Raw genomic sequence first — 55,851 nt, 5'->3', positions numbered from 1 at the left:
GCAAGGTGATCAAACCAGTCAGTCCTAAAGGAGACCAACCCTGACTGCTCTTTAGAAGGCCAGATCCTGAATACTTTGGCCACCTAATGAGAAGAACTCACTGGAGAAGAGCCCAATGGTGGGAAAGACTGAGGGCAAAAGAAGGGGACGACAGAGAATGAGGTGGCGGGGTGGAGTTGCCGCAGCAGTATGACCTTAAATGGATTTTAGATGGTAGAGGACAGGAAGGCCTGGAGGAATGTTGTCCATGGGGTCACGATGGGTTGGACACGACTTCGCAACTAACAACATTAGTCCTTTATTTACAAGTCGGGCAGACAGCCAAACACCGTGATAAAAGTGTGGAATAAGAAAATGTGTAAACAGGTCTAGTTGTCTACTAAATAAAAATATCACTAACATCTAGATTGCCAAGAGAAAGTCATTTTTAAAAAATGAGCTCTCGTCTTAAATTTAGTTTGGGCAACTGGTTTTCAAAAACACGTTGAAAGCAAACTACTTAATTTATTGTACAATTCATCTAAACTTTTGTTTTAGGACTGATACTACATTAAAAAAAGATCGTGCACAAATTTGGTTGCATCAGAAAATAGGAATTATTAGAATTCTAAGCCTGACAGTCCTTACGACATCAATTTGCCTATTCTGTTCATGTAACTCCGATGTATGTATAAAAAATGTTGGTCAACTCTGACTTAAAGGAGATGGGTGTCCATAGGCTATGGTCAAGAATCAGGATGTGGTGGCTACAATGTTGTGACTGGCACAGTTTTTCTAATGTATACCACATGTTTTTATGCATCACAACTGAATTTTTTAATGTGGTACACAAAAAAAAGCAGAACTTTGATTGCATTCCTGCAGACATTTCTATAAAGTGACTTTAAAAACAGTTAAAATGAAAATGGCAACAGGCAAACTAGAGTATTTTTCTGTATTTAGAGAAATGCAATGTAAGATTTGGAAAGATTTATGAACATTGAAATTGTTGAACATATAATGTACAATTCTGTACATTATAATAAAGTAAACAATTTCTGTTTTGTTTCTTTCCCCAATAATTTATAAGTCTCATTAGCACTAAGAACACAAAGATGAGAAGAATGGCACTGAAAACTCAAACCATATGCATCAATCCATTTGTCACTCATCATCCTGTAATCCTCATTTGATCTATTTCTACTTTTGAGTTGAAGAATGTTCAATCTTGCAGTTTTTCTGAATAAAGGCAAGCTCAAGACAGATGTCTTCTTATTCAAGCCCAGACCCAAACTAACAGAATAAATCTAATTCTGCAAACTAAGATTTTATCAACTCAAGAAGTTTAATTATGCTTAAAAGTCACAATAATAGAGAAATAAGCAAAACAGAAATCTTCACAAGGAGATAACTTTAGATAATCTCATATATTACCTCTATAATTTTTATTTTGGTAGCTTCCATGTAAACCACTTTCAGAGTGACTGATAAATGGTGGTACCCACAAGAACATATCTCCCCGGGCATCCTTTCTAGTTTAGGGAAACAGATGTCATAAAAAGAGCACTCAAATACTCAAGATCATCAAGGCAGCAGCTCAATCTCAGAACATTTTCACTGAATACCAAGGTTTATATGCTGATATTTGGGAAATGGCACAATATTACATACAACTGAAAAAGTGCAGAGTAAGACAAATGACAAAATGTATTCAACTTTTCAGAGAAACTTTATATTTAAGCAGCTAGATTAATCAAATCCAGGATAACTTATTTTTTGTATTACATTGAATGCTTATTTGAATGAGTGTATGAAATGTGATACCTCAAAATTATATCAAACAAATTATTAACACAGCAAACAACATGTTCAATCTGATCTGATCTTAAATTTAAGTTCTGTAGTGAAAATATAGTTGTCTAGCTTCTTCAGATTTCTGGAATCAGACTGTATGCCAAAATAAAAGTTTTCTAATACAAAATATATCTATGAGATACAGTGTGTTGAATCATTAATTCTAGAAAGAAATTAGTTTGCTTTTGATATATATGTAGGCTGTCTGAAATTATTCTATGATCACCACATAATTAGCGCTGGCATTAGGGAGAAAGATGCAAATTGGGGCAAGTGAAAAGGATTACAATTCCAATAATTTCTTGCCTGAAAACTAACCATGCTACTAGAAAATAATCTGTTAGTAACAACTTTGGGTCTTACAAATGTTGTTACTTTATTACAAGAGCAATAGATTGCCACCTAGTGTATTAGGCAGAACAATACAGGAAAAGTACATGTAATAAGATAGCATTAGATAATCATCAGGGAAAAGGTTTCCTTTAATTCATAAATTCACAAATTAGATAAAAGAATACAGTTGCTGAAAGTCAAGAACAAAATCAAACAGCCTCTCAAATTATCCATGTGTCTTTTCTGTTAGATAAGAATATGCCTATTCTTATGCAATTGCACTGATTCACAAAATATAATTACTTATCTGAGCACAAATTTCAACATATCCCAATAAGGCAGTATTTACTGAACAAGATAATATTCAAATCCAATGGCTTATGTTATACACATGATTGCATAACAGGCTATGTTAAAGTTTTATGATCGTTACCAAGAACTAATGGGGCACTCTCCGTATATTCTGCATTCTGCATTCTGTTTCTCCTATAATCCCAAATCTTAATACAGGTCTTTTAGATGTTCAAGAATTATAATCCAAAACCATTTGTGTGCGTGTAGTTGCCAGTTACCATCTTATGAATACCAAGTTTTAATTTATTTTATAAACTTTGCATTCAACACAACAAAAATATCTTGTATTACAAAAACCAATGGGTACCATAAATCCTTTGCAATTTTTGTGAATGTTCACTCAGTTCATAATTTGTAGTGTTATTTTCCCAATATCTTTAATACTACCTGAATGCACAAAAGACTTGGCAATGAGAAATTCACTGGAAAACTCATTTTAATGTTACTTAAGCACAATTATTTTCTTTGAAATCGATTAAACAGATTTTGGACAGACCTTCTTTCTTACTTTGCAAGAAGCAGATGAAAAAATGTTTCAGGACTTTTGCTTTCTGCTATAATTTCTTGCCATAAGCAAAGTTGCCAACCTTAAATATAAAGCTTGCATCATGCAAGCTGCAGGAGCCAATAATTCACTATACGTAAGAACTACTACAGTGAACACACTGCACTTTCTGATGGAAGCACTTACTAACAGGAACAAATATGTTCCTCACATTGGTATACACAAGCAAACAGGCAAAGTTCTAACCATTTCAGGAACAGAAAATTTAATCTGTATTACATAAATTCACTAAATACAGTTGGTATCATCCAGAATCACTCCTGAGAGCGAAATAGTTCAGCATTACATTTTATATACAGTTATGAAAAGATTAAAAACTAGAAGCGCATCCACAAACTGGATTTTCTCACTCTACTTACAGTAATTATTGAGTCATTCCATAATATTTGTCTTTGAAAGCCTTGTCCTGCTAAGTGGCCCAGCTAGGACCCTAATTCTACACTTATGATCATTATATTATAAGCTGTGGAATGCTTTTGTTATTGTTGTCTTTATTTTATTTTGGCAAGAGATCTGCCAAGGTTAGAGTACTTCCTCATACTATGTTTCGCCATAGTTCTGGTTACCTGTAATAAATTCTAAGTTCAGGCTAATAAATGCTAAAGTATTTAGCCAGTGCAAACCGTCGTAGCTTTTGTTTAACAGTGAACATATCTTTGAAGCTTTCTTTCACAGAAATATCTAAATGTATCTAGAGGTTAAAGCCTGTACATAAATCTTCCTTGTAATCTCTTCCAGTGATCAATTTCCTTCAAGGAATAAATGTTTTCTCTTGATGTACCAGTTATATAATATAATATGAACAATACTACTGCTTTTAGAAGCAATTAAGTTTTAACCAGATATGAGGACACTTCTTCAAGTCACCAAAGTCAGAATGCAGATATCAGAAAACACAAAGAGTAACTGTATTTGCATGCTTTTAACTGAAACATCAGGCAAGTAGTTTGTTCATCAACTTTTTTGTAAATTGGAAGATGTTTATAAAAATTTATCACAGCGAATTGTGATGGTACATGCCGTAAGTAGCTCTTCCATTTAAAAAAAGCATTAAAAATCCAAGGCAACCAAGAAGATTTATATTTTTCCTAGAACAGTTCTCAGCTATGTAAAATCTACATAGCACTGGTTCATTATATCCATATAAAATTCTGCTTATAAGTATAAGCCTTCCAAAATATCAATTTCAAACACTTGCTTATGATGGATTATGTAGAATAGCTGTATTGTGCTTTCAAAATCATCTATTTAATGAAAGTGAATACCGGAAATTAAACAAACCACAAGATTGTGGAGAAAAAATATTCAAACCAAATAAAATGAATTTTATAGAATTAACATATGCATAGCCAACAGACAGCTATGCCAAGACATTTGCTGAACAAGGCTTAATTTTTTCACAAAATTAAATGATAATGTTTTCTCAATCGGTATTAACTTTGGGTTATTTGGAAACATTATAGGAAATGTTATTCTATGGACACTCGGCCTAAATTAGTCTGGATGAAAAATCAAGATACAACTGATTCTGTAAATTTAAAGGAAGATCAGTGATTCAACAGAAGTATCTGAAAAACCCAAAACGCTATTTTTAAAAAGTAAATTTAAAGTATGTATTCCATGTCCCAAAACAAATCAAATTCTGATCTTTTCCTAAAAAGCCAGGTAATTTTACAGCTGCTGCTGCACAATATGGAAACTGCTACATTTCTTCTGAAGCTTCACTTGCACCAGTCTAAGCCACAACTAGTGAACAATATAAATCTGTGACAAGAAGCAGGCTGTGTATAGCATATGTTGTAAAATCTTTCTAAAAGAACAATTCACAGAAACAAGCTACCCATCAGAATGTCTGTTAACAGTTTTATTATTTTGTTTGTTAAATACCATGGGACAGGGCTGTCAGGATGATTATTTTTTTCTTCCACAACCACCTCACAAGGGTAAGAAATTCTGCCATGATATCAGCAAAGTAAGGTGAAGGAAAAAATGCATACACTAAGAGGAACATTTCCCCACAGAATGCCTCATCATTTTCCTGAACAAGCGAATTAGCATTCTAATAATCATTCTTTCCAAGAGGCAAGAATAACAGATAAAATTTGAAAAGGATTATTAAAATAACATTTACAAGACTTTGAACAATTTTAACTCTTATTAAAACCACAAAAAGAAAGAACAATTCTTTATTTATGAGTTTTCATAAAGGACTGAATGTGCAACTGACACCTGCTATTAATGAATTAATATACAATTTTGTCCAGCAGCCGAACAGTTTGTCTTTTTATCGTGTTGTCTAACCGTGCAAGATCATTAAAGGCAAAGCCTATATGATGCTGTACACAAAAATGGTCACTTTGGCCATACTACCAATGAAGTGGTAGGTAATTTTTTTTTTCCTGGCCAAGAAAAAAAAGGAAGCAGCATTCTGCATGCTTCTCTCTCTCCCTTTCTACAAGATGAATTTCCCTAAAAAGAATCCAATGAAAATGGCTGCAATTACAACAAGGAGTGAAGGAAGAGAGTTGGAGCCATTATCTCGGAGGGCCAAGCCTGACGGTCCAGGTTTATCTGAGTGTGCCACCTTTCTCAGCCTCAAGCCTTCATCCTGAAAATACATGGAGGAAATTAATCAACAGAAAAATCATGGGACCACATCACGCCCAAATATAACCAGTATGCAATTCACAGAAGCATTTCAATGCTATTGTAGACTATTTATTCATGCATTCTGACTTTAAAGAGTAATAGTTAACATAAAGGGGGCATAAAATATTAATCTTAAATAGAAAATAGGAACTGAGAAATTTCTCCATCCATATGATTACTATAATTGTATGATTAAATATTTAAAATAATTGAGAACAATGATTTACTGGAAACATTACTACCTATTTCAGCTTTAGGATTACAAATGGCACACAGAAACTTCTATGTTTTTAATACCATTCCAGCTTTACAGAAAGTTCAAGAATAAAAAATTAAGCCTAAATTAACTTGTAAGTCAGAGACTAAAGATAAAGGTTCTCCTTGCACATATATGCTAGTCATTCCCAACTCTAGGGGGCGGTGCTCATCTCTGTTTCTATGCCAAAGAGCCAGTGCTGTTCGAGGACATCTCCATAGTCATGTGGCCGGCATGATTAAACTCCAAAGACACACGTAACACTGTTACCTTCCCACCAAAGATGGTTCCTATTTTTCTACTTCCAATTTTACATGCTTTCGAACTGCTAGGATGGGCAGAAGCTGGGACAAGTAAAGGGAGCTTACATGGCACTAGGGATTCGAGCCGCTGACCTTTCTGATCAGCGTCTTAGTCACTGAGCCATGGCATCCCTAAGTCAGAATCTACTAAACTACTAAAATAACCTGATTCACATTTAAAACACAATTTTTATTTGTCTTGATTAATGGAAGCACAACCTTAAATCTTTAAATATTAGTTGTACTGTATGTGATTAATTTATAATTTTAGTAAATGTAACTGCCTTTCTTAAAACAAGTATTTTACCATTATTATTTACTGGATTAGTATTCTATCCTTCCAGCATAGAAAAACTATTATAAACAACTTGGTGTAAACAATTTTTAAAACTGTATTTCATGAACAAATCAGTAAAGTCCAATTTTACTGATGGATTATTATGTATTTGCAAACTTACTCTCAGATGTCTATTTTCCTCTGATAGTTTCACGACATCTGCCTGAAGTCTTTTGCATTCTTCCACTAGCTTCCTTGTTTCAGTGTCATTAAGCGAAACACTATGCGATTTTGGCACCAGACCATCTTGCTTTGTATTCAGTATTGGAGCAGATTTACTTGTTTCTATTTCATTCTGGAAATATTTAAAAAAAACAGATTCAAAATAAGTATTTCAATAAGTATTTCAATTTATCTTCTTCTATAACATATAAATATATGTGTGCGTATGTTCCAACATAACTCTGGAACACTTGGAGCAATTTAGTACACAGATGACTTACTCTCTGGAAACAAATGCTGTGGGGGTAAGACACCCTGACACCCAGTGAGGTGTATGTTCTGTTAAGATACAGCCTGTTGTGCCTTAAAATGGCTTCTACTGTACTACCGTAAAATGGTTTCTACAGCACAGTGGAGTTGCCATGGTAACGGCTTCACAGTATTCCACAAGGGGGCTCCCTATGATAAGGGGGAAAATCCAACATTAGAAATTATGTTTGGTCTGGATATTTTCCCCCTATAAATAAATACCCGTGCAATGCTGGGTTATCAACTAGTTACTTTTTTTAAATGCAGGTAATTTCCAAGAAGATAAATATGAAAGGGGTTTGAGAAGCAGAACTTAATTTTGAAAGAAGTATTTTTAAGTGACTGATAAAAATAAGCTTGCATAATAGAATTATATATTCATCCTGCATTTCATTCCAAGATAAATCTCTAAAGAATTAATACATTTATCTCCAAGGATAAAAGAGATAGAAACTTCTCAGTTGAGACAAAGTTCCTGAAGAGATTAGGAGACCATGAATTTTTCAAGGCTTCCACACTCTTTCTATTATTTTCTAACTATACTTCCACCAATTAAAATTTAAAGCTAGTCATAGTCAACATTGACATTTGGACAAATGTAGCTTTGAAAACTGTGAAAGAGAGATGGAGGACAGATATTTATAAATTACGTATCATTTAAATCAAAGCATCAGTGGCATGGTTTAAACGTACACAGAAAGTGTTATATACATAGAGGCCAGTCTGCAACACAAATCAAGAAACCATTTTAAGCAGTAGATGCAGTATAAACAATATTTGCATTTTTCTACCAGCAATTACTACTGTCTACTGAAAGAACATGGATGGAGTTATTTATCTATGTCGTGCCCCTGTTAGGGCCTGAATCTGCGGGGGGAAGAGGAGCTGGAATATGAACTGACAGCGATAGGGAGGGGCTTCATTTTCTTCGGAAGAAAATGGGGAAGGCCAGGACCTTTCAGGATTAGGACAGCTTGTAGATAGGGTGGAACAAGGGCAGGATGAACATGAAAGACAGAGCTCAGGTGAGGAGCAAAGAAAACCCCCTCCTAATCCAAGAGCTTGGAGAATGGCGAGAAGGTGTGAACAGCGCACACTGAGCAGGCTACTCAGGAAAAGAGTGCCCCACCCATCTTCACAAGGCACACCTGGGGAATGAGACTTAAGGAGTTGTGGGGTGGGAACAAATGCTGAGTTTCTGAAATGTTGAGTGCCAACGTTTAAACTTTCCTTGCATTCTTTCTGGGATTCTAAACTAATTACTTGCATCGTTTGCTTCCTGAACTCCTTCAATTGCAATGCTGGATTTATTGCTGCGAAGCCCTAATGTACACAGTGCTGGGCTGGACTAATGGGAGCCAGAGGCTGTTTGAGGTTTGTGTGAGGGTTAAGGTCTGACAAAGTGATATCGTGTGTGTGTGTGTGTGTGTGTGTGTGTGTGTGTGTGTGTGTGTGTGTGTGTGTGTGCGTGCGCACGCGCACACACACACACACACACAAATGAGATTTCCTTTACTTTAATCAATATTCTTGACATGCCTGTTTTTATAAATAACAACAGCAAATCCACCAAACTATGCTTAGTAAAATACGTAGTTTAGAAATGAATAAAAGTATCTGTTCTCATGAACATCATGCCATGGCTAAGTTTTGTACGTGAATCAAGCTGATCACCAGATTCAAATAATCATACCTTGCTTAATAATCTTTTGTTGTATTCTGCTCTTTCATGCTAAGTGACAGAACAAATAGAAAAATCTTCTATTAACTACAACTTCCTATTTCAGCAAGAAAGAAAGAATGCTTAATGTCATAGTTTACAAATGTGGAGCCACAGTGAACTCATAGGGATACTGCAAAGAATTTTAAATTGCCAAAGAAAATCTTGTGATACTTGACATCTGTCAGACATTGCACAAACTGCTAGCCTAGGAACACAGTGAAGACACAAAGGGCACAATGACTATGAATGAACCTCTGATTTAATGAATTTGGAATAAACCATGATAATTTTAAATCCTGCCATTTTTAAAGCTACTATGAACTACTTCCTACTTTGAGTAAACTGTTAACTTTATTTAATTTCATCACAAAACAAGAGAGAAAAAGGGTTGTATGAACTTGTAGAAACCTTGTTCCTATCACTGTTTATTTACCAGATAAATATCATCCCAACTAGTCCAACACCATTTGCGTTGATTCCAGTTGCTGAATAACCAGTAGGTTCTACCTTAATTATTAATTAATTTTGCTTCTTCCAAGCGATGTATTTCATTTTTTCTCCCTCCTATGCATCTCAATCCTAAAAATTTGAAGCAGTCCAAATTTCATAGGAATATAAATAATACAAATTCTGAACAAAAAATGTATAGAATAGAAAACACTTTGACTGAATTGAATATCCTTGATTTTGAGCCTCTTTTGATATTTTTCTTAGCTAGCTGCGGTGAACCATTTTAGAACTAGAAAAATCTTGAAGCTTTCAGCTCCCTCAACAAACCTGATCCATCTTGGGTTTGACCTCACTGCCTGGTTCCATCATGTCACTCTTCTGTCTATTATTTGCAGGCTCCTGAAGAATGTTTCTGTTGGCTGGAGTTATGTATACAGATCTTGATGAAGATATAACCTGAGATGGCAGGTAAGACATACCCTCAGCACTCAGGAGATCTCTCACTGCAAGGCTTAAAGGAATGACTAAACCAACGGCTAAAGGATTAGGGTCTGGAACCCCATTCTGCTACTTAGAAAAACATAAATGTTATGCACAAGCAATTAAGCAATAGCTTATAAAGCATTGGAACAAACAAAAATAAAAGTTGTCTTTAGACACTTGAGTTTTATAGACTAAAACTAAAACCCTAAATGCATTTTTGTAGGATTAAACGCCTAAAGATAATATGATTTAGTCATAATACATACTGTAAATAGAACTACATAGAAATTCAATCAAGGTCATTTTAAACATAATTTTGGAGCAAAAAACCCATGTTTCCAAATGTACAAATAACTTAAAGTAAACTGCCGCAAACTTAAATAGCAAAGACAGCAAATTTCATTCTGGCTGTTTGCAGCTCTAAGGATCTTGCACAAAGATTAATTTCTATTATTACAAACATAAGCACCCTAATTTGAGCTGATTTTCATTTTTTAAAAGCCTCTTTTCTGCTTGAACTGCTTTTCCTCTGAATGTGGCATCACATAGTCAGATGTGTTATTTACCAGACTGCATGAACAGTCATCACACTCATAAATATCTGGTATGGTAAATATCACAGCTATGAAAACTGGACTAAAACTTTTCTCCCTGAATATTTTGCTTTACACAAAAATAAAATCTATGAACTATATCAGAATTGTCATTGTTCCACATCAAAAATACACTGTCTAATTACACTTCAGGAGTGAAACATTATTCCGTAGCTATTTATATGCATTCCACTAAATATTGAGACTTTTCTCATAAAGGCTAGCTTATATATTATGTGAATGTTAATCTTCACATAACTATAATCAAAATTAAATACACATAGTACCACGTTAACAACAGAAGTTGGATCCAAATTTCCATCACTAAACAATGTAGTCATAAAGCCCAATGATGTAAGTGCATCACTTAGTGAGCAACATTGTGGCAGTCTCCAATACCATCATTAAACGAGGATCATGGATCATTAACGTGACTTCCCTCTGGCTTCCAGAAGCAAAATTAACAGGGACGGTGGCTGGAAGTCACGAGACCCAGACAGCTTGCAAGCAGCCTTGCAGGCAGATAAGTGGCTGCTGCAAATCAGTACAAATGCAATTAGACACGGTGTGGGTCTTGCTGGGGAAAGGATGGTGCGCAAGCAGCTGCAGCAGCCCAGCACAATGACAACCAGACTGGGAGTGGCTGCTGCCAAGGGAGCCAGGATCTGCGAGGACTCCTTGAGGTCCAATCATAAGTACCATTCATTCAACTCTCTTGTAACTTTGAATGGTCACTGACCAAGTGGTTAACAAAGGATTATACCATATATTCCTTGTTTTACTCAACATACTAGCCCATTCCTAAAAAAAATTCAACCCTCAAAAAACCATAATAAAATAAATTACTGGTATTAAAATGTATTGGAAATATTTTCTTCTTCTATACTGTACAAAACTTTACTTGAGATAAAAATGTGAACATATTGGAAAACACTGAACTGCATACTAGGAGGAATCTGAATGTGGCCTTTATTTCTATGAAAGTGGGCCTCGACTTATAATCACTATTGGGATCAGAACGTCTTTTGCTAAGCAATGTGGTTGTTAATTGAGTCATGCCCAACTTTTTGCCATGGTCATTAAGCAAATCATTGTAGTTGTTAAGCAAATGCTATTTCCTCCATTGACTTGGCTTGTCAGAAGCTCCCCGAGAGCTTGCAAATGGCAAACACGTAACTCAAGAATGCTTCAATTGTCATAAATACATGCCAGTTGCCAATTTTGATCTGAAACCAAGAGATGCTGCAATGGTTTTGAGTACAAGATGTACTAAGTCACATTAGCAGCATCATGACTTTGAACATTTGTTAAATGAATCACCATAAATTCAGAGCGATCTGAACAGCAGTGTGCCTTAATCGGTGAGCTGTAATATACAAAGCAGTAACATAAGGGGAAAATTTACATTATCCCAATTATCTTGTTACAGGTAGTCCTCAACCTACCACCATAATGGAGCTTGTCCATTATGGTTGCATGTTGTGATGGTTGTAAATCATGTGACCAACCCATAATTTACCTTTTTTGCAACATTTGCTTAGCATTTTGCAGTTGTTAAATGAACCCATTGCTAAGAGGCCGGTCATAAGTTCAGGACTACCTGTACTTGAAAATAGAGTAAATTAGCTATTCAAGTCACTTATTCTTGAGCTCTTTAACATACGTTAAATGTAAAGGAACCTTAGAGATCTTCTAATCCATCCCCCACCTATATCAGCCAAGAGCCATGATGGTGAACCTATGGCACGCGTGCCACAGGTGGCATGCTGAGCCCTCTCTGAGGGCACGCCAGCTGCTGCCCCAATCCAGCTCCATTGCGCATGCACATGTGCCTCCCATCAGCCAGCTGGTCTTTGGATCTCTGCCATGCATGCGCAGAGCACATGCAGGGAATGTGCGCATGCACTTGCATTGCATTTTGGGACTTTGTGCGTGTACATGCCCCCTATGCCCCGTTTTTGGCCTGGAAAGCCTCCTCCACCAACCTGGAAGCCAAAACGGGGTGAGAGGGGGCAGTTTGCACGCATGGGGGACACATAACGATCGTGCAGAGGCACATGTGGGGCAATACACACATATGCATTCAAACATGCACTCTTTGGACTCTCAGCACCAAAAAGATTAACCACTACTGTCCTAGACCTTCCCACACCAATGGCCATCCAATCTTTGCTTGACAACCTCCAGTGATGGAGCACTTCAGGAGACTGGCTCTTCTACTGTTTAATATTTTTCAAGATAAGGAAATTCCTCCTTATTTCAAGTTTAAATCTCTTTAGCTATGTCTTCTTGCCCACTTTCTATAAAACAATATTTTGACACAAAACTGAGAGAAGGGGTGTTGGTCTTACTTGACACACTCCTTTTCGGTGTGCTGAGAAAGGATCCAAGGAATGGGTTAACTCTGCCTTCCTGCTCATTAGACTAAGTCAATCAAGTCTTTGTAGCCACGCCTCTCGTGCTTACTTCCACAGTTTTCGACAAAGGCATGATGATGCCTTGAGCGTGATGTTTGATGTGATTTGACCACTTAGAATGGTCTATACCACTGGCCAGAGAAGGTGCCCAGCCTCAGAGCCCTCCATTCAAATGCCGAATGGTTAGTTGGAGCCATTGTGGGTCTGAGTGGAGGAGAGCTGTCTGACTGAGGGAGATCCTACAAGATTTTGACTTGTGGGATCCTCCAGAGTCTGGATACTGATAGGCAAACCATGGCCGTCTGGGCCAGTAGGGATCCAAGAATAGGATCTCCACTGTCTCCGCCAGTACTTTTCTAATTACCCCTGGGATGAGGAGAAGCGGAGGAAAGGCGCATAGTAGCCCCCGGGGCCATGGAATGCAGAGTATGTTGACCCTTCCACCCCCAGTGTAGTGAACTGGGCATAAAACCTGGATAGCTGGCTGTTTGATGGGGTGGCAAACAGGTCCAGGATTGGAGCGCCAAACTTTTAATACAATGACTGAACAGGTCGGGGTGTAGGTGCCATTCTGCATGGTCGAATGCGGCTCAGCTGAGCCAGTCCACCTGTACATTGCATATTTCTGAGATATGTTCTGCCTGCAGGGACAGAAGATGCCGTTCCGCTCAGTGCCCCAAGTGCCTGGCTTCTCGTATGAGGACCTAGAGTGGGTGCCCCCTTGGCGGTTGATATGAGCCCTGGTGGACACATTGTTAAGATAAGTATGTGGTGGTGAGAGATGATGGTCTGGAACCGTTGGAGGGCTAAGTGGGCTGCTTTCAGGACTAGCCAGCCGATGTTGTTTCATAAGTCCTCCTGTGACCACTGGCCTTGTGCCATCTGAGTTTGCATGTGGGCTCCCCAGCCAAACAAACTGGCGTCTGTGGTGATAGTGATATGGTTTGGCTCCTTGAATGTGCATCCCTTGGCTGTGGCAGGGGACATCCACCACTAGAAAGACTGGATGACCGCACTGGTGGGACCTGGACTCTGGTAGTTGAATTGCTCTTGCCAGATTTCTGGTAAGGCAGGAGGAACCACTGCAAGGCCCTGTCATGTAAACGTGCCCTAGGAACTATGGAGATGCAGAACATCATCTTGCTTAAGAGTTGTGAGAGAAGGGCCAGGAGCATTGTTTGGCCCAATTGGATCCGGTTTGCCAGAGTTCTGATGCTGTCCTGGAGTTGCTGGGACAGGGAGGTTATGCATTATGTTGTGTTTATATATGCTCCTAGGTGGAATATCCTGTTGATAGGAGAGAAGTGGCTCTTCTTGTAATGGCTGACTGAAAATCTGTGATCCTGAAGGACCCTGATCGTGAAGCGGAGGTCCTCTATTGCCCGGAGGTGAGGAAGATTGGATCAATATGTCATCCAGGTAATATTGAATGTGAATAGGAATGGTTCTGAGGTGAGCCAAGAGCGTTGCTGGGATCTTTGTGAATGTTCTGGATACTGAATGGGAGGGCCCTGTACTAGTAGTTTTGGTTTGCGTAGCAAAACCACAGGCAATATAGGGATGTGTGGGAATGCTTCCATTAAATCTGCTGAAGCTAGGAAGTCGCCCTCCCGGATGCTCTCCAGTATAGACTGGAGGGACTGCATTTTGAATCTTTTGTTTAGTCTTTAAAGGTAGAAAATCGCTCTCCAACCACCACCACCACCACCACCAAAGCCTTTGCGACTACAAACAGGATGGAATAGAACTCCAGTCGCTTCTGGTGTTTTGGAATTAGCTTGATGGCTCAAATGTCAAACAGGTATTGTATTGCAGCTTTCATGAGGAATCTTCTTGTTCCATTTCTGGAGACAGGGCAATGAATAAAGAACCTCGGGGGTGTAGAAAGTCGAGAGTGAATCCTAGTTGGACAGCGTTTAGGATCCATGCATCTATGGTCATTTCCTTCCATTGAGACATGAAGAGACTTAGACGGCCACCAATGGGAGGGTTGGATCTGCAGTCATCTGGAGGAAAAACGGAAGAGATGACTTCTGTTGCCTTGAAATGGCCATTTGGGTTGGGACTGCTGTCTGCTCGTCTCTATAGCCGGGCCTATCAGATTGGTGATCATGTCGCTGGAAATATGCCCTCTGTGGCTGTGAGGTGTCCGCTGCATTGAAGGAAGGCTTCCAAAAGTAGGACGAGGATCGATGGTCAGTGTATCTGGACATAGAGGGTAGGACTTTTTTTTTTGTCTTTTGTCTCTAGGAATATAGGCTCTAAGGCCTCTCTGAATAGCTTGTTGCCTTTGAAGGGAGCAGAAGCCAACTTCCATTTGTACTTCATGTCTGCCTACCAGTGATGAAGCCAAAGCAGTCGTTGGGCTATCAAGGATGAGGTGATGGGCCTGGAAGCGAATTTGGCCGAATTCAGTGTGGCATCTGCAGAGAATTCTGCCGCTGCTATCACCTTGTTGATGTCCTAATGAGTGCGGAGGTCAGTGGCTAGGATTCTTGCTTGCATCTGTCTGAGCCAGAGTAAGGAAGTTCAATTGAAGAAGGAAGCAGCTGTGGCTGACTTAACCACCCAGGCAGCCGCCTGATGGGCTTTGTGAAATGTCAGTTCTACTCTCCTGTCTTGTTTTTAAGGCATCCTCCGTGTCATTGAACATGGTGGAAGAGGCTAAGGTCATCACGGAGCCTTCGATTGTTGGCATTTGTAGTGCTGCAGTGAGATCTGAGGCCACATTGTAGAACTGCTTGTCACTCACACTCGGGGATGGGTATGGCCCTGGTAGGGCCCATTATCGTTGGACAACATCCAGGAATAATTTTGTGGAAAGAATCTCCTTGTTATCTATGGCAGGCGCTGAGATTAATAAATTTTGGGGGTCAGATAAGCCTAAGGCCACTCCTATCCGAGCTGTGGTCTTGGCTTTGTAGAGAAGTGTCTTAAACAAGGAAGGGCGAAAGAGTCCTGTGAAGCTGGGGGGGGGGAGTCACTCCTTCATTCTTAGATAGCATTAACTCTTCATCTTCCTCATCGTCCGAGAGGGATTCCAAACTGCATATGGAAGGGGCAGGGGAATGAGGCCTGTGAGGAACCAGTAAATTCCTTAGATTATCGGGTGCAGTAGGATGCCCCTAGTGAAAGGGTGGAGGCTGGAGAGGCTGCCTGTCGGTTTTGTTGTATGCCTGTGGCAATGTCCTGAGCAAAGGCCTCTGAGATTATTAGTCTCATTAGTAGGAAAATTTCTGGCTCTTGTATCTCTCTTGGGCAGAGTCTCACTGCTGTCGGAGTGAAGGTAGCCTCTGGGGTGGGCTTTGCCCTCTTAAGAGCCAGCTCCCAAGGACTTTCCGGTGGGAATAGATTTGAAACAGAAGGAATGAACAGCTCATTGTATTATATCCTTGGAAGTTGTGGCTGAGAAAGATGTTCTCAGGCGCCATCTGGTGGCGAAGATTGGGTAGTCGGACTAGTGGTCTGACTGGCTTCAGTAAGAGATTGTAACGGCTGTGGTTGAAAAGCGCAGGAACCGGTAGGTTCATCCACTGAAAAACTCTCTTGCCTGTGTCGGTCTGCCTCCCCTTCTGCTTTTGCAACTTCTCTGTCTAAGGCTTTTTGGTCCCTTCGTGAATCCTCCTTGGCCTTAGTGGTCTTTCTGGAGGATAGTGCTTTTGACCTGATTCTGGCCAAACTGTGGATGGAGGAGCATTTTTTTTGAAACCTGGGGCTTGGGGGCTGGTAATTTCTGTCCTTCTCAACAAATGTTCTCCTCGCAGCTGTCTCCTGCTGCGGGGGGCTCCATTTTCAGAAACGGATCCCTTGGAGAGACAGACAGATCTCAGTTGGAAACTCAGCTGCCACAGCTGTTGGATCGCCACTAGGCGAGTATGCTCCAGAGCCCCAGGCAGTGACTCAAGTCCCCTTCGCAGAACGTTCAAAAGGGACCTTAGTTTCCCTGGAAATGAGCCAGATAAGGGTGGCCTTGCCGGTCAGACTGGGGAGCCTGCCTGTTGTCTTGATCTCCTCCTGTTAAAAGAGAGGGAGGGGTTCTTAAATTCTCATTTCTGAGGTTTGAATAATCGGAGTTGAGAAAAAAGCATCTGTCGAGCTGAAGACTGAGTCAAAAACTGGGGAAGTAGGCGCGAGAGGCATGGCTACAAAGGCTTGATTGACTCAGTATAATGGGCAGGAAGGCAGAATTAACCCATTTCTTGGATTCTCCTCAGCATACTCGGAGAACTGTCTCACAAGTATGCCATATTAAGATCTTTACATTGTATCAATGTAAAGATGTTATCAATTTTCTATTCTTTTTTCCAATATATTTTAGACTGTTTTTGTTAAAGATTTATACCGTGTATGGGTTCTGGAAAGTCGGGGGAGGGAAGGCTGGGGGGGGGTTGGGGGGAGGGAGGGATGTATATTAGGCTTGACGGGGGTGTTAGATTTTAATGTAATATGATTGCACATGTATACTGTCTTCTTCTTTTCTTTTCTTTTAAAACTAAGATATGTTAAGTATATTGATATGGAAGCATAAATACCATCAACATAGAATGGAGTTTGCTCAGAAGCGGAAATACACCAATGAGAGGAAGAGTGGGAAACAGAGAAGAGAAGAAAGATGGGAAGAGAGGGATAGGAGAGAGGGTAAGGGGGGAAGATGAGGATAAGGAGGAGTGGAATGTAGAGCGAGAAGGAGAAAGGAAGGGGAAGTAGAGTAGGAAAGGATGTTGGAGGGAAGAAAGGAGGTAGGAGAGAGGTAGAAGAAAGAGGTGTATGGAGAGCAGATAATGGGTTTTTACTATGGCATGCAGTTCCCTAGTACCTTGAGTATAACTTTACTACTCTAAAAATTGTTAACAATAATAAGCATTATTAGTAGTAGTAGTAGAGTAATAATATGCTAGAACAGTGATGGCTAACCTTTTTCAGATTGCATGCCAAAAGTGGGGGGAGTGCAGGGGGGGTCGTGTGCTGGCATGCCCACACCCATAATGCAATGCGCCCGACCCCAAGCACACATGCAGGTGTGACCCCGCCCTCCCCCCTGCTTTTAGCACTCGATGGACTCGTTTTTCGCCCTCCCCAGGATCCAGAGGCTTTCTTTCTGTTCCTGATCTTCCGGTTTGCCCGTAGGGCCATTTTCCACGCTCCGGAGGCTTCAGAGAAGGCCAAAGTCAGCTGGCCAATGCACACATGCATGCTGGAGCTGACAGGCAATGCCTCGCGTGTCCTAACAAATGGATCCGCATGCCACAAGTTCACTATCATGGTTCTAGAACATAGAATAATAGGGTTGGAAGGGACCTTGGACATTTTCTAGTCCAACCTCCTGCTCAAGCAGGATATCCTACAACATTCTAAACAAATGGTTGTCCAAACTCTTCTTGAAAACTTAGTGATGGAACATCCACATAGTTTTCCTCTCCTTATTATTAATACTTACTACTACGGATACTAATAATAATATTTATACTTATATGCCACCTGACTGGGCAGTTTACAAGAAATCAAAGTAAAACCAATAAAATGTAATTATCTACCTGTGACCTGATGGGAATTATGACAATGATGCTGTAGACTTTTACAGTCTCATGACTATCAGCAAATCCTTTTTTTGAAATCAAGTTTTCTTTTGATTGATACACGGTTCACTTCCACAAGTATGGAAAATAATACATGTATGTTTTTTAAAACAGGGGAATGACCGTTGGCTTACCTGAATGGTTGTTCTCTAGGAACTGCGGGAGTGTCCAAGCATGGGTTAACTTCAGCTTGCTGCCCAAGGACTGAGTTCAAAGTTTGTGTAGCCACGCCTCTTGGTCCCCTCAGAGGCTGAGTTTAAACAAACGAAGATTAAGCATGTCCAAGCATGGGACATACCCAAACTATGTAATCCCAGGGTGGGAAGAAGAAATGCCCAGGCCTGTGGAAGTCGCGATAACCCGTTGTAAAACTCTTCTCCCGAAGGAAGCCTCCACAGAACAAAGGCATCAAGTCTGTAGTTCCTCCCGAAAGTAGATGGTGACGACCATGTCGCAGCCATGCATATCTCCTCGATGGGTGCTTCCATGGCCCACGCAGCTGAGGTCGCGGCACTCCTTGTTGAGTGTGCTGTAATGCAAGGAGGAACCGGTCTAGTCTGTTGCTCATAGGCCAGCTTGATACATGCCCATATCCAGCGTCCTATGGTAGAAGATGAGACTTTCCTGCCCATGGAAACGGGCTGAAAAGACACAAAGAATGATTCCGACCAGCTGAAGTGATGGGTATGAGAAAGACAGTTTTGAATGACAAATGCCGTAGACTAACCAAGCGAATTGGTTCGAATGGTGGCGATGTTAGGGTCTGCAAGACAATCAATAAGTTCCAAGTTTAGGAAACTGCGAACCCTTGGGTGTCGGCTGAGCGGTTGAGAATTGACTCTGGACAAGATGGTGGCTAGGGTTGCTATCTACCTCCCAAGTGTGTTGGGGCGAGGCCCTTGTCCAACCCCTCCTGGAGGAAGTCCAGGATTTGCGGAATTGTCGCTGCTGTGGCATTGATGTTATGGGAGTGACACCAAGAGGAGAAGATAGTCCATGTTGTGTCATAGATCCGCACAGTAGAAGGTCTCCTGGACACCTAGATGGTGCAGATGACCTTGTCAGAGAAGCTGTCTTGCCTCAGAAAGCCCCTCTCAAATGCCAAATGGCTAGATGCAGCCACTGGGGGTCGGATGTTGAATGGCCCCTTGGCTGAGGGAGATCTACTCCTGAGGTATGCGCCAGTGCTTGGTCACCGACAGGCTGACAAGGCCGGCGAACCAGGACCTCTTTGGCCAGTATGGTGCTACGAGCAACACTTCCACTTCCTCCGCCAGAATTTTCCTAATTACCAGTGGTATCAAGGGAGGAGGTGGAAACACATACAAGAGGCTGGGAGGCCAGTGACTTCGTAGGAATCTGCCCCGTCTGTGCCAGAGCACTGAAACCTGGCAAAGAACCGTGAAAGATGCATGTTGGCTGAGGTGGCGAACAGGTCGACCCTCGGGAGGCCGAACCTTTGCGACAGCTGATGGAACAATGATGGATAGTCGCCACTCCGAGTTGTTGATGGTAGTCCTGCTTAGCCAGTCCGCGACCACGTTGTCCTCCCCCCAAGGTGTGGTCTGCCCGCAGCGATGCCAGGTGACGCTCCGCCCATCGGCCCAGTGCTTCCACTTCTGCCATCAGGGCCTGAGATCAAGTGTTGCCTTGGTGGTTTATATATGCCTTTGTGGCAATGTTGTCGATCAGTATTAGGACATCGCGGCCCTTGATGTGATGGTGAAAATGACACAGGGCAAACCTGGGGGTCCGGAGCTCCAGCCAATTTATGTTGTGGGCGAGCTCCGCCTGCAACCATATACCCTGAATTACGTGAGTCTGGAGATGAGTGCCCCAACCGTATAGGCCAGCATCCATTGTTATGACCAGGCGCTCCAGTTCTTTGAAGAAGGATCCCCGTAGCAGGGTCTCTGACTGCCACCACCTGAGTGACCGAACCACCCTTGGGGGAAGGAGCACCACTCTCCTGGAGTTGCTGGCCTTCCATCTCTGGATTGGTAACAGGAACCATTGGAGCTCTTGCACATGCAGACATGCCAAAGGAACCACTGAAATGCACAAGATTACTTTTCCGAGCAACTGGGAGAAAGAGACGATGGACACTGACTCGGCCGCTTGGATGCATCTCACCAGAGATCTAATGCTGTCCACCCGCTCCCATGTGAGAAAGACTTCGCAGCTCCTGGAGTCAATCACCATGCCGAGATGCAGAATTCTTCATGTTGGAGTCAGATGGCTCTTGTCAAGATTGACTGAGAACCCGTGGCGTTGGAGAACGCGGATGGTGATGTCAAGATCTCTTTGGGCTTTCCCCCTGGATGACGAGTGAATGAGAATGTTGTACAGGTAGCATTCGAGTCTCACTGGGAGAGATCGGAGATGTGCTGCAATGGCAGCCAGAAGCTTGGTAAATGTCCTTGGGGCCAACGAGAGGCCAAAGGGGAGGGCCCTGTATTGATAGTGCTGGTTGGCAAACTGGAATCTCAGGAACTTGCGGTGCGCTGGATGAATGGGAACATGCAGGTATGCCTCCTTCAAGTCGATGGAAGTTAGGAGGTTGCCCTGTGTGATGCAACCCAGTATGGTCTGAAGTGACTGCATCTTGAAGCACTTGTACACTAGATGGATGTTGAGTTTCTTGAGGTCCAGTATTGCCCTTACTCCCCCTGAAGACTTTGGGACCAGGAAGAGGATCGAGTAGAACTCCTTCCCCTCCTGACCCCTGGGGACCTTCTCGATGGCCATCTCCAGCAAATGTCCTATCTCCACCTGCATCAGCTGGCGCTTGTGGGTAGACGTGGGAATGGGACAATGGACAAAAGTCCGTGGGGGAAATGAGAGGAATTTCAGGGTCAGGCTATGATGGACCGTATTCAGAATCAGTGTCCGTTGTTGTCGCTTCTCATTGAGCGGCGTATAGTTGGAGATGACCGCCTATGGTAGGGGACCGGTGACGGTCATTTCAACTTCCGAAAAGGAACGGTTGGAATATCCCCCTCGGAAGGGCCTGCAGTTGCCCCGCTGCCTGTTCTTGTCCCTGTAAGATGACCTGTCTTGGGGATGATCCTGAGATTGGGAGTATGACCGATTAAATCCCCCAGAGGCTGGAGGGTCTGTGTTCCAAAAGGGCTGCCTAGGAAAGGACTGACCCTTGCGATCTGGCTTTTTGGTGACCACTGGTAAGATTTTATGTTTATCCTTGGATTCAATTAAGACCGAATCCAAGGCCTCCCCAAAAACCTTTTCCCCTTTAAAGGGAGCGGAAGCTAGCTTCCACTTCACCTTCATGTCTGCCTTCCAGTGGCGAAGCCACAGCAGACAGTGTGAGGTCACATTGGAGGCGAGGGCTCTGGAGGAAAATTTTGTGGCGTTAAGTGAGGCGTTGGCAGAGTACTTGACAGCCGCTATGATTTTATTCACATCCTGTCGTGCTCTGGTGTCCCCCGCCAGTAGGCTGGACAGCAGTTTGCGGAGCCAAAACAGTGCTGCTCTGCTAAAGTAAGATGATGATGATGCTCTCTTGTCCTCAGCCTTTAAGCCTTCCAGCAGGTCGGCTGGAAACACTGAATTGGAAGTTAGTGCTACAATGGGGTTATCCACCTGAGGAAGCTTTAAGAGATCCTCAAGGCTACTCTCCATGGTATACAGCTTATCTACCCCACTGGGATTAGCCATAGAACCCGGTTGGGTCCATTGGCGCTGGATAACATCCAGAACAGCTGGGGGGCTGGGACTAGATCCTGAGGATGAGTGGTCTCCTTGAAGAGCCCCGCACCAGGTTCCTGGGGCCCAATAGTATCTTTGTTGCTCTGATCGGTAGACGTCTTGTCTGCCTGAGCTGGGAGACCCATTTGGGTGGCGGAAGTCCTGGCCTTGGTAAGGATAGCCCTAAACATAGAGCGATTGAGTAAGCCTAAGAAGGCGGGCGTATCAGGAAGAGGATTTTCGTCCTCTGAAAGATGAGGAGCATCCTGCTCCCCTTCCTCTGCCTCGGACACCTCGCTGACCCCCAAAGGAGCCGGGGAGGCATCTCTAGCCAGTGGATTCTTAGACCCAGCGGCACAGGCCCTGCTCAGATTGGTGGTCTGAATGGGCCATGATGTCAGGCACAGATGCAGGACTGGCTTGAAGAGCTGGCAAAAGAAATGAGGCTTTAGGGCCGAAGATGGCGTGTCTACTTTGACAAGGGGGCCTTTAGACGTTGTTAATGTCCAGCAAGAAGCAAAGGCAAGACAAAATGACACCGGTCATATTTGTCCAAGGCACTCGCAGATCTGCGCTATTTCTAAATACCAGGGAATGGCCAGGCAATAGCCAAAGTCCCTGCAGCTGCTTGATGAAAGTCCTGGGGAGGGAAGGCCTGTCTGGAGACCCGGAATGAGGCCAGATGATTAGGACCCCTCCCAGGGGCGATCTGTTGAGGAAACAGGCTGCAGTGGCTTGAAACGCCTCAGGAATAAAGCACGCCAATTTTGTCTTCTTCAAAATGGCCACCGTGCGCCTGGAGCGGCACCGGGAAAACTGTCGGCTATTCCGAAGACTCAGGAAAGCCTCCGGCTCTACCAGTCCTCCGACAGCTCTTTGGGGGACCCTGATTGCCTACCCATCCCCAAAGGCTCGCCAGCAGCCGCTAGCGAGCCTCATGGTGTTGCTATGATCGCGGCAGCGCGAAAGCCAGCCACACTCCAGGCAACCTGTTCTGCACATCTGAAGGTAATGAGACAATCCACACTCTTGACAGATTGGAAGAAAACAATAAAGGAGCTAATGAAATCTAACCTAACTGAACACAAAAATAATAAAGGCTACACTACACTGACTTGGAGAGTCCAATCTGCTGCTCAAGGACTGGAACTCCCCAAAAAGCGTCCTTTTAGGGCGACTGAGTTTTTTAAACTAAGCCTCTGAGGGGACCAAGAGGCGTGGCTACACAAACTTTGAACTCAGTCCTTGGGCAGCAAGCTGAAATTAATCCATGCTTTGACACTCCAAGCAGCACCTAGAAGAAGGTCACATCTCACTGTTATCTCCCGGACCTAATTTGCTCAATTGAAATAAGAGATAATATACTTTTCCAATCAAATACACTGAATGCCACATCAATGTGCTAATAAGCAGGATATAACATTGGATGTTATTAGTTTCACCAGAATCTTTTTATTTATTACAGTATTTAGATGAAGCTCTGATCATGCAATAGGACACAATAGTTGAAAATTACAGATAGTTATAAAGGTAGTTCAAAATTGCTGATAATTCACAAGCTGCCTTTCACCACTCTGGGTGCAAATCTCAAGAACCTTCATTCTTTCAAGACTGAATGAAAACCAACTTATTTTATCCACTTCCAGTAGTTATTACTTATTTCTTCTTCTGTATATCATGTTTCATATTTTCTTTTGAGATGTACCCATTTTTACACATTATAAACTTGCGCTTAATACACAGGCTAAATGGCTTTATTGATTCCAAGCCAATTTTTATTTTGACTAAATTTACAACATATGTAAAAAATAGTGTGATTAAAAGTTTACAAAAACACTGTGTCTTTACATTAGAAAAGAGACTGGAAAGCTTTAGAGGTTTTATTAAAGCACTAATTCTAATCTCTATATTTAACAATATGCAAAAGATATAGGCAAAACATAAACTTTTCAATATATCTTTTACTTACCAGCTTATCGTTTTCATTAGGCATTTCAAATACACATCTCAATTTGGAGTCCATTAATTCATCAGATTTTGCATCCTTCCACTATGACAACAATGAAAAACATTAATTATGTTACTAGATGTCATCAAATAAATTTTCATAATGTATAAACTCTGCTGTGCATACTTATTTTCAAAAACTAGCATGGTTTAGCAGGCAATTGGTCTAGGACAGCAATGGCGAAGCTTTTTTGGCTTGCGTGCCATAAGGGGGGAGCGCAGGGGGGTCGTGCGCGGGCGTGCCGCACCCATAATGCAATGTGCAACCCCCCCAATGTGCATGCATGCATGAGAGCCCCCCCCCATTTTTTTGCATGCTTTTTTCACTCTGCCCAGGCTCCAGAGGCTTTATAGGAGCCTAGTGAGGGAGAAAACAGTCTCCCGCCCTCCCCACCGGAGGCCCTCTGGAGGCTTCAGGGACCTGGGTCGTTTTTAGTCCTCTGGAAGCTTCAGGGAAGCCTCCTGAAGGTCCCTGAAGCCTCCGAAGTGCTTAAACCGACCCTATGGGCAAACCGGAAGTCTGTTCCCCAAACTTCTGGTTTGCCCATAGGGCCGATTTTTTGTGCTCCTGAGGCTTCAGGGAAGCTCCTGAAGCCTCCAGAGGGCTTCCGGAGGAGCAGGGGAGGCTCTTTTCGCCCTCCCGAGGCTCCTATAAAGCCTCTGGAGCCTGGGGAGGGCAAAAAATGGCTTTAAAAAAGGCTGAACTCAGCTGGCCAGCGCGCACATGCATGTGCCATAGGTTCGCCATCCCGGATCTAGGAAATCTAGACTTAAATCCTTGTGATATATAAACCATTCCTCATCAAGCATCAATATTTTTTCTAGTTTTGAATTGTCAGTTTCCCTTTACATTTGAACCAAAAACTACTAATACCAGAATACGGGTAAGTCTATTTCTGAAGCCATGATTTGAAATCTAGCCAGGGATGTAACTATCTCCTAATTCAGATGTAAAATAAACCTACACTGAATAAAACCAATTAAAATGTTTATATTCATGCTATGCTGAGAAGAGGAAAAGTGCCATGTGCAGAAATACATATTTGATTATATGTGCTACCCACATAACTTTAAGTTTAAATGCCCACACAAGGTTATTTCTAAGAAAATTGACAATATATATTTATGAATTCTTTTACTAGGAAAGAAATTTGACAGGCACATTCTCAGCAGGAGGGACCCTGCAAAGTTGTAATATTGTAGATTACAATCTTTAAAATGAGGGGGGGGAAATACAAGTCTAAATTGTTGCAATTCTTATTTTTACATAGAGTAAAATTAACCAGCCATTTTGTAGTGTTCCTCGTGATACTATCTCAAATATCCAAATATGTCAGTAGGTTCAAAATTGCTGAAGCTTCTCAAACAGACAAAATACTGAAAACACTAAAGCTGCTGTGAGAAATAATGTCTCCCCCCCCCCAAGCAGAAACCATCACAATTCCACTACTTTGTCTCTAAATTAAGTGAACATTTGAAATCTTTCTCAGATACTAATGCTGCTTTTGAAAAATAGATTCAGAGAAGTTGGAAAAGTTTGAGATATATGAGGTAAAAGGAAGTCCAAGGGGGCTGATTTCAAAAAACCTGAAAAGGAGTTCATATTTGTCCATTTACTAAAAACTGAAATTGTAGATATTTACATACCACTGCTTCCATATCTGTAATGTTTGTAGGGGCAAAGATCGTCTGTACCATAAACTTATGTTTACTCTTCTCATTTGGATCATAATCAAAAGGCTGTAACATAACTGCATAATAGACAAAGTTTGTATTATATAAAAGTTTGCAAACTTTTTCTTGTGAAATTTTAATTTTATTGTAAATTCATAGAATACAGTATATACTTTGAAGTTTTTTCTATAACCCAATTCTTTTATTATGTATTAGCTGATTTTCTTATAATTATAACCTTATTTTCTTATAATTAGCTACATTTTATAATTTGAAAAATAATGTATTATTTCAAATATTTCTCATCTTTAATTTAATAATTTCTAGTCTCAAAAGAATATAAATTCAGAGAAGACAAATAAACTGGAGTTCCATTAAAAAATAAGGATTTTTTTGTTATAAATTGTATTCAATATTCTGAAATACATTAAAACTGATCAGTAGCTCTCAAATTAGAGACTAAAAATGCTGTATTTTTGTGTGTGTGTTGAGGTTAGAATGTAGGTGATGGAGAAACAAATCTTATTACATAAATAGAACTCAATATATATTACACTGAATACAGCTTTTTAGTACACATTTTATGAAGAGTCTGAGAAGACTACTTCTCAGCCAATTTATTTACTTTATACAATAATGTACACTTGTTCTTCTCATTAACCATTAGAAAGCAAAGTAAAGATAACACAAAATATCCTTCCTCCCAAAAGGCCAGACAGCTTCAATAGACAAAAACAGAGCTCGTATAAACATTTGCCTAAACAGGATACATTTTGCCCTGCAGAAAGTATTACACCTGATTCACATACAATAAAAAACAATCCAAAGTATTTATTTTGGCTTATCTGAAAATATATATTGTAAACCAAAGTTTATTACTTGAGATTAGTTCATATATCACACTGAGCCAAATCGGAACAATTCATATTATAAATTTTATCTTACAATTATCTTAGAATTAAATAAGGGCCAATTGAGCTTTCCAATGCAGAAAAAAAATATTCATAGTGATATAATTATTAGATGAATTCACCTACCAAGGCCCTATTACTAGTGTTTTCTTCTTAAAAAAAACCCAGTGGCTAGTAAACTAGTTGAAATGCTAAAGTTTTAATTTCAGCTCATGAGAAGGGAAGAACAGTTAAAGCAGTAGGTGCTAGTATAACATTATTTAAGGCAGGGTATATGCTGCATATGCATTAAGGAAACTGGAAAGGAAGAAGAAGAAGAACAACAACAACAACAACAACAACATTATTTTAAAATTGAGGAAGAAATATAAATAACTTATGCTACCCTGATTGCCGAAAATGCAAAGGATCTGGAAGCCCTAGTACTAAAGTTAAAGAGCACAGTAAAAAAATGGAACTTAAATTAAATAGAAAGAAGACCAAATTAACAACATGTACAACAAGCTCTCTTAGAATTATCAGTGAAGATACTAAGGTGGTGGATAGCTTTTGCCTTTTAGGATAAACCATCAACAGTAAAGGAACAAGCAACAAAAACAAGGAACAAATAAGCCTCACATTAGCACTTAGTACAGCAACTATTAAGGTCTTGGAAAAGATATTCAAATGTTTTGATGTGTCTATGCCTACAAAAATCAGAATCATGCAAGCCATATTTCCTATTAAACAAAAGTTGGACATTTAAGAAGGGCAGGAACAGTAGTGATGCCTTTGAACATTGGTGTTGGAGAAGACTCATGAAAATACTATGAACAGCCAAGAAAACAAACACATCATTCCAGGTACTATTTTATACCTTCTTCTCTCACCACAATCTAATCAAAAATATGGACTACAAATGCAAAACTATAAGAATAAGTCTCAGTATGTTCTTTCACTAGGACAATTACTCCCTTATTCATTCCCCACATATTCTATACTTAAGATACAATTTTGCCATTTATGTACCTACAAAAAAATTCCATCTCTCCACCCTCCTATTAAATATGAGACAGCAAAATTCAATTGAACCTACAGCATTATCCTGTTACAACTACCCTTTAGGTAGAAGAGTTGTAATACATTGAACATCATATATTTATTTTGATTAAATTGTATGTACTTTGCTTATCTAAGTAGAGATTAACAGAGTTAGATTTTCTCTGCTTAGAACTGGCCTTACCAGATTGACAGAGACTTTCCCTGTAAGCCTTTGGTAGCTACAAAAATGGTAGTTAGGATAGAGGGGGAAACTGCTTAGTATATTCACTCATAATTATCATGCTTACTTTAACCTAGTTACCTTAAACATTTCAGAAGAATAGAATTGTCAATGACAAGTTCAAGGCCATAATTTAGCAAAATATAATTGATATTTGTTTTCTTTTATTATTTATATTAGAATACGGAAAAACATCTTTTCCACCTTAACTAAAAATATTGCCGATGGGAGCAAACATGTAATGTACTAAAAAAACAAAAACATATTTATTAACTAATGTTTATATTATAAAATGTCTTCATTATTCTCTAAAGTCAAAACTATTTTTAACAACTAAAATATTAAGGCAGCCATAGTAGAAAAGCATGAAATCACAGTACACTAGCCAGAATAATAATTCTCCTAAAACAAGGATTAAGAAAATGCTAGTAGCACCACCTTGTGGATCTGTAGAGAACAGATTGATAAAGCAGTTAGCAACATTATAATGATGTATTTGCCTGAAAGGAGGACAATTCTTAATTTAAACTGATCTCTCCCCAAAGGAACATAAAATTAAAAAAATATAAATTCAAACCCAGATTTTGGCAATGCTTCTCCTTCTTGTCATCCTAAAGAGTGCCAATTCCAGCTCAAACTGGTGGATAGCTCTTGCCTTTTAGGGTCAACAATCTTTTCCCGTGTAAGGTTGAGATTGTCTTGGTAACATTTCGGCGAGGTCTCACTTGCCATCTTCAGGCTGGTGTTTTGGGCTTAAAGTGTGGTCGGAGCTGCCATCTTTCTAGAGAAAGAAGAAAATAGAAAGAGGGCAGCTCTGACCACACTTTAAGCCCAAAACACCAGCCTGAAGATGTCCCACTCATCATCCTCAGGCTGGTGTCTTCGGCCTCGTGCCTGTGCTTTGCTCGCACGGGCACGAGGCCGAAGACACCAGCCTGAGGATGACGAGTGGGACCTCATTGAAACGTCGGCAAGATACTCTCAATCTTACACGGGAAAAGACCCGAATACACCAAAACCTGCATACCTGTATCCGTGAAAATCTACGAATATGAATATATATATTAAATATATATATATGTGTGAGTGTGTGTGTGTGCGTGTCCACGCGAGTATGTATGTATGTATACATATACGTACTTACGTATGTATGTATGTATGTATGTATGTATGTATGTATGTATGTATGTATAATCATAGTAGGTTTTCTTTTTCCTGAAGGTGAATAAAATGTTATTTCCAAAAAGAAATCTTAATTGGTGCCTGGGGGTGTAGACGTTCATTGAAGCATAAGGTGGTTGTCTGTTGTTGTTGTTAGTTGCAAAGTCATGTCCGACCAATCGCGACCCCATGGACAATGCTCCTCAAGGCCTTATATCATTATATCAAACCAAGTTAGTGTTTTTACATAAGATACAGATAAATATATAAAGTTGCTTGATTGTTTTTGTAATTGTGGCCTCTTACTAATCCACACTTATTCAGGAGTAAAAGCTAGTGCTACTGGTCCATAGAAATGTAAAGAAGATCTCTATATTCAATATCCCAACAAAAACTCAAGATTATTTTCTTAATCAAACTATTATGCAGAATGTCAACAATAATGTGGTTATTTTCAGCTGATATTTTTAATGATTCAAATAATAAATATATCATTTATTAGGTTTTTTTAATTATGCACTTCCTAAATATTCAACACCTTCTATAAATGAAAAAAGCCCCCCAAAAGGAACAAAATTGTATTTAATATTTTTACCGGATACAGTTACTGAAGTTCCTGGATCAATAATTCCACTATTTGGCCGCACACAGTATCGACGAGGTGCTGTAGTTTTTACTTTAAAGCATATTTTTCTGTCTGATGGATTTCGTAGTTTAAGATTCGTGGTGACTACATCTGTAAAAGGACCTGTAAAAAGTTTGAAGGATTATTTTTAGGAATTAATTCTTAAAAATTTAACAAAATGAAAAATCAACAGACTATTCTTAGAAGACTGTAGAATGTGACAAGTTGGCATGCTTTTTTTAACTGTTTCAATTTGTTTTCAAGTGCTTGTGCTACCATTTCTACCTGTGTTCACAAAAATAGATTAGCAATTCTTTCATGTAAGTTGTATCACTCACTCTATTGAAGAACCAAGCGTCCCACCCAGATAGAATTTTTAATATGGATGCATATTTAATTTTATTACATTTACCATATAATTTTAAGTACATTGAAAATTGCAATCATATTGTTGACAATACTGCTATAATTGTGCAATATAAATGAGAGTTAATCGGAACTAAAGTAGTATTTGCCACTGTGGTAACAATCTTCCCTTAGTTCAAAATGGAAAAGAAAAACAAATAATAGGAGAAAGAGAGAGCTACCTAAGTACAAAATTTTATTTTAGTTGCTAAACCCAACATTCTCAGAAGAAGCTATACACCAAGACTCCTAGAAAACTCTTTGGTGGTGTTCATATTGCTCTTATGTCTCAGTAAATTCAACTGGAGACTAGAAGCTCTGCTCTTTTCACTTAGAAAAGCTCTTGATTAATGTGAAAAGGCTAACAATTTCAAAATAGGCTATTTCTGAGTATTAGCAGAAGTATGATTTTAGAAGACTATTTCTTCCCATCAAAAACAACAAAAAGAGGTTATGTAAATGTCCTTCTATTTGCCTAACTAAGATAATGTCAAGTGTGCTGAAGCCATGGAAAAGACTGTTAAGAATCTTCACTGTTTTGCAACCCTTTTAGTCTATGTAGCTTCTCTCTTGGATTTTCATAGAAAAAGAATCATTATCCAAAAGTAGGGAAAGAATTTGGCATCTAATTTTACCTTTAGAAAGTTATCTTTCCAAATAATCTCATAGAGGAGATAAGACATTTTTCTTAGTTTAGAAAAAGAACTGCCTCTGAGAGTGATTATGGCCACCCAAGTCAAACAGTGCAACTCTGACCAGATGATCAGAAAACAACCAAAATAAAACAACAATAAAATAATGTCAGCAGTTCCTAGAAGGCTCCACACCCATATGCACTACTCAGGTGACCCCAGGGCACAGATAAGCCTCCAAGTGACCGCAACAATTTTCTAAAAGAATGCAAATGACCAGCTGTCTGCAAGGAATGCAAATCCTTCCCCATCATCCAGTCAGGGCAAAAGAAGCTTCTTGGCTAAAGAAAAACTTCTCGTCAAAGAAAAACAGGAAAGTCCAGTTGCCTCTTGAAAAAGCACCTTTTGGAACAACCATGACCTGAATGACTAAGACTCTCCTTAGACAACAATAAAATAATAACTCTAATCTTATACCTATCAATATAATTAGTATAGCCAGTCCTTGTTTAAATGATGACTTCATTTGGAAGTCATCAAAGCTGTGATGGCAGTTAATGAAAGGCATCTATGGTTCTCATAGTTGCAGTCATCACAGCATCTCCCGATCACATAATCGTAATTGGGGAAAGCCAAGTTTTAGTCCTCCTTTAGGCATGAAAGCCAGTGAGTTAGAACAATCAGGATCTCTCAGCCTTAGGGAGCCGGTACTGGTAAAACCACTTCTATGTAGTCACCAAGAGGCAAGACTGATTTAAAGGACCATGACAATAACAATCACAATACATACACACATACCACATCATGCAAACTCTTAAATTTTGTTTTTAATACTACCAGCCAAACTGTGTATGCACAGGACTGTAATACTGAACTAAACCACAGTAGCCAAGAAATACATTACTGATTCACACTTGGCAGACCAGCCCTCAAGACCTTAGAAAAGATATTCAAATGCTGCAATGTGTCTATACCTACAATAATCAGAGTCATGGAATCCCTGGAATTCCCTGTGACAATGGAAGTGAAAGGTGGACTTTAAAGAAGCAGTATAGAAGAACTATCAAAGGCTTCAAAAATTCCTGGGAATATAATGGATAGTCAAGAAAACATACTAATTAATAAACGAACAAATCAACCAAGTGTTCTTACTCAAGGCACTAATCACCTCAAGGCATAGACTCAAATTATCTTACTTCTAACACCTTACCCAACTGTCCTTGCATAAGGACTGATGTCAAAGTTAGGAAAACGGGAAGGCAGGGGAGGGGAAGGAAAGGAAAAGGAAAAGCAGCAGCAAAGTGGATAGTTATGATGGCAAAAAGTGCATCATTGGAAGACTTGAAAGAACAGACTAGGGCAGTGTTGACGAACTTTTTTGGCACTGAGTGCCAAAACGGGAGTGCCCACACTTACACACATGTGAAAAACCTGAAGAGCAGCCACCCGGTGCGCATGTGCACACCGGGAAAATAATGTTCCAGCATAGCACCATCGTAACTCCTAACAATCACTAAACAAGTTGTTGGGAACTATTTATGGCTAGCATGCTGACTAGTAGGAAGGAGTAAATAATGAGAAAATGACTCAGAGGAATTCATCATAAAAATTCCAACAACAGGACAGTCCTCATTCCAATTACACATAGAAATGTACACAAGTACAATTTATGCACACTGTTAATCCCAGGAAAGTGTAAGAATGCAAATAAACGCACACAATGCATTCCATACAAAAAGTAAAATGCCTCCTATCACTGTTACTAAAGACTAGAAAGAACTCCAAAAACCATGCCATTTTTGCTTTATATACTGTTTTTCTCCTATTTACATTTATTGTAGATGGACAGAAAAGAGGCTGAAATGCTAAACAAAAACAAAAAACAAAAAAACCAGGAGAGGATACAGATCTTTTTTGACCCCTTTTCTAACAGCCCCTACACCCAAAATAATAAAATAAAATTTAACTCAGCTTTTCAAAGGAAGATGGCATGACTGTTCCTAACACAACTGGAATAGCTTTTGGCTTCTGTAATTTTGTGCTGTGTTACTTTGGCAGTTCCTTGGGAGAATAGAATACTGAGTCATGTGTGTCTTGCAAGCCTTCTCTTTACATTCAAAATATGTATCAGTGTCTGATGTCATAAAAATATGTGTGCCAAAGAAGTGCATTCACATTGCAATATAAATGTGAAGTACATTTCTTTATTAAATTAAATTACATACAACATATTTGATTGCCAATAATACTTATTTCATAGATTCTAATGAAGTTCTATTAAATCTTAAAAGACCAACACATTATACCCGTTGGGCCTGCTTTTCGCCCTCCCCAGGCTCCGGAGGCTTTCCTGAAGCCTGGGGAGGGTGAAAAACAGGTGCAATGGGCAAGCCAGAAATTCGTTCCAGAACTTCTGGTTCGGCTGTTGGGCCGTTTTTTGCCCCTTCCAGGCTTCAGGAAAGCCTTTGGAGGGCGAAAATCAGGCATGTGTGATGGTGGGGTCGCTTGCACATGAGCACAGGAGTAGACACGTGTGTGCGCACGATAGCACACACACACACAGTTTTGGCACACCTTTACAAAAAGGTTAGTCATCCCTGCATTATATCATAGACTTTGGTAAACAACATCCCTTTTGGCTGATATATAAACTGTTATCTTGAGATGCAAGTATATTTCTACGGTGATGACTGCAGAGGCTTCAATTTTCCAGACATAAAGCATTTGAACAACAATTTAAAAGTGAAATTCAGTTCAGAGCTAAATTCATTAAGAAATACAATAATATCTTCTGTGGCCTGAACTGTGACAGTGAATTATTACTTATCTTCAGCAAGACAAGAAAGTGTGCAATATTAATTACTTTTTACGAAAGATCAGTGTTAGTAATTTCACAATTTCATTTATTTCTATCTCCAACTTTTAAAAGTATAGATCTTTATCCACCATGTTTTCATTTTTTAATCTGCAGGATGCTGTATATAAATTTTACAACTTTTGTTTACTAGAATAGATAAACCACACTATTACACTGTTCTAGAAATCATTATGAATGAAAAAAACATTTTAAGTTTAATAACAGTGAGATGGAGCCAAATATGCCCTACTAATTTTAGAAAGTCTTTTCATAAAGGAAGTGGACAATTTATGGAAAGATCACTCACTGTCTGAGAAAAGTGATTCCAATTCCAGGTTTAAAAAAATCATAGTGATAGAGCTGTAAAACAAGATTTGCCATTCTTTCTTTTTATGAATCTACCGTATTGTATATATGCACTGTAAACTCTACATTGTATTTCCATAAACATTCATGGAATACCACTACTGTAAAGACTTTCTACTTTTATCAGAGTTTACAGCTGGAGAGCAGTGCAAAGTACTCCAAGATAATAATGCCCAATATATGGCATAGATTTTCAGAAGTTGATGAAATCAATAAAGTGCATTAAAAGGTTATAAAAAACTAATAATGGGGACAGAGTCGTAACAGATAGCGTCATTGTGGCAAGAGATTGAAAAGGACTATCAAACAGCCCTAGTGACTACAGTTTCCCTAGCATAGGAAAGATTAATAGCATTTTAATTAAAAATGGAATTGCAAAAATTACTAATGACATCAAGTCTTAGTAAAAACAAGCAGATATTCACTATGCACAGTCCACAAGCAATTTACAAATCCAAATGGATTATTTGGATACAACTGGAAATGTGTGAATCTCTCATTTGATAGTTTGTCTCATCAGAAGAGAACAATATACTAGGGCAATGATGACTAACCTTTTTGTTGTTGTGTGCCAAAAATGCGAGCGTGTGGTGTGTGCTGGCACCACTAATGCAAAGTGCTCCCCCATGCGCATGCACGCACAACCCCCCACTGCTCGTCTCCAAGCTGATCCTGGTATTTCCTCCGGGGGGCAGGGGAGGCCATTTTCGCTCTCCCAAGCTCCAGGAAAGCCTCCGCAGCTTGGGGAGGGCAAAAAATGGGTCCAATGGGCCTAGCGGAAGTTCAAAAATGATCCATTTTTGGCTTCCAGAGGGCCTCGGGGGGGGGTCGTTTTCACCCTCCCAGGCTCCAGGAAAGCCTCCGGAGTCAGGGGAGGGTGAAAACGGCCTCCCCTGGCGCACCAGAGGCCCTCTGGGAGCCAGAAACAGATAGTTTTTGAACTTCCCTGTTTTTCTCCTTCCCCAGGCAAAAATGGCCTCCCTCACCCCTCCGGAAGGTTGAAATCAGCTGGCCAGCATCTGCACTAGAGCTGACGGCTTGCGTGCTGACAGATATGGCTCTGCATGCCACCTCTGGCACGTGTGCCACAGCTTCCTCATCACGGTACTAGGGTTTATAATATAGTGATTGGTTTGGATGCTTCCAATATAGTTTCTTAGAATATAGTGGATAAGGTGTTTGACTAGAATCAGAAAGACTCAGGTTCAAGTCTACCTTCAGCCATGGAAGCTCACTGGATGGGTTCTTTCTCTTTCAGATCATCCTACCTCATGGGTAGTGACTGGGCAGAAAAATCAGAGGACAATGTGTTACCTGTTTCCTTCCTTGAGCTCCTGAAGAAAACAGTGGGATATACATTCTTTTATATCTTTTATATCTATGAGATATGGATAGTGATGATCTATGTTTGGATAACATCTGTGCAGACTCCTTTCTGCTTGGTGATTCCCTTAAGCTCCCTGTTTTTAGATGTGCTCTAGGAAATAAAATGGCAGGAGAGAGGCGTCTACTGTAGCACCACTATAGGAAAATGAAGAGTAAATCCAATTGAGCACTGGCAATGTTAAGGATTACTTTGCAGCGGTAAAAGTGGCAGAAAATGACTAGCTGGCAACCCTCTTCAAAGTGGTCAAGTCCCTCCTAGGTTGGGATGGGCCTGAGCTGCAGGTTCTCTGTGAAGACTGTTTTCAGGTAATTATTGAATATTCTTCCCTCTACTCTAAGTCGGACTTTGTGCAAGTTCATGGAGTTCACCATAGCCTTGTCAAATATGGTTATTTGGAAAGAGTTTGAGCCTGTAAGCCCTGGGAAAGTAGACAGGATTCTCAGGGCTGTTAAGTGCAGCCAGCTATGAATCAGTTCCATGTCCCTCTTTACTGATTAAAGTCTGTTGGGAGACAAAATATGTCTGCATTCAGTGGTGGTGAATGAATCCTTGAAGGAAACAGTACCGTGCCAGTTCTTAAAGAGGCAGGTGTCTGCCCCCTCCTCCAAGTTTTATCCTTGGAGCCAACAATTCTAGACAATTTTCATTCTGCCTGCAACATTCTATTTTTAAGGTTAGGATTAGGTTAGGCTTCCTTTTTAGGGAAGAGTGTTGAGGAGGTGTTCCGTTTGCAGCTACAGACCACTCTTCAGGGTATGGATTATCTTACTCTTTTCAGTTTCAGATCAGATGTAGCACTGAAACAGCATAAATCATACCTATAGATGATCCATGGTAGGACTGGAATGGGGTTTTCATATTGCCCTCCTTGATCCATCCCTCAGTGACTTTTTAAACCATCAATGACATGGTATCCTTCTGGAAGCACAGTGTTGCAGTGGTTCTCTTTCCTCCAAAATGGTTTAGATTGATGTTAACAGGAGATGTTTAACTCTACATTCCTGCTTTACAGATTTCCTCAGAGTTCCAATCTCTCTCCCTGCTCCTATTTAACATCTAAGACACATTTGTTAGTGCAGGGTTAAGTATCACCAATATGCTAATAATATGTAAGGTTATATCTTTATCCCTGCCCAATCAAATTAAGTTCTTTTCCAGAGCCTGAAAGCTGTGGGTGTCTGGATATGGAAGAACAAATTCTGTTCAACCCAAAAAAGGAATAACTGTGGATTTTAGTGCCATGATCCCGTCCCCCCACCCATTTCAAATTTGAAGATTTTCCATTTTTAGATCTAGCGTTCCCCTAGAAGAACTTGATAACAATTTTAGGTTCCTCTTGGACTCACAATTCCTGTTTGAAGCAAGTAGAAGCCAGGAGCAAGAGCTCCTTTTGTCTAACTCCATCTTGTGTATCTTGTATCAATTGTGTCCATTCCTGGACTGGGAGGTCTTGTTCACAGACATTTATGCCTCAATTATATCTCGGACTACTGCAACATGCTCTACATCCCTTGAACATCAACATAACAGTTGTCCAGAATGTACCATGGCTAGGTATAGCACATTAGGCCAATTTGACATCACTACTTCATGAGATACACTGGCTTATCATAATTTCTACTGCAATTCAAGGTACTAGTTATCACCTATGAAGCCCTTTATAGCACAGAGATATTTTATTTGTAGAATCATCTATCTTTAACTATTTCTGCTTTCCCACAAAGTCCGATAGAACAGCCAAGTTTTGGATCCCCTTCATGAAACAGTGACTTCTAATAAAGCCCAATAAGCAAGCCTTCTCTATCATGACACATACCCTTTAGAACAGATCAGCCATGATACAGATAACCTTGATTCTGCTGTCTTCCATAAAACTTTAAAAGCAAAACTTTCTCCAAGCACTAGAGTAGGATGTAGAATAAGCCTATTAAGAAACCTAAATCAAGATTTTGATTTATTTTTTTGTTTGGCACTTTATTTATACTGTTTTATTGTGGTTCTTTTATATTTATGGTATACCTTGTTTTGTTTTTAATCCTAAATTAGCTGTCTAGAGTTGCATTTTATGAATTGGGTGACCATACACATGAGACGCAGTGGTTCAGTGGCTAAGACACTGAGCTTGTTGATCAGAAAGGTTGGCAGTTCAAATCCCTAGTGCCCTGTAACAAAGTGACCTCCCATTACTTGTTCTAGCTTCTGCCAACCTAGCAGTTCGAAAGCATGTAAAAATGCAAGTATAAAAAATATGAACCGCCTTTCGTGGGAAGGTAACAGAATTCTATGCGCCTTCGGCATTTAGTCACGCCGGAGACATCTTTGAACAGCGTTGATTCTTCAGCTTTGAAATGATGAGCACCACCCCCTAGAGTTGGGAATGACTAGCACATATGTGCGAGGGGAACCTTTACCTTTACACATGGTTTAAATAATAAATCTAACAAATAAATATTCAATGGTGCACAGTACCAAACATAATGAGGAGAGAGGAGACTACAGAGATATGAGATGATAAAGTGTACAAATTTAAGGTCATGACATTCACTTAATGACCCATGATTCACTTAATAACTGGCACAAAAATTACTATAAAATCAGATCCAGTCATGTGGGTGCCACAATACAACCAGAAAAACTTAAAATGGGAAATCTTGTCTCATTTCCAATCATAAGCCGAGGACTTGCTGTAAGGTTTTAAAAACTATTTTAAATATTATTTAATGAATGAATGAATTAGATTAGTTTTAAAACCTACAACATTTATTCATGTTCACTATACAACCATTTGGGCATTTATTATGTTAGAAGCTATACAAAATGTGATGAGTATTAAAATGTGGAGAATATTACGCTGAGCTGAACAGGACTAGTAAATAGCACAAAAACGATCTTTAATGCTATCAAATACATCAAATTGAGAACATACTATGCTTTCAGATTTCTAATGTGCTTTTAAACATTAAATAAAATTATTTCAAAATATGTCATCTTCCCAAGTTACACATAACATTATTGCTTGTTTCAGCCAACTCCATTTAAGCACTGCCACCTAGAAATTATAGGTGGTAACATTATATTGATACGATCATTGGCTCTAGTTTCCAAATCCTACAATTTAAAATATATGCTACTGTGCTGATCAGGCAAACCCTATAGGAAATTCCTTTAGTCTGTACATTCAATCATACAATCAATATTCAATCCCAGAGAGGCAGGAAAGCTCATAATGACAACAAAATTGAATCCTCAGGGGTGATAGAGAAAGGGCATTGGTACTTACCTGATACACCTCTTCTCATAGTGGGGGGAGGAGTATCCAGAATGGGTTGACCTTATCCGCTCATGATTGGGTTGAGTCAGATAAGCTCTTTGGGCAACGCCCCCTGGCACCAGGTATTCCCCAGTTTTATTGATGACGAGCTCTATCCGACTCGTTGCACCATTCACTCCAGACTCTTAATTCAGTTCTTAGCTTTTATTGTCTTCAACATCAATATTTATATAACTTCATAAACAATGAACATAACACTTAGTCGTACAAACAATTCAGGGAGGGACTGGATACTCCTCCCCCCACTATGAGAAGAGGCGTATCAGGTAAGTACCAACGGCCTTTCTCCAGTGAGGGGGGAGGAGTATCCAGAATGGGACATACCAAAGCCTGCACGTGCCTAGGGAGGGAGACCCTTGAGGCCCCATGTCCCCCACTCAAGCCTGCTGAGGCGTGGGCCCCGCCCTGTGAACCACCTGCAACCTGCGGCCAAACGAGGCTTCTGCCGAGGCAAAGGAGTCCAGCTTATAGTTCCTAACAAAGGGAGGGGGGAAGCCAACGTGGCTGCCCTGCAGATTTCGGCCAGGGATGCCTGCGTGGCCCAGACCGTGGATGTGGCTGCGCTCCGCATGGAGTGAGCTGTGATATGATTTGGTGTCTGTAAGCCCTGCGATTAGTATGCAGTGGCAATGCAGGTTCGCAACCACCTTCCTATTGTGGTGGAAGTTACCTTGTTACCCAGGGACCCTGGTTGGAAGGAGACAAACAGAACTTCGGATCTCCTGTTTGGCCTGGTTCTCCTGAGGCAGATCATCCTCACGTCCAGAGTGTGCCACTTCCTCTCCAACGGGTGAGAAGGGTTGGGACAGAAGTTGGGCAAAATCAGTTCCTGGGCTCGATGGAAGCAGGAACACACCTTGGGGATGAAGGACGGATCCAGCCGTAACACCACCCTGTCTTGGTGGAAGACGCAGAGATCCTGCCAGGTGGACAGCGCTTACAGTTCGGATATCCGCCTGGCGGAGGTGATGGCCACCAGGAACGCCACCTTCAGAGTCAGGAACTTAAGGGAAACTGTTCGTAACGGCTCAAACGGAGTGCCTGTTAGAGCATCCAATACCTTGTAGATAGATAGGGAAGGGTACCTGTGTACCGTGGGCGGTTTGAGATTGGAAGCCCCCTTAAGGAATTGCCTGACCATGGGGTGGTGAGTCAAACTCTGGTTTCTGCCACACAGGAGAACTGATGAGATGGCTGAAACCTGTCTCCTAATTGTGTTAGGAGCTAACCCTCTGTCCAGGCCCGCATGGAGGAAGTCCAGAACCTGTGGCACCATAGCCTGGATAGGATTGTACCCCCGGGAGTTACACCAAGAGTCAAAGGTCCGCCACGTAGAGCCGTAGATGCGCTCCATGGAGGGTGTGCGGGCGGCCTGGTCCGTATCACCCTGGGGGAGAAGAGGTCTTTCCTCAGGATGCTCCGCTCAATCGCCAAGCGGTCAACTGGAACCATTGAGGATCTGGGTGCTCCAGCGACCCCTGGCTGAAGGATATCCTCTCCTGGGAGATTCTCCAGGGCCTCTCCACCGACAGAGACTGGAGATCTGCAAACCATGGCCTCCTGGGCAGTGAGGGGCCAAAAGAACCACTTCCGCCCCCTCCTGAAGGACCTTGGGGATCAGAGGCAAGGGAGGAAAGGCATACAGAAGACCCCTGGGCCATGGACTCAGCAGAGTGTCCGTCCCTTCCGACCCACCCACCCCCGGTGTTTGTTTGGTACCTGGAGAAGAACCTCGGGAGCTGGGTGTTGAGGGGAGTGGCGAATAGGTCGACCTCCGGGCGCCCAAAGCGCTCGGCCACCTCCTCAAAGATTGCCGGCTGCAGCCTCCACTCTGAGTTGTCCACCTCGGCCCGGCTGAGGCAGTCGGCTCTGGTGTTGTCCACACCCGCTATGTGTTCGGCCCTCAAAGACCGGAGGTTCCTTTTGGCCCACAGCCCCAGACATTTGGTCTCCTTCATGAGGGCCCTTGATCTGGTCCCCTGCCTGTTTATGTGGGCCTTGGTGGTGATATTGTCTGTGAGGACTAATATGTGCTGGCCCCTGACCGAGCTCTGGAAATGTAACAGGGCCAGGCGGACCGCCCTGAGCACCAACCAGTTTATGTTGTGAGTCCCTTCCGCCTGAGACCACTGTCTTTGCACCATCTGAGCCAGCAGATGGGCACCCCACCCGCTCAGACTGGCGTCCATTGTTACCGTCAAGCGGTCTGATGTCCAGAAGGCTTCGCCCTTTGTGATCGCTGGGGACATCCACCAAGTCAAGGAGTGGGAGACCTCTGCAGGGAGAAGTACCTTGGTCTGTGAACAGCTCATGCGCCTTCACTGGAACGGCAAGAGGAACCATTGGAGATCTCTGGTGTGGAGGCGAGCCCACGGGACGATGCCAATGGTGGAGACCATGGTGCCCAGCAGTTTAGACAGGGTGGCTAAGGACACTACGCTTCCTGGCTACCGAGGAGGCTAGCTGCCTAAGCACTATCTGTCTGTCAGGCAACAGGAAAACCATGCCCGTCTGGGTGTCTATTCTGGCTCCTAGGTGGATCAGACTAGTAGAGGAGTGGAGGTGACTCTTGGCTAGATTTACCGTAAACCCGTGATCTCTCAGGACTGTCATGGTGACGTCTAGATCTCGTAGGGCACCCCTAAAGGAAGATGACTGCAATAGCAGATCATCCAGATAACATTGGATGCGCACCAGGACCTGCCTCAGGTGCGCTGCCAGTGCTGCCATTACCTTAGTGAATACCCTCGGGGCCGAAGACAGCCCGAAGGGGAGGGGCCGGTACTGATAGTGGTGTCCCATGTAGCAAAACCTGAGATACCTGCGGTGATCCTGGGCAATGGGAACGTGCAGGTAGGCCTCTGTGAGATCTATGGAGATGAGAAAGTCTCCCTGCCTAACCCCCTCCAAGATAGAGTGCAGAGAGTGCATCTTGAACCTCCTATAACGAATGGAATGGTTCAGGTGTTTCACATCAAGGATCGCTCTCCAGTCCCCTGAGGCCTTGGGGATGACAAACAGAATGGAGTAGTGCCCCTGACCCTGTTGCTCTGGAGGCACCAGCTGGATCGCCCTGATCTCCAATAGGTATTGGATGGCCTCCTGCATCAGCAACCTCCGGGTCAGGTTCTTTGAAACCGGGCATATCCGGAAGAAGCTCGGGGGACTGGAAAGAAATTCGAGTGAAAGGCCATGCCTGATGGTCTTCTGCACCCACCTGTCCGAGGAGGTGAGGTCCTAGAGGTCAGCGAAGTGCACTAAGCACCCCCCAATGGGGAAACCGCTGGGCCTGGATTTAATTTTTGCGGAAGGAGCGCCCTCTCTGCCCCCTTCTGCTGCCTGCCTCTCTGCTGTCTGTCTGGGTACCTCTGCCTAGCAGGGAATCCCCCCTGGTACTGCCTGTTTCCAAAGAACCCTGCCTCTGACCCCCTGAAGGAATCCTGACCCCGAAAGAAGGAACCAGAGTCCTGACCCCGGGAGTAGGAGCGTCTGGGGGATGGAGTCGTCCTGAAGCTGCCTTTCTTCTGGGTGGTGGCCAGGACCTTCCTATTGTCCTTGTTCTCAATCAGGAATGGGTCCAGAGCCGAGCCAAAGAGGGAGTCCCCTGTGAAGGGGGCCGAAGCCAGGCACCACTTGTGATGAACCTCTGCCTGCCACTGCCGTAGCCACAGCAGCCTGTGTGATGCCACCAACGACGCAATCGCCCTGGAAGCAAATCTGGCTTCAGCTAAGGTGGCATCCGATGAAAACTGGATGGCTGCCACCAGCTTATTGATGTCCTTATGTGACCAGACATCTGTTATGGGGATGCGTTGCGGTAGCTCCTGCAGCCACAGCAAGGATGATCTGTTGATGAAGGAGGCTGTGGTGGCTTTCACAGCCCAGGCCGCTGCTTGATGACCTCTCTGCAAGGTGAGATCCGCCTTCTTGTCCTCCGCCTTCAAGGCATCCTCTGGCTCCCCGGGCATGTTGGTGGATGTATGAAGAGCCACGACTGAAGCATCTATTGCGGGCTGCGCCAGCAGCTTAGCCAGCTCTTGGTCCACTTTGAAGAACACCCTGTCTGAACAGGGGGGTGAGGGACCAGTTGTAGAAGATGCCCATTGGCGCCTTACCAGGTCGAGGAAGGTCTTGGGCGAAGGAACGGTGTCCGCCACGATGGCCTGCTCATTGAAAATGTTCTTCGCTGAGAAGCCCTGGCGTTGAGGTGGGACCTCCGCTGCCCTGCTGCCTAGCTTGGCTGTTGTCTTGGCCTTGAAGAGCAGGGACTTAAACAGTGAGGGCTGGAATAACCCGGTGAATGTAGGTTTAGGAGGAGACATGCCTTCATCCTCTGACAGCTTGTCCTCCCTGATCTCGCCTTCCTCACTTTCCATGTCGCTGTCCTCCTGGGATGAATCTGAGGAGCTGGGGATCTCTTCCTCCTGGGCTTCTGGGTATTCAGGAGCCCTGGGGGGAGGGGGAGCCCTGTGGCTGTGGGAATGCTGCTGCCATGCATTGCTGAAATGCCTGCATCATTACCTCCTGAAAGTTGGGAGCCCCTGTGGGAGATGTCTGGCTGGGGCCCATGCCCCCCTGAGCAGGGGGAATGCCCAAGAGGGGAAGTCCAGTAGGCAAGGCTGCCCCCATAGCAGGAGGAGTAGGGGACTGCCATGACCCGTCAAAACCGCGCTCGACTAAGCCGCGCCCGATTAAACTGTGTCGCTGACATCATCAACAGGGCGACAACAGCGAGCGCGGAGAAAGAAGGGCGCTTTAAATAGCGCCTTGAAAGCAAGCCGATTCAACTTAAGGTAAGGGTTAGGTTTAGAGTTAAGTTTAGGGTTAGGTTTAGGTCAAGGCTTAGGGTTAGGTTAAGGGTTAGGATTAGGTTAAGGGTTAGGTTTAGGATTAGGTTTAGGGGGGTTAGGTTTAGGGGTTAATTTTAGGTTTAGCGTTTACAGCGTGCTTCTGTCTCCGCGCTGTTGTCGCCCTGTTGATGACGTCAGCTACGCGGTTTAGTCGAGCGCAGTTTAGTCGAGCGCGGTTTTGTGGTGGAACTGGGGACTGCCACCCCTGAGTAGCGCTCCAAAGTCCTGAGGTGTCTATAGGTATCCTTGCTAGCAGGGCTGGATTCTCCACTGTGCCTCCACTGGGTAAGGGAGTGCCTGGAGTTTTTCCCCCTTTGCCTGGGGTGGCCTGATGGCTGCCAGCCTTCTTGCAGAGCCTCTCTAAAGTCTTATGCCTTCTCCTCTCATACTTAGAGGACTTGGAAGGCTTGTGACCCCCTCCCCTTCCTCTGGATCTGCCCTGGGGGAGAGGTACATTTAGCCTTTCCTTCCCCCCCCCCCCTCGGGCAGTCTCTGGGGAAGGCACTGACCTGGATGCTTGCTCTTATGCCCCTCCGGTGGGGCTGCAGTCCATTTTTGCAGCTGCCTGGGTTTCTTGTTCCTGGTAGCTGCTGGGCGCCGCCATCTTGGACCACATGGGTCCTCACAGCTTCAAAATGGAGCCGCGCGGCTGGCAAAGGGTCGCGACATTCAAAAGTACCGGTAGAACGGCTTGTGCTCCAATGAGGTGCCGTGCGCCTTCTTAGCCAGATCCTCTTCTTCCTGCCTCTTCTCCGATGCTGCTGTGGCCAGGAAAGGGTTCTTCTGCTTCCTCACGATCCTCTGACCACGTGGAGGCAGCGCGGGCACTCCGCGGCGTTTGGGAACCCCTCAATCCCTGAGGGGAGCGACAGAGCGCTCCAGCAACTTACAATCCTCAGTGGCTGGGCTTGCCTCCAGGAGGTTTGTGCCCTCTCCTCCTGCTGCCCGGTCAAGGTCCTCACTGAGTGACTTCGGATTCACTCAGTAGCCAGGGTAGCGTGCCACCCCAGGGGGGCTGGTGGCAATCCTGTTCGTATAGGAGGAGGCTGTTCGCGGTGCAGGGAGGCAAGATTTGACGGGTCCAAATGAATTCTCTTTCAATCCTAGTAAATTGCTGGAGATCCAGAATGTGCAACTTCTCACGATCGGATGAGTCAGTAAAACTGGGGAATACCTGGTGCTAGGGGGCGTTGCCCAAAGAGCTTATCTGACTCAACCCAATCATGAGAGGATAAGGTCAACCCATTCTGGATACTCCTCCCCACTCAGTATGGAAAAGAATCTTGCCCTTGTTTGCTCAACAAGTTCCCGTCTTCACAATTGCTGACAAAAACTGTTGTCTGTAGAGAAAAGAACAATCAGTGGTGTATCTTCAGAAAGAGAACATCTGATGGGGCCAATCTGGTATACCTGTAGTCTTTGACTTAGTACCACTTATTTAATGGTTTGCAGTTACAAAGATGCTGAAAAAAAGTGACTTGTTCCATTCTGAAAGTTATAACTGTCACACCACCTCCACAGTTACATGATCGCAATTTGGGAACTTGGCAATCACATCACATTTATGATCCTGCAGCATCTTGTCATGACACGATCATAATTTGCCATCTTCCCAGCCAAATTCCAACAAGTAAAGTCAATAAGGGAAAACCAGATGTGCTTAATAACCTTGTGACTTGCTTAAGGACCACAGATATTTGCTTAACAACTACAGCAAAAATTGTTATAAAATCATGTCTGGTCACATGATGATTCGCTTAATGATTGCATTGCTTAGCAACCAAAATTTCAATCCCAATTCTGATAATAAATTGGAGACTATCTGTAGAAGTTAAGACTATGCATTCTAGTCCTGTTTTAGGCATGAAAGTTAGTTGGGTGACTTTGGGTCAGTCTTGTTCTCTCATTCCAACCCAACTGACAGGGTTGTTGTTGTGGAGAAAATAGAAGGCATGAGTATTAGGTATGTTTGCAGCTTTGAGTTATATATTATAATTCAAGATAAAAATCTAACACTAATAATCTAGAAGGAAAAAGCAAAAGTGTATAGAAACATAAGCAAAATGAGATTGGAAATAGTCACATGATCCTCACTAGTTTCCATGAGAGCGCTAACAATCTTTCTCTGGGATTAAAGATGAGAGTATGACTTGGAATCAAGAATATCTTCAAGGAGAAGAGAACAAGGCCTGCTTAGGGAGGGACAGGCAGAGAGACTATATAGCAAGGGATTTGTTTGGAAACCATGGTAACAGCAATGTTAGGTGTCTGGATTGAAGAGAGAAATAATATTAAACCATGACCCATAAAACTCTAGTGAGCTAACAGGAGCTACAAAGAAAGAGACCCCGCCTGCTGCCAATTACCTCCCACAGACCCATTAGATCGCACAGGGTCGGCCTCCTCCGGGTTCCGTCTACCAGCCAATGCCATCTGGCTACCACCCGGGGGAGGGCCTTCTCTGTTGCAGCTCCGGCCCTTTGGAATGAACTCCCCGCGGAGATTCGGACCCTCACCCCTCTCCAGGCCTTCCGGAAAGCTGTCAAAACCTGGCTGTGCCGGCAGACCTGGGGTTGATGAGTTCCCCTCCCCTCTCGACTTGTATGGCTGTATGACTCTTGTGTATTTTAATTACATGTATTGTGTTTGTATCCCCTTTCCCCTTTTGAGTTGTTCGCCGCCCTGAGTCCCTCCCGGAGAAGGGCGGCATACAAATAAATTAAATCTTAAATCTTAAATGCTTCTAAAGTTTAGATTGAATTGCAATCTGAGGAAGTAAGGACCAGCTAACTGGAGAATCAGGTTAAAGAAAATTCCTACTCTCTCCAACATATGAGTTCTAGGCCATTATCTTCTTGAGCATTATTTTGTTTTCAGATATGCTAGATATTATATCTGGAAAGTAATTTCCAGAAATTAATTACCTATTTCAAGAAAGTTGTCTCTAATTTTTCTATCAGAAGTTTACTAGTTTTTGTTATAACTAAAGTATCATTTGCTCCATCTTAACTTCTTTGTGCTTCAGATTCATATTTGGATCTGTCTGCTTTCCCATAGCATTTTAAATGCCTTATCTTAGATACCCAAGCTAAAAAATGTTTTTGTTTTCCTTATTTTTAATAATATTTTAAAATACTAAGACAATTAGCTTGCTGTTATCTGGCCACAAACCTCAAAGTTGCTAGAACCAGATAATGATGCTATAACAAGTTACATCGTAATTATTATTGTGCTCAGTCTTGCAGTTGAGTTAATTTGCTTGGGCTTTAAGAATCACATCTCCCACACAATTGGAATGGTCAAAATATCTATATGCTGCAGCAAGTGGTAACAATGATGAAGTACCATGTACCCCAGCAAAAGGATGGGTCATGACCCAGCAGGTCAAAATTTTCCAGCTGCATACACACAACCCAGCTAGCCACTCACAACAGCTACTAAATGACCTTAATCCACTCATTTCATTCAGTGCATTACATCCATGAATTGACAGATCTATTGATTTACCAATTGCTAAAAGCAAGACTCATAGGAAATGTGTTAACTGTGGTGAGCTGTGGTGATAGTGGTTAGTATGCAATATTGCAGGCTAAGTCATTGCTTACTGCCAAGAGTTCAATTCCGACTGGCTCAAGGTTGACTCAGTCTTCCATCCTTCCAAAGTTGGTAAAATGAGGACCCAGATTGCTGGGGGCAATATGCTAACTCTGTAAACCATTTAGAAAGGGCTGTAAAGCATTGTGAAGTAGTATATAAGTCTATAATATGCTATTGCTATTACTAATATGTAACTGCTTAGGTCTATTCTTATATTCATTCAGTCTAAGGCATTTAAGAGTAGAATTGTATATTACTTGCAATTTGAAGAACATAGACTAATAATAACTGTTAAAACATTGGGGTAGGTTACTGTCCAAATTATTTTTATTGATACTATGTTTTTGTTTTATGGATATTTTCCTAGTTTGTTGCTGTGAATAACCAGGAATCCTTAAGACGCAACGCATCAATCTGCTATGTATAGTACAATTTTATTAAGTTCTCAAAATGTTTAATAATTGATATTTTAAACTCATATTACATGTGGACCCATTTTCTTTTGTATTATTAGAGAATCAGAAGCAAGTATTCATAATGGGCAGTTAGGGTCTATTTATTCTTAACATCTATTTTCCAATCAAATTAAAATTTTATAGACATACATTTGCTATGTAATGAGCAATTTTTGCATTTTAGCAACTAAATTTAATATTTTACTTTTGTCCTCTCAAATCTTAACTTTTTGGCAAAGGAAAGCATACCAATAATATTGTTATTGGAAAAGCATACCGGGAGCTGTAAGATAGATCAGTGTTTTTCAACCACTGTGCCATGGCACACTAGTGTGCCGTGACATAGTGTAAGGTGTGCCGTGGGAAAAACACTTTATATATAGTCAATATAGGCACAGAGTTAAATTTTTTTAACATTTTCTAATGGTGGTGTGCCTCGTGATTTTTTTTCATGAAAAAAGTGTGCCTTTGCACAAAAAGGTTGAAAAACACTGAGATAGATAACTCTAAAAGCCCCCATGGAAAAAGAGAGGTACTTTTGTAGCTCCTGTGAAAGCTACACCATAGTCATAGCTCTCTAAATCTAATAAGGGTATGGACAGTTCCTGGGTATGCTAGAAGGGGATTGGTTGCAACATCTTTCCATTACCCATGGCCCCAACTATGCTAGTTATGCTTACATCACTATTTTTAGTAGTTAACTATTTTTTATGCTTATGTAACTAACTGTATTTGCAGTTATATATTTCATTAACAATACCACAAGCAAATGTGAGCTATACCCATGAATACATATTCAATGTTCACAGAAAATCTCAACATCAAGCTAACAATGAATGTTTATTAGTTATAAACCAGCATATATACTAATAATTTGTAAGAATAACCCAAATGAATTGATTAAACAAAAAGTTAACATAGAATTTGTGTTTCAACCAATTCCCTTTAATAAAAGTTACTATATGTAACATAAACTTAGTAATCAACTTTACTTGAAATATCTAAATTTTTTGTATTATGTCAAACCTTTTAATAATTATGTGTTGCTACTGGTTTTTCAAAATTATGAAAACAGGATTAAATCTTTAAAAAGCTTTTAATACCAGTATTATTTAATATTTTCCATTCTACAAGGAGAATCTTGGAAAGAAGTCAATATTTGCATTGTTACTAAAGGAAGGGCAAGATTTTATCTTTCACTAAGAATTATAGACCAATTTTTCATGAACAATGATCTAGCGTTTTCAACAATTTTCGTGGATAAAGTAAACAAGTTTTTACAAGACAAAAGTTCATTCGTGAAAATCAGTGTGGATTTCTACCTAAAAATAATTAAAAAATAATGTGACTACTGTACTGGATGTAATAGAATAGTCAAACAATGTAATGAAATCAAGCTGCATTAACTTTCTAGCACAGAGAAAGTTTTAGACCATCACATGACAGGGTTGTTGTAGGGAAAGTGGGAGGAGAAAGGTATGTTGCATATGACTGTTGCCTTGAGTTATTTGTAAAAATAATAAAGGTAGAATACAAAGAGATTAAATTAAATTAATGGTGTTGACTAAATCATGTGATATCCAGAAGGGGATGAGGTTGTCTGCTGCCCCCTTTGCTATTTATTTTGGTTCCTGAAATTTTGAACAGAGATATTAAACAACACAAGAAGATAATGGGCCTAAAAATTAAAAATAAGATCTTTAAACTCAGAGCTTTTGCTGATAATTTGGTTTTGATTTGAAAATCAAAATGACATTTAAAAAGGTTAAATATTTGACTAGAAAAATATGAATTGCATGTTATTTCAAAATAATGTTAAAATATGGAATGAAGTAAAAAAAACTGCAACTGTCATTGTTGGGAAGAATTTCTGTGATTAAGATGAATGTTTTATCTGGAATGTTATTTTTATTCGAGATAATACTTATGCTGACAACTGATGTAACATTTAAGTAGCAGAAAAAATATATTTCCAAAACTGTTTGGCAAGACCAGAAACTGAGACTTAAATACAAACTGCTGGATGATGCTAAAGAAAGAGGAGTTAGAAGACCAGATTTTGAAATTGTATTTTGCAGGTTGCTCTTTAATACGGGTGAAAGAGTGGGTGAGTTTAAGAAATAGACAGCTATTGGACTTGGAAGAACATGACTTAAGACCTGTTGGCACAGCTACTGGGATATGAGGTTAAGGTAAATTTAAAAAATCATTTTATTAGGCATACCTTACTGAAAATTTTGAATTGGCATAAATCATAAGTGACTCATAAAATTCCTTCATAGCTATCACCCAAAAAACCTTTTATTAGAAGGGAAATTACACTTAAGTCCAAATGATTAACTTAACACGGATCTGCTACATTTTTTCCAAGGATATTTAAGTGAAAACCTGAAGTTGGAAGACTTTACATGCCATTGGAACTTGACAAGACTAATGAACTTGAAAATGCTAAGACTGATTTTAATGTTGAATTGAATACAAATGATTATTGATAAAATGTAGTAAGTTTTATTGAAAATTAAAACAGGATAAACAAGTGAAAGACTGTATAATAAAATGTACAAAAAGAAATATAATATATAGTTGGGTCAATGGGATAGTATGAGGAAGAATGAATTTAAATTTACATTAAATTACAATCTTGAGAATTTTTATATGATGCATTCCAGTGGCATATACCATTCCTGGTATATGCTACTGGAAAAACTGTGAAACATATACAAGGGAATTTCAAATATTTGTTGAAAATGAAATCAAACTTATGGTACATTTTTTCAGCTTTGGTGGACATGCAAGAAAGCTAGAAATTACCGAGATTGAGCATGTATTCTGATTCAGAAGATTTTAAAAATGAAGGTATAATTGAAACTAGAGATTTTTATTTGAGGTTCAGTGGATAAACAAATGGAAACATTTTATGGAAACGCACTTTTATATGTGATGAACTGCAATGAGACTTTTGTATGCACAAAGATGGAAGAGTTTACAAATACCTATGAAGTATATAGAAAGTGTGGAAGAATGGATGAAGCTGATGGAATTGACACAGATGGCAAAGTTGACAGCTTTAAGTAAAGAATATACTAATTTTATTTCTACTTAGAAATGACTTTTGGACTTTTTGCGAGAAACTGAAATAAATGTTGATTTGGGGATTTGACAATTAGAATTACATAGCATCAAAGAAATAATGTAGACAAATGCTAAACTTTTAGTAAAAGTTTATTTTTTTATTCATAATTCTATCAAAGAAAGTCAGAAATCATTATAGTTTGCTTATTTTTTTAATAATTTTAACCTGTTTGATATTTATAATTGTATTATGTTCATATATTTTGTGAACCACTCAAAGCTTACATGCTGCTTTGGCACAGAATTCAATATGCTTTCTCCAAAGCATTTAACATGAGCTTAGTGAAACTTACTACATATGTGTATGACATATAAGTAAAACTTTTATTAAGGTCTTTGATGAGCGTATATGTGTGTGTATAAAAATAATATATAATATACGTTAAACATGGCAGTTAAAATGAACTATAAGAATTAAAGAGGATGAAAAGAAGGGAAAGTATTACTAAGATGCTAAACATTCTCTATGGTATCAGAGTTACAGGGGCAAAGATATTTGTGGAAGTGATTTTTTTATATACAGGTGGAACTCGAAAAATTAGAATATCATGCAAAAGTTTATTTATGTCAGTAATGCAACTTAAAAGGTGAAACTAATATAGGAGATAAGACTCATTACGTGCAAAGTAAGATAGCTCAAGCCGTGATTTGTCATAATTGTGATGATTATGGCATTACGCTCATGAAAACCCCAAATCCACCATCTCAGAAAATAAGAATATTACATGCAATCAATAAAACAAGGATTGTACATAGAACAACATCGGATTTCTGAAAAATATAAGCATGCATATGTACTCAGTACTTGGTTTGGGCCCCTTTTGCAGCAATTACTGCCTCAATGTGTCGTGGCATGGAAGCTATCAGCCTGTGGCACTGCTGAGGTGTTATGGAATAATGCTTCAACAGCGGCCTTCAACTCTTCTGCATTGTTTGGCCTCATGTCTCTCATCTTTCTCATAGCAATGCCCCATAGATCTATGGGGTTCAGGTCAGACGAGTTTGCTGGCCAATCAAGCACAGTAATCCCAGTCATTGAACCAGGTTTTGGTGCTTTTGGCAGTGTGGGCAGCTGGAAAATGAAGTCAGCATCCCCATAAAGCTCGTCTGCGGAAGGAAGCATGAAGTGCTCCAAAATCTCCTGGTACACGGCTGTGTTGACCCTGGTCTTAATGAAGCACAGCGGTCCAAAGTCCTGTTGCTCCTTGGTCCAAAGTCCTCTTTTCTGATGAAAGCAACTTTTACCAAAAGCACCAAAAACTGGTTCAATGACTGTGGGATTACTGTGCTTGATTGGCCTCTCCATTCTTCCTCCAAACTCTGGATCCTTGGTTTCCAAATGAGATGCAAAAGTTGCTCTGGCGAAAGCAAATGTTCTGCAATGTTTGTTATGTGAGATATAATTGGTTTGTTTGCAGAAGAGTTTCCAAATCATGTACTCTTGGTGCTAAATTAATGTCATATTACCATCCTACATCAAAGAAGCTCTCCTTCAATGATCTTTTTACTTGGTTATATCCCATCTTTGTATTGGCTCATTACAAAAGTCATAGGCTTCTAGATGGATTGGAAGTGATCTTTGATAATGAGGGATGTTAAGCCTATTGGCTTAAAGAGTACTTTTAGTCTGTAATTAAAAATAATGACCCAAATCTTAGCTTCTATCCTATTCCTCATTCTAGTCTTAAAACTGGGTTAGATACACATCTAGGCACTTGCATGATTAATCTTAAGAACTTGATCTATATCCTCTGGGCTACAGTTAGTGTAAGGCCTCACTGGAATCCAAAATAATAGTTATACCATTGCTTTTGTCTCAAAAATATGGCTTTGCAGAAATGAAAGGACAATTCACTGTGGCATTCCTCTAGACAACCTACAATATATGGGCCAAATGTGAGGCCCTGCATTCCAACCTGTGAAAGATCATTTCCAGGTAGTTAAAATATTTGACTTGTTTAGTCATTGATATACCAACTATGCTTTTGAGGATTTTTGTTAAAGATTCAATTTTCCTTTTTCACAATATTGAGCAAAGGATTCTTTATATCCCTATCACAGATAATAGCAGAATAACCATGTCATCATGCAGGAAAAATGAAGGATGCCCATCAGCTAATTTTAGTGGGTGAAAGTTGCCATTATTGAGGTGCTGTGTAAATTACAAAATAATGGGGCAACAATAAAATTTATTGCTGTTGAAATTGAGTTGGCTAGCTGCTTTTGGGAACCAAATCTTATCCCTTGAGTTGTTGGTATTGCTATAAAGTTTATATATTAGGAAAAGCAGTCATTTATCTATGTTGTTAGATGGTTCTTCTTCCATCTACAGAAGCTGAACAAATGATTCAAAACTATATTTCTCCACTGGGTATTATAGGATTAATACTTGGTCTATGGTAGATCTTGCTGGTCTAAAACCAGCTAGGATATTACACGTTTGACGCTACACTGAAATGTCTTCATGATCTATCTTGCCAAGCTTCTACAAAGATTCCTCTTAAAATCCCATTACAATTTCATTAAAAATGTCAATGAATGAACCACAGATAATCAAAGCATTTGTATGTTCTACCATTTGAGCTATGTTCAGAAACAAGAATGACAATCTTGCATTATGCTAATGATTCTTCTAAAATATTAATAAACAGATTGTTTAAAAATTTAAATATTTTATTCATAAACTTCATTAACCTTATAGGAAAAATATATTTGATCCTAAGCCAATTTCACATAATAAGTAAAATTTTCCTATAAGAGCTTTCACAACTTTCTCTGAAGTCCTCTCCATTTAAAATACATTATTTTCCCCAAACTGTAAACAATTAAAAGGCAAATCCCATAATAATTCAGCAAACTAATGTACTATTATCTTGTCCTGCATATCCTTCAACATTCAATTCATTTTTGAGCAGAATGCTTTTCCTGTTCAGGGTTTTCGTAGTTTAAAACACTGATCCCTAACCACTCAATTTTTGAATTTAATTTTTTTAAGTACTCTGGAGGGTTTTATAGAATTATTATTTAATGCAAAAAGGGCTATAAGAATTATATATTCAAGTCTATTTCCCACACCTAATTCCTTCTGTTGAAAAGCATAATTATCTAATTTTAAAATGATCTATAAAATCTGGAAATATTGACAAATACAATCCTACCAGAAGGGTTTTTTTGTTTTAAGTTCCCTTTACCTTGCTCTAATTTAATAATTATTACTGTTCTTCTAATGATCTTCTGATCCCAATCAGAAAGTAACATTTTTATCACCTATTATATAACAGTCCTACAGGATCTCACATCCGAATTTACTGTACTAAGCATACAACGGACATCCAAAGCTTATAAAGTTATCCGAGTCTTCCATGCCGTTTCATCGAACTGCAGCTGGAACTCCCTTTAATTGAAGCATCTATCAGAACCCGAATGCAATTTATAAAGTTCAAAATGCAAAAGAGCATAAGCGTTGCAGTGGAAAACGCCCTGAACTAAGTACATACATGACACATCAAAGGGTGTTGGTGCAAGGTATCGCCACTCTTTTATACGGTCTTATACCCGCACGGACAACCCGCCGCGGTCATGCGCTGCATACACTACTGTATTGTATGCTGTTGTGTACTGAATGGAAAGGTAGCAACCCCCCTTCGCCAGCCCCGATACAAAAAACAGACGGCTACCACAAGCTCTGAAAATACACAAGACGCGTGGAGAGCTACCACCACAGTCCACAAGCAGGGCATTTTCTGCAACTTAGGCCTCTCCTAGCCAACCGGGGAAGGCGGGGAAAAGTCGACCGGGAAAGATTCGGTGTCATGCCTCTGATAGGGGCCATTCCAGTCTCATGGCAGGAGGGACGGACGCCGTGGTTCGCTGGCAGCCGAGCGTCCCGGGGCGAGGGACCGAGGCCGCTGCGATGCAGCAAAAAAGAAAGGAACGCCTGCCAGATCTTAAGGCAGCTCCTGCCAAAAGCGGTTGTGCTCTTGAACCTCTCTCCCCCGCTTCCACTGGCGGAACTCGAGCAGCCGCTGAGAGGGAGCTGCAACCAGGGGCGACTTCGGAGGGAAAGCCAGCGAACCGCCGCCTTTACCGCTCACTACAGCAAACCCACCGGGAATTGGGGCGGGAGAGGCGGGGAGGAGGGGGTGTCGTAAAGACAAGAGAAGAGCAAAATGGCGACTGCGGCGCTTCGTCCTATTCCCCTGAATCCAACCTCCTTCTCGGGCCTCAGAAGGGGGTGTGCGGGGAGGGGGGACGGCAAAGGAATAGCTCGGGCCTCTTCGGGCTACCCCCACTCAACTCTCTCCCTTCCGCAGGCTCTTGCGCGCGGGAAGGACCCGGCAGAAAAGGCGTACGGTTTCCTTCCCGGCCTTCTCGCTCTCGGCTCCACCGGCCTTCCTATTACCGTACCTTTGAATTTTAGGTCGGTGGGCGGATCAAGCACCAGGATCTGCTCGTGCTTGGGCAGGACTCCGGCGGCCGCCATCGCTGCTCACACGTTCTCTGACTCCAGGAGGAAGGAGAGGGCGGGCGGGGTGGGGAGGGAGGACGTTCCGCTGGGGAAGGAGGAGGAGGAGGAGGGGAGGGAGCCTTCCGCGGAGGACTTGCGGCGGCGGCAAGGCTCGCAGTCGCCCCCTCCCCGTAGCCCCGCAAAGTACGCGGGCGCAGGAGCGCGCGGGGTCAGCACCCGCTGCCTTTGCGTTGATCTCCTCCTGCCTCCCTTCGCGCTGTCCCTGGAGCAAGTGACTCACTGGCTCCCCAGCGCACTGCGATCAACGCCAACTATGGCGCGGGCACGAGGACAGTGGCCGAGAAGTTCGAGCACCCGCACGCCAAGTCGTGCGGGGAACCGCGCGGGCGCGAGCCAAAACAAACGAGGCCTGCGCGCGCTCCCCCTTCCACCCCCTTCTTTCTCCCGGCTCTCGCTGGTTGATAGGTTCGCTTAGGTGAGGAATCGTCGCCCGCTCCGGGAATTGTCATGCGAAGGAACGCAAAGAGCCAGTCAGTCGGGAGGGATTGCTCTGCAGAGGGGGCGGCAGCGCCTGGCAACTCAGCTAACCCGAAAGGAGAAAATTGACACAAGGACATTAGGCGTCAGAAGCTTCAACGCCGCCGAAAGAAAGCGGCTTGATTGCTGAAACTCCACGCGTACC

At 41.4% G+C, this 55,851-nt stretch overlaps 1 protein-coding gene across 2 annotated transcripts; it reads right to left on the bottom strand.

Annotated features, from left to right (window-relative positions):
* Positions 1-4,934: 4,934 nt before the first annotated feature.
* On the bottom strand, positions 4,935-55,459 carry VAPA (VAMP associated protein A). 2 transcript variants are annotated; one of them, XM_087707298.1, is made up of 7 exons: positions 55,109-55,459; positions 29,660-29,812; positions 25,705-25,808; positions 24,020-24,100; positions 9,601-9,729; positions 6,751-6,924; positions 4,935-5,693 (listed from the first exon to the last, which is right to left on the bottom strand). In XM_087707298.1, exons 1-7 carry the CDS (start codon positions 55,182-55,184, stop codon positions 5,538-5,540), a joined length of 873 nt encoding a protein of 290 aa, XP_087563424.1. In that variant the 5' UTR covers positions 55,185-55,459; the 3' UTR covers positions 4,935-5,537. The 2 variants fall into 2 exon arrangements, with proteins under 2 accessions (XP_087563424.1, XP_087563425.1); XM_087707299.1 differs by lacking the exon at positions 9,601-9,729 and having other exon boundaries at positions 55,109-55,450.
* Between the last annotated feature and the right edge of the window lie 392 nt (positions 55,460-55,851).

Source organism: Thamnophis sirtalis, unplaced genomic scaffold (assembly GCF_051295495.1).
Source record: "Thamnophis sirtalis isolate CommonGarterSnake01/CBP01778 unplaced genomic scaffold, rThaSir2_p1.2 scaffold_2, whole genome shotgun sequence".
Taxonomy (NCBI): Eukaryota; Metazoa; Chordata; class Lepidosauria; order Squamata; family Natricidae; genus Thamnophis; species Thamnophis sirtalis.
Note: the sequence above shows the minus strand (reverse complement) of the source record. Positions and strands in the feature narration are given on the sequence as shown.

Excerpts from the sequence above, each read along its gene's own strand:
- VAPA (XM_087707298.1), bottom strand. The coding sequence starts at position 55,184 with ATGGCGGCCGCCGGAGTCCTGCCCAAGCACGAGCAGATCCTGGTGCTT. Across the intron at positions 25,809-29,659 it reads AACTTCAGTAACTGTATCCG|TTATGTTACAGCCTTTTGAT; the intron begins GTAAAAATATTA and ends TCTATTATGCAG. Across the intron at positions 9,730-24,019 it reads CTAATGAAAACGATAAGCTG|GTTATATCTTCATCAAGATC; the intron begins GTAAGTAAAAGA and ends CTGCCATCTCAG.